This window comes from Camellia sinensis, chromosome 12 (genome assembly GCF_055761805.1).
Source record: "Camellia sinensis isolate YWXY chromosome 12, ASM5576180v1, whole genome shotgun sequence".
Classification (NCBI taxonomy): Eukaryota; Viridiplantae; Streptophyta; class Magnoliopsida; order Ericales; family Theaceae; genus Camellia; species Camellia sinensis.
In genome coordinates, this window is record NC_138972.1 from 40,932,253 (window position 1) to 41,004,341 (window position 72,089).

Here is a 72,089-nt window from a genome sequence, read left to right on the forward strand (position 1 = left end):
TTGGGTCTCAATCTCTTCTCAAACTCCAAGCATCGACGCTCCTTGGTAACCATAAGCTTAAGTGCAAAGCATGCCAACTGGTAAAAGTGGCCTCAAATTCTGCCATCGGTATATCAAGCTGTCTAAGTTCCTCGAACTGTTTCCCCAACCTCTCCCCAGCCGTGGAAGGCAAAAACTTCTCCTAGAAAGCATGGGTGAATGCCTCCCAAGTGTGCTTGACCCTAATCTTAACATATTTCCACCATTGTCCGGCTGCCCATTTTAGTTGATAAGCCAACAACGTTACTCGAAGCTTTTCATCATGGATGTCCAAGATTTGAAAGGATCTAATGATTCACTCTAACCATTCATCAGTTTTCATGGGATCTGGCCCACCATTAAACTTGGCAGGGTTGGAGCAAAAGAATTCTTTCTTCAAAAATGAGGCTCGAGTTTCTTCCTCTATTGTCCTTGTCCCTTGCTCAACTCGAAGTATGTCCATGGACTCTCGAAGAGCCTCAGCCATTTCTTGGGGTAGTGCCCCCATCGCATCTTGGGCCAGAGGAGCGGCCACATTGTTTTGTCATACCCCTTCTTCTTAGAGAGAAAGATCTTGTTGGGCTGGAATACCCTAACCACCCCGGCAAGGTCTGCCACGGCCTTACCACGTCCAGACATCCTATATAAGAGTAAGAGAAAATGGAATTAACTCATAATTCATATACCCATACGCCAACCAATGCGTCACACTCGAATAGTCACAATCCTATCCATATATTCATTAAGCATAAAAGCACATAAACACATAGAGCACATATGGATCATTCTCCTAAGATACCGACTCGTTCCAAGACATTCAAGGATTTCCAAGTGGAAAAAGCATTGATCAAGTGCCATTTCATAGGGACTTCGATTACTGTGATGGACACAAATCATATCTTAGAAACTTGACTCCATACCCACATCACATAAGCATACTAACATATAAAGTACTAACGTCCCATCCCAACGTGATAACTCATTGTGGCATAAGCCACATCCCACAAGCTCCAGGTATTCAACCCGGTTAGCTCTGATACCAAATTGTAACACTCTGGGATAAAAATACCATCAACATCATGTTCCCTTGGGTTTACGCAATATAGCATAGTGAGAGAGAGAAAATAAATCCATAATAATTATAAAACAAATTCCAAGACTACCTCTTCCCCATTAAACTGTTCCAGTACTTACATAATTATTTGTTTACATATATCGTCAAAATAAAATAGTTTAAAAGACAAGAGGTAATGTAAAGAAAGAGCTAAAAAGGCAAACATCTTCTCCAGGAGTGTCCTTGAATACACAACAAAATGAAATTCTAAATTTTCATACAAAAATAGCCCGAGACTTAAACATAAAACATCAAAAGAGAGCTTCCGCCCCCCCCCCTTCCAGTCTCAAAATCATTTTTCCAAGCCAGTCACTGAGGTGGTGCATCAACATCGTTTCCTGAAATGTGGGTTAGTTTTTGGGTGAGCTAGTGCCCAGTAGGAAATACATTTAACAAGTATTATAAATAATTGAGATGTATATGATCATGCCATGCACTTATTAGGATAAAATCTACATTTCTCTTTTAACGCAACAAAACTGTTCAATGCATGACTTCACTTCAAAATCTCGTCTACAAGCATGGGGTGGTAAATATGCTATGACATCCCAAGAAAGAGCAGCAAAACCATACATACATATATAGATTTATATACAAAAAATATTCCCACGTTTGATGACTTTAAAAACGGCAGAGCAATGGGCACCCAAACCCTTCCCTCTCCACTTTCGCCAACTTCTAAAATTGCGGGCTTGTGGACACCCAAAATCTATATTCGCCAACTCTATAAACGGCAAGCTCATGGCCAAAAACCTTTCCCACATTCGTCCGGCGATATACACAAGACAGGGCAATTGGGCACCTTGACTATCTACATGGGTACCAGATACAACACACAACTCAATTCCCAAAACTCGACTCAACTACTCGGACTCATAAGCTATTTACCCCATTTGACATTTTCCAAACTCCCACAAGATGATTAAATCACGAGAGATATTATGATGCATATAATGCATGAATTTTCAAATAAATTTTCCCTAAAGCTAGTTCAATCCACAACAACATTAATAATAATATTCATCACATAATAAATTCTTCAATTTCCCTATCCTAAGGATTTCTTTCCACAAGTCATTAAAAGTCCACATCTCCATGCCAACATACTCTCAATACATGCAATTTCATCTTTCAAGAGTCAATTGAACAAAATACCCTTTATCAATTCAATGGAAAAAAAAACGAAAAGAAAAGAAAAACCGAGGGTTCTAATAAAATTTGGGGTTTTCCTTCCATTTGTATATAGAAAGTTGTGGGCTCGCCTTTTTCCGCGCCCCGCCTTTCGAAAAGGTTTGAAATGAAAGGCCTCACAGTTCGAACTCTCGCGGTTCTGAATCTAGTCTCACAAGTGCAATGTAAAACTGATAAACACCAAAGAGTTCAAATCCGAAAAATCTTTTGAAAAATCGATTTTAAATCAAATAATGCCAAAATTGGACTGCTTTGCCAGATTACAGAGTCGTCACCTAAATATTTTTATTTTTTTAGGGAAATTTAGGAAACCCTAACTTGTGCAAAGGTCACGTGTCCATCATCACCAAAGTTTCCTCGGCTGGGGAACTTGGGTACGAAGGGGGAAGGTCATGAATTGAGCACCCCGCTCGCCCGATCAAAGATCGACCTCTATTAATCATGATATGATTTTTTATAAATACTATGCATTCTTATTCCGATTTTTACTATGTGACGCACACAAGCAAGTATAGACTAGTTTGAAAGACTTGGAACAATTCAACTCATGTTTGTTTGCGAAAATAGTTTGAATTTGCCACCTCAAATGGGCTTGAAAATACAGATTTGCCACCAAACATAATGGGCTTAAAACATGATTTGCCACTCAACAAAGTGGGCTTAAAACATACATTCCTTGAATCGTTCCAATTCAAACAACAAGCCTTCATCCATAGGTATTCATGCAATCTAGCATTTAAGCACATAGCCTTATGGCAAGCATGCTAATCATGGCAATCACACGCATGTAAGTATGCAAAAGCATAAAGACTCACCGAGTACTCCAAGCCAAAACAGAAACTAGTTAGAAAGATGCATGATCTTAACTATACAAGATGCCTAATGCAACACATACACTGATGCAACTAAATAGGCTTGGATACTTAATCATGGTATTTGCAACACTTTAATGGCATGCTTTGAAACACGTATTCAAAGAAGTATTGAATTGACAATGTAGTTTGAATGATGCGCTGAGCCTCGGTGCATGCAAAACAAATAAATGGATGCAAACATGCGAGCATAAGGTATGCTAATCGAAAATGTCCCTAATCTAACCATCAAAAGCGATTAAATAAAAGGGAGAAAGACGCGGGGTTGGAAGACATACACACACGCACGCATACTTATTACAACATTACGCCCTCGTAAAGGAGAGTCCAAATGAATAAAAGCTAAATAGCCACGCTAAGCTGATTAGACTAATTATTACAAATCAAATGAATAACTAGCAAACTAATTACTAATTATTACAACACTTTAATCAACTAGCAACTAATTAATTAAAACAAATGCACACTTTAATTAATCATGCAAGGCATTATACTATACTACCACTACTCTGTCTCGGGAAGTGGAAGATACATGCGCTCGGTTTTCTCCCCGAAAAGACCTTTGTTATGCTCTTGAGAGGCTCTGTTTGTAGGGTAGAGCACACTTCAGAATCTTTCTGCTCCAACTTACCAAATCTCTGCTAAGGATTGCATCAGTAGCCTGCCGGCCATGGAAGGTTGCTACCGGTCCTCTGCCGGCCAAAAAGGTGCCTTGTCGGCCAGAAATGAGGCACTGCTGGCCATGGATGGGGCACTGCTAGCCACTGATGCTCTGAGTCACCATACTACAACAGAGCAAAATGAAGGTTTTTCCAAGGGTTTGTTTGTAGTGTCCCCCTCCTCATCACTTCAAAACCTCAAATGAGTGACACACTTGGATCCAAAACCACCAATCAAGCAATTTCATTGCATGATGGCCAAAGATCCAAGTTGTACAATTTCGATAAATGCACAAATATGACAAACAAGACCATTACCCTATCATGCATGATTAAGGGCAATGGAGACCTAGGAAAATGACACATTTCATCATTATTGAGTATGAAATGTCTAATTTGCCTTGTGTTCAAATTAAAGTCCGATTTGAACACATGCAATGCAACACAAAGATGCTTATCTTGCCTCTTTTACTTGTCCAATTTTGTTTACTCATTTTAATTACCAAAACCATTCTTTAATTGATTTGTCCATTGGTGAGTGTCTTCTAAAGCGAAAGAAGTGTCAACCAAGGGGTAGTTCAAGGCATGAGGGAAGCTTCATGCCATTGGTAATGAACCCTCAAAAGAGGATTAAACCATTAAGCATAAGCCTCAACCTCAAGCTTTAAACAACCCTAGGTTAAAACAACCCACAAAACAAATGAAAAAGTGAAGAAATGAGGGAGGTTGCAGAGATTGTATATGCTGAAAATGAGTGATAAAAGCACTAAAAACATGCAACCAACTCACACCAATGCTAGTTAAACCTTAAAACACTAAGCTAGTGAAGGAATTAACACTACAACCATGTCGTGCAAGGCTCAAATGAAACAAATGACCAAAAACAGAGACAAAATAGCCCTAAATACAAGCATGTTGGAATTAACCTAACAAAAGCTAGAAAAATAAGCTAAAACATGGAACATGTTAAGCTAGTAAACAAAACACATGGAGGGGAGGCTACCCCCTCCATTTTTTAACTTCAAAACATGATTTTAGCCACTAAAATAGCTCTAAAAATCAGTGTTTAAAAGCTCTGAAAAAGATGATGCAAGGGTGGGAAATATAAAGGCAAAGGTCTCCATAACAAGGTACAAAAAAGGGCTATTAACCCCTCAACCTTTAATGGCCTTAAGACCCAAACTTTAACCCAAAAACACAGAGTTTTTACAGTCCAAAATCAGTTGGAAAACATGTTGGAATGAAGATAATAGTAGCTAAAACAATAAGCTAAAACAGGGGGTTACACTACAACTATGCAAAACAAGACTCAAACAAACTAACTAGCCCAAAACAGAGCTAAAACAGGTTATTTCAGAGTCTAAGACATTCTGGACTTGAGCTAAGTTAAGCTAGAAAAACATGCTAACATGTGAAGCTAACTAGGCATGCAAACAAGACATAAGGATGGGAGGTTAACCTTTCCAATTTTGGACTTCAAAATGAGGTTTTTGCCATTGAAAAACCTCTGAATTTCAGTGGTTAAAAGGCCCAAAAAAGTTGGTTTGAAAGTAATGAAAAAGAGCACAAAAGCTTTAACAACAAAGGAGCGAGAAGGGTGAGCCACCCCTTAACTTGAAATGGCCTTAAACCAACATTTTTAACCCACAAAAACAAAGATTTTTACAGTTCAAAACCACCCCAAAAACAGTACAAAAAGATGGCAAAAACAAGCTTAAAGGGTAAAGGTTATACCTCTTGAAGGCAAGGACACTTTTAGGCACAAATACAAGTCAAAACCACCTTAAGGAGTTCCAAGAGAGCTTCAAGCAATCTCAGCCCAAAGATGAACAACTTGGTTAAGGGTTGATAGGCAAACTTGAAGTGTATCTACCCTTGTATACACAAAAGTTCAAGAGATAGAGAGAAATCTAGAGAGAGAATTGTAGAGAGAGAGACTCCCAAAATTTTTCCAACCTTAAAAACAATAAAGAATGGCCTCTATATATAGAAATATATGACTTTAGGTTGAAAATATCTATATAGGACAGCTGGAGCAGTGTGAAAACAGTTAGAGGACAAATATTTGTAGAAAATCTGACTTTTGACATCAATGGCCGACAAGGCATCATTGATAGCCGGCAAGGTTCATTTGTGGTTGGAAAAATCCACCCCTAGACAGCACATGGCCAGCAAAGCCCATCCATGGCCAGCAACCTCCACCTCTGGCTGGCCAGAAAAATCTGCTTTTTGAGCCCAATTTCAAATGGGCATATCTCCTTTATCTGGATTCCTTTGCAGGTCATTCTTGAGCCTAAATTGAAGCCCCGAAAGTCTTCTTTCCAATGGTGGCAGCCTCACATCAAAATTCCAAGTGTGAAAGAAGATATGCTTATTTTAGTGAAAACTGCTCAATTTCGATTCTAACCGGATTCATGTCTAACTCCTCCTCAGCTAGTTTTATTCCCTCATCTCCTCTTTTCTTCAACCCCAAACCTATAAATAAGGTGTTTTGAAATATTTTTCAAAGAGTTCACATCTCTTTCATTTATTTCCACTTTGTCCTTGCTCGGTTTAATGAAAAGCGCAACATTTAACGAAATGCGAGTTTCAGAACATCGTCGAAACTTTTTTCAAAAATATTTTGAAAGAGAGGGTTTTAAGGTCTAAAATCATTTTTGTCAAAATAGTTTTGGTCCAAAAGAGGGGTGTGAGGTTGGGATTTGAAGCTCCTCTTGCCGAAGAAATCAAACCTTTGCATAGCATAGCGTTCGTCCTGCCTTCATCATCGAACAATCAACCTAAGGCCCCCAAGTCTTAAGGGCGGTAAAAAATGGGGTATCTACAAAAGTCAACATTCATCCTCCACATAAAGAATCAACAAGAAATTTTTACAATTTTTCTTAAAATCATTAGATACAAACTCCCATTAATTAAACAATTCACTTTATTTAACAAAAGCATCTCATACATTATTATAGCTAAGAAATTACCACTTATATATTTCAAATAAAGAATATAACAAATTAAAAGTACCCCTACCTCGAAATGGTAGCTAAGAGATGAAAACCGGACAAGAATTTGACCAAAACACAATCCAATCGGTGAGAATCTTGAATCAAACTTGCTCTTCATTTTTCTTGAAGGATTTGAGGTAAATCTTTAGCAAAACTTGAGGAAAATCAAGTGTTTTTAGGGTTAGGGTTTGGAAATGAGTGTTAGAGAGAGAGAGAGAAGAGTTGGAAAAAGTGACAAAAAAAGTATTTGATCAACTTTTAAATGAGCTGTCCTGACCTGACCGCTTGAGCAAACTTTTCAGCGCTTGAACAATAAACGTCAGGTTCTAGAAGTTTTACAGAGTTACAGTGAAAATACTGGGAGCCTGAATTTTACGCTCGAGTGACCACTTCATCGCTTGAGCGATCTTGCCTGCAAACAAACAAGATACCGGGAGCTATGCATCTACGCTCGAGCGACCGAATGACCGCTTGAGTGGTCACCCAAAACAACCTATCACAATTATAATCAATTATCAAGTTTTTGCATAATATATACTAATTTGCATACTATTTTTTATATATATAACACAAACTAATTTTACATAATATTTTTCATATAAATAATTATTAATTTATAATAAATTTCATATCTTAAATCTTTCTTATATTCATTTTTATTTTGATATTTCATTATAAATTAAAATATATATATTAATCATAGCGGAGCGGAGTAGTTTTCCAGATAAATTATAAATTTTAAAATTTAAATTATGATTGATAGATAAAGCGATATCAATCAATATAAGTCATTATAATTTTAATAAATTAAACGATATTTTGTACAGTCGTACACACCACCACCCCAAGTGGTACCTATATAGGTTAAAGGCCCCGTTTGGTAGAGTTGTGGGAAAGTGATTATAACTTATAACCTAACAATTTATAGCTTATAACTATAAACATAAGCTGATTTTTGACTTATAAATTAAGCTTCTCCTCCCCCACTCAAAAAATAAGTTGATTTTTAATTTACAAAAAATTATAAATCATATTATTAAACTAAACCAAACAAATCAAAATAACTTAAATTAAATTAAAAGTTAAAATAAACGAAAATAAACCATACCCTACCGGGCCAAAGGCCCCCTAATTAAAGGGATTAGCGTATTTTACAAGAGTAAAATAAACGAGCCATCGGGCTTGACCAACACATAATAGGCAAGAGACGGCCCGTCATACGACGAGAAGAAAAGAATGCCAAGGGTAACCACTCTACTGCGGAAGAGCTACAAAGCTATTCACGATTTCGATCTTCTTAAAGCCTTGCAATCCGAGATCAGACACGAACAATCCTCTAATCACTTCCAGGTACTCTTTTCTTCTCTCTCTCTCTCTCTCTCTCTCTCTCTCTCTCTCTCTACATTCAAACATTCTTAATCTTTGATTCAATCACTTGCTTTGCTGTACTTGATTGCTAACCATGCATCACAGCTTTCATTTGCACCTATTTCTAGTGCTGAACATGTTAAATTAGTAAATATGTTGCCCAGGAAAGAGGAATAGGTAGTGCACAAGTGTCAATTGGGCTTACATTTTTGGCAGAATGATTCAGAATGCTAAAATTTATCAAATTTACTGCTTTCAACCTGGTGATTGTGGTTTGTTTGATTGTAAAGAACACTATTTCTTATATGTTTTAGCTAAATATAAAAGGGGATTTTTAGCTATGTATATATGATACCTAAAGCTGAGGGAATTTTGTATTTAGAAGATTTATATATATATATATATATAATTGATTATATTTGCCATAATTACTCATTTGGGTTTCGGCAGACATAAAACCTAACATGGGTTCCATTCAATTTTTACTAAATAATTCTGATAATTTGAGGTGAATAAAATGAATATGATAGAAACATGCTTTGGGACGAATGAAGTGTTTGAAAAGAAAAAAATTTGGAAATATCTTATTTTTTAGGGGAAATCTCAAATAAGTGGGACATTGGAAAAATATTTTCATTTTCATGAGGAACAAGTCTTTCCTGTGTATGGTGCAAGTATTTTTCTGTGCATGCGCAAGTCTTTCTCGTATGGTAGACTTGCGCAAAGAAAGATTCTATTTGTAATACTGCATTTATTCTTTGACTGTCCCACTGAAAGCAATTAGCCCTATTTTGTACGCAGTTCTTAGCATTAAAATTAGAAATTTTTTATGTGCAATTGCACTTACCATAGAATGACGATTAAGGTTTGTTAAAGTTAAGAAACTGCTGGCATGAATTCAGGATAATCAAAGTGGTTCTTTGGGAGATTTTGTGTTGGATTGGGATTCACCGCAGTCCCAAGATGTGGTTTTGCGGAAGAAATGTGAGTCAGGTGAGGAGGTTGCTGTTTCAGCTTTGTTGGGTCCTGAAACCTATGAAGGAGAGAGTAGCTTTCCTAGGGAAGCTTTAATGAAGGTATGCGTAAAAAAGCCTGGATTGAGTTCCATCTTACAATTTGATTGTGGTGCATTTGGTAAAGGTGACGGTGGCTCTGAGTTTGCTATCCACAATGCCTATTATATCCCATCATCAACTTGTTTGGACTCTTCAATCTACAAGGGCCCCTCATTCAGGTATAAAATTTTAGTGTTCTTTAAGTGGTGGTGTTGATATCTTTTGTTGGCGTAATGAAATATGTAGACAACCACTCTAGAGACATTCACTTATTATACTAATTTGCTCCAGAATTGGAAATACTATAGGCTGAACAGTGAGCATTTAGGAAATGCGAATGAAGCCTAAAACACAAATAAAGTTGGTTATCCTTCCAAAGGAACATATGGTTTATTATTCTTCTTGTTTCTACCCTAATCAATCACATTTCTGGCAAGTTGCCTAGTATTAGCTTATTTTTATTAGAGGTTTAGTATTATGATCTCTTTGTTTTAGGCCTTATCTATGACCACCCTTGTATCCATGAAGGTTCATTTTTTTGTTCCAGATTGGGCCCTATTAGGCCCATTTGTGTCTTGTTTTGTGTTTATTGAGGGTTTTATCCTTGTCAGTTGGATATCACTTTATTATTTTATAGAATCATGCAGTGGGAATATAGCCGCTTGTTGCAGATGATAATTGACATTTAACGACCCAAGATGCAGGCTTCTGATGAGTTTAGGGAAGAAGCATTTTGTTGCTCCCTTTGACCACAAGGTGCATGCATTACCTTACCTTTTTGAAATAGATAGTCCTCCCTCTCATTTGCTTTACACAACTGAAAATGGAATTCGATAACCACTTACCTTCAAACCATCCTTGTTAAAAACAAAAAACAAAAAAATTTGGCTGTGTGAGTTCTGTTTTAATCATACATACTATTAGTTATAGACACATGAAAAATCTGGTTCATATAATGTACGGTCAATTAGTCTGAGAAAAACTGTATCGGCTTTTTTTAAGAGAACAAGCTGTAAATCTATATGGATTTGGGTTCTGGTTCTTGAGAGTTGCAAAACATCTTTGCTCATGGAGAAGCAGCCTGCTGTTGAAACATTGATGCATAGCAAAATATGGTACATCAACAATATGATACTTTATATGGTATAGCTCAGTGTTATTAAAGGTGCGCCTAGGCGTGCACCTAGGCCTAAGTCCCATCCAGGCCCAAGGTTTGCCCCTCATAGTATTCCAGGCCAATCGATTTTGGTAAGGCACACCTAGGCGTGCTCCTAGGCCCAAGTCCCATCTAAGCCCAAGGTTTGAGCCTTGCAATGTTCTAGGCGCCTGACTGGTTCAAGGCACAATAAGACCCAAGGCTTGCGTCTTGAAGGCTTTTTTTATTGTTGCTTTAATTAATTTTGTTTAAAATCTAACCATTGATTTAATATGGTTCGAAGATCCCTACGCTTATTACAAATGCCAATACATTGGGCATTCAACCCCAAATCAATGATAAAAGAAATATTAGCCCTAATTCCTAATTTTTGAAAAACACTAAGGGTATGTTTGGTTTGGCTTTGTAGAGTGATTTTGAAATTTTTTTTCTAAAAAACTTGTTTGGTTTGTAATTTTTCCAAAACAATTTCCAAAATCACTCTATCTCTTACACATCAATCAATCAATCACTTTTTATCTCTCCTCTCTCTTTCTCAATCACTTTTTCTCTCACACACATCTACTCAATTACAACAAAATATCAAATCATTCCAAATTCCCAAATTTCAAAACTACTTTCAAAATACACAACCAAATAAATCAAAAAAAATTCTAAACTCTCTCCTCAAAACAATTTTTAAAAACTATTCTCTCAAAACCAAACCAAACATACCCTAAATATTTAATATTTTATTTTGTTTATGTTGAACCCTAAATTATTTATTTATATTAAATTATTTTTTTTTTTTTCCCGTACAAGGTGCGCCTTACTTCGGTGAAGCCTGCGCCACGCCTTGCGCCTTGAACCTAGGCCCCAAGAGACCTTGGCGCCTTGGTATGCCTATTGCCTTTAATAACACTGGTATAGCTATTATACAAATTCTCCTTCAAAAAAAGAAAAGAAAAGAAAAAAGATGAAAAATGCCTTAAAATAATGTGAACATCAATGTTCGAATACACATATGTACTACAAGTACAATATTTTTTTTGTGTGAAAAAAAAGCGATGAAAATGTAGCCATATAAATATATAATATCTTACATTAACAAGTAACAATTGCAGTCATATCTATTTAGTCACATTGTAAATTCTTTGTATATTCTGGACAGCATACTAATAAAAAATGCAAAAATATTAGAAAATATAGGAAACATAAAAGATAAATTAATTGAATACAATCTAATCCAAAGATTACTTTGTTAAAGCACCTAAAAGCTATGAAGGAAGATTCCTCATGGACTCTTAAGGAAATTATTCAACTAAAGGATCTTGGGGTGGCCTTTGATTAAATGTATAGTTGGGAATGGTGCTGATGCCTTTCTTTGGCTGGACAATTGATATCCAAGGGGGGCCCTTATATCAGCGTTTTGGGGATCAGATAGTTAGGAATGTGGGTGGTGCTTTATTGGCAAAAGTGGACTCTATTATGTGTAACGGCACTTGGAATTGGCCTAAGATCAGAAACAGAGCAATTCAGTTTGTTATAGCTCATACTCCTCAGTGTTTGAAGCCTAATGTTCTTGCTGAAGATTCTGTGACCTGGGTTCCTGCTACTAATGGTGTTTCTTTAATCAGGTCTACATGGAATGCTATTAGACAGGTAAAGGATTCTGTTTCTTGGCATGATATTGTTTGGTTTAAAAAGCATGTTCCCAGAAGTGCTTTTATTCAATGGTTGGCTTGTTGGGGGAGGTTAGCAACTAAAGATCGATTGCTAGAATGGGGTTTGCATGTTGATCCTATATGTGTCTTGTGTCAGCAGTGTCTGGAAAGCCATCAACATCTGTTTCTTGAATGAGTATTCTAGACTGATATGGGCTAGAATGCTTGATAAATTCCGAATAAAAAGAAGCCCTGGGCCTTGGGATCTTGAATTTGGATGGGTTGTGCAACATTTGACTATGAAATCTTTTTGCACTGATGTGTATAAACTGGGTTGCTACTATTTATCATGTCTAGACTGACAGAAATGCCGGGATTTTTAGGGCAGGGATCCGAGATCCTGGGACAGTGTTTCTAGCTCCTGAAAAAGATATCAGAGATTGTCTAAGTTCATGGAAGCTGGTTAAGAATACATATGAGAATTGGTTGACTTGTTTAACCTGGAATGTATCCACTAGGATTTTGATAGGCCATAAAATAATAAATGGTCAGGTTTGTTGAGGTCAGTTGGTGTTGTGTAGTTTGGTTGGTTTGTTTAGGTTGCTTTTATCTACCTATTTTAGGATTTTAGTTGTTGTTTGGTAGGGGTATGCCTCTTGTGTAAGTTGTATTAGCTATGAACCACGGACACACTAAGACACGTTGGAATGAGTCGGATATGTTGGGGACACTTGAGACACGCAGGGACGAGTTTGGGATTCATTTTTTTCCACCATAATAGCATACCAAGACTGATGAATTTGATGAGAATAACTATTTGACAAAGAATAAATATATACTACTTGAAATATATGATATGTTAAAATCCACCTACTCTCCACCTACTTCACCCACTTAAACCTACTCCACTAAACCTAACCCACTACACCACTACCACCTCACCTACTCCACTAAACCTAACCCACTACACCACTACCACCTCCACTTCACCTACTCCTTACCTACTACACACTCACCCTCTTCTATATATAGGAATCATGAATCATTGTAATATACATCAATACATGAATCAATAATACAATTCTTTATTTCTCTTTATACATTAAATTTCTACATGGTATCAGAGCCATAAGATTTAGGCCCGTATTTTGTTTTCTCACCGGCGGGCAGCTGGCCGGCAACCTTGCCTTCGCTGCCCGCTGGAATTTTGTACACATACCTTCACTTTCCTGCCTCTTCCAACTTTCTTACAACTGTTGTCCCATAGATGGGCTTCATATCTACCGGTCCATCTATGCCTTGTGACACCTCTATACTGTGAAGTCCTCTGTCCAAATGCATCAATGGACTTCCTATGGACAACCTGCTTCTGATCAAGCTTCTCAGACCCTCTTTTCTTCCCCTCCTTGAATGGTGTTTGGTACACCTCATGGCCTCTAAATGCATAGTAATCTGAGTATTGTTGGGCTAATAACGAAGGCCTCTCGAGCAACTGAGATGGGGCTTCATATTCCCTTGCCCATCCAGCATCCATAACCATCACTTTGTCACAGTCCATAACTGTGGGTATTCTGTGAGCTATGCTGATTATTGTAAACGACACAAAGTCCTCGCGAATGGTTTTCTGAATGACAGCATCGGTCTGGGAGTCGACAGAAGCCGTTGCTTCGTCCATAAACAGAATCTTGCTGTGTTTTAGCATGACTCTCCCCAAGCACAGAAGCTGTCTCTGTCCCACACTCCAATTGTCTCCGCCATCAACCACTGATGCATTGAGTTTTTCAGGCTTTGCAGCCACAACATCTTTTAGTGGTACTGTTTTTGTGCGAAGGGACAGAAATCATCACATTTCTCACCTTTTTTTTCTTTTATTTTGTCCTCCACTTTACACCTCACATGCCTTCTCTCTGTCTAAACAATAATTTTCCACCATCTCCCTCTTTTTCTACACAATATTTTTGTACCACCGCCCACTCCATGATACCAATATCAAAAAAAAACAAAAAAAAAAAAATTTCATTCCAGTTAATTTTTCTGCATTACCACACCTACCATTCGAGTTTGCCAAACACACTTGCTTTATTCATATCGGGACTCACCCCGATCACCATTTTACATCCAAAAAAAAAAAAAAAAAAAACAAAAAAAACAAAAAAAAAAAAACAAACAAACAAACAAACAAAAAACAAAACAACCGCACCCACAGTGGGATTTTTCTTCTCTACTCTACTGCGGGTCTCTTCTTCTTGCTTTTCTCTTGATTGTCCCGTGACTGCCCAGCCTCCATGCTTCCTAGACCACCAAGCAAGTTGCCTCCTCCCTGCTCTTCCACTACAGCATATGGCGTCCCTCCAAATCGGAACATCACGGTGGCCTTCCGCTTCAGCTCCTTGTTTTCTGCCCTTAGCACGCTTATCTCTGCTCGCGCATCCTTATACATGCGTTGGAGCAGAGCCAGCTGGGAGTTTAAATGCTGCACCTCATTTGTCCTACTCTGCAGCCGGTTCGACAAATTTGTGACCGCCGTCATGCTTTCCACACATGCCTTCAGAGTATACTGATTTGCTTCCACATCCGACTGCACTGCCATTCTTTGCTCCACAGACCGCATCGGAAAGTTCAGCGGAGTAAACTCCGGGGCACTCGGTTGAGGTTCCAGTGCTACCGCTCCAGTTCTCTCTCTTGTTGACTCGTTGAGGTCGGGAAAGAGGGTGAGCAGACTCCGGGAAGACGAGGCCATTTTCTGGGCAACAAAGTGTTACAGACTATTTTCTGGGCAACAGAGTATTACAGACTATCTCTCTCCGCAAACGGAACTATCTTTCTCAGCAACACGAAGGATTTTTCAGAGGTTTCTCTCAGTTTTTTCTCTGCCTCAGCCTCTGCCTTCGTCTTGGTTAAATAGCCGAGGCTGCCACGCGCATCGCGCGCCTCTTGACGCCCGACAAACTGGCACGCCTTTTCATGGCACATCTTTTGATAAAGCGGACACGCCTTTTGATGGCACGTCTTTTGATGGCACGCCTTTTGATGGCACGCCTTTTTATGAATTGGGCGCACCTTTTGAGGATGCGATTTTTTAAGGGGTCCGACAAGACTCTGTAAACTGTCCCGACATTGATTCCGGTTAGCTCCTTTATGGGTCCGACAAGACTCTGTAAACTGTCCCGACATTGATTCCGGTTAGCTCCTTTGTGGGTCCGACAAGACTCTGTAAACTGTCCCGACATTGATTCCGGTTAGTTTCTACAAGGGTCCGACAAGACTCTGTAAACTGTCCCGACATAGATTCCGGTTAGTTTCTACAAGGGTCCGACAAGACTCGGTAAACTGTCCCGACATTGATTCCGGTTAGTTTCTACAAGGGTCCAGCAAGACTCCGTAAACTGTCACAACATTGTCTGCTACAACGGTCCGACAAGACCCCATAAACTGTCTTCTACATCGGTCTGACACCGCCATCTAGTGTCCTCTACACCGTTATGACACCACCATACAATGTCCTCTACATGGTTATGACACCCCCATACAGTGTCCTCTACAACGTTATGACACCACCATCCAGTGTCTTCACCAATGGTCTGACACGACCATAACAGTGTCTCTTATCCTCTTTTATTTTTATGTATTTTCTTGTTATTCTCTCCAAACTCAAGTTGGTTAGTTCCTATCCCCCTTGAGTTTGCGGGGGGCTGTTAAAATCCACCTACTCTCCACCTACTTCACCCACTTAAACCTACTCCACTAAACCTAACCCACTACACCACTACCACCTCCACTTCACCTACTCCTTACCTACTACACACTCACCCTCTTCTATATATAGGAATCATGAATCATTGTAATATACATCAATACATGAATCAATAATACAATTCTTTATTTCTCTTTATACATTAAATTTCTACATGATATATAATAATTATATAAAAGTATATGCTTTGCACGTGTTCCCGATATCGTGTTCGATATTTTTTAAAATTTATGTGCCCGTGTTGTGTCATATTCCATGTTTCTTAGCCTAGAAGTATTACATATTTTGGGCAAAGTAACTTTTATGTTCTTTGGATATCATTACTAAATGGTCATTGTGTATCCTTCTTTCTTTTTTATTTATTTATTTATTTGTTTTTGGTAATTCATCAAACTTTAAGCAAAGTGGGTTGTTATATCCATACAAGAAAGATAAGGGAGAGGGGGCAGGGGGACAAGTCTAGGTTGATGATGGATAGGGCTGCAAATGAACTGAGCTGTTCATGAACAAGCTCGACTCAGCTCGGCTCGGCTCGTTTACTAAACGAGCCAAGCTCGAGCTCGAATATTAGGCTCGTTTTGTAAACGAGCCGAGTTTGAGCTCGCATAAGCTTTGCTCGTTAAGTTCGGCTCATTTATCTTTATTTAAATTATATAATAAATATATTATTTATATATTAAATAATATATAAATACATTATTTATATATTAAAAATATATAGATATATATATAAATAATAATATAAATACATTTTTTATATATTAAATAATATAAATAATATTTTTTATTTAAATATTAATATTTAAATAATATAAATAATATTAAAAAAAATTATCGAGCCGAGTCGAGCCGAGCCGAGCTTGAGTTTCATTAAAATTAACGAGCCGAGCCGAGCCGAGCTGAGCTCGAGCCCAGTTCCTTATCGAGCCGAGCTCGAGCTCAATAAACGAGCTCGATAAGTAAACGAGCCGAGCTCGAGCTCAGCAAAGCTCGGCTTGACTTGGCTCGGTTCGTTTGCAGCCCTAATGATGGAGCAAGAAAGAGTTGCTAGTGGATAATTTGCTAGTAATAGTGAGAGTTATTAGTTGGTTTAGGCAATTTTGGCACTTAAAGCTGAGGGTTTCGATATCTTGACACTTTTCACTTTTATTATAAAGATTATTTTACTTATTTATTTATTTTTTTGTATTTATCAAAAATAAATAAATGAAGAATAAAATTTTGTAATTTGTTACCTTTCACGTATAATTCATGTTTGATACTTTTATAGTCAATTATATGATTATTTACTAACTAGGCTTTGACGAATTAGTTTTCATTTGAAATACTTTATACTCTACCACTTTTTTTTTTTTTTTTGATGACCGGTTGTCCAGGCCAATTTATGTGCCCCTTAACTAATTTCGGGACCCACGCAGAGCCCCCCTTCATGTGATTTGGGCAAATCTTGGGCAAAGTCCACGGGCATAGCCCCAAGGAGTAGATTGCTCCTAATGTGAGTTGTTGTCCAGGCCAATTTATGTGCACCTTAACTAATTTCGGGACCCACACAAAGCCCCCCTCCATGTGACTTGGGCAAATCTCGGGCAAGGTCCGCGGGTATAGCCCCAAGGAGTAGATTGCTCCTAATGGGAGTTGAAGCTGAGATCTAGAGGGAATACACCCTTAAGTCCCAAGTCGCACCCACTAGGCCAACCCCTTGGGGTTATATACTCTCCACTTACATCCTTCATCTCTCATATTCCTATGGGGTGTGACTAGGAAATTGATGAATAACAAGATTTTATTTTTTGTGTCCTTCCATTATCCTTATCTTTCTTTTCCTTTATTTATTTTTTTATTTAAATTATTTTGGGTAGGTTTTATTATAGAGGTTCGCCTATGAAAGGGTGAGGTATTGGAAAAGGGTAATGGAATGTAAGTATAGGCATGCTTGTGGGTCCTTTTTTTTTGGGGGGGGGGGGGTGGGGGGTTTATTAGACGTTAGTGAATGTTATTGTATCCAATGGTGTCAATTTGTGGAAAGGTATTAGCAGTGGGTGGGACTTCTTTTTTGGTCACCTTCAGTTTTTGATAGGGAATGAGGAATAAGTGAGGTTCTAGAGTCACTGATGATATTGGGACCTTAGTTGCACGAAACAGGAGCGGGGAAGCGTGAGCTGATAGCAGTTTCTTAGGTTGAGAGCACCTCGGGGAGTGATAATATATGTATATATATATTTTTAATACACATTAGAAGTTTTTTTATAAATATTTTTTATAATACACATTAATTATTTTATTTATTTATTATATTTTTTAAATAATGTGTTATTGTTAATTTATTTTTTATTTTTAATTGATATATATATATATATATATATTATAAATAAAAATATATAACAAATAAGGAATAATAAAATATGTTAAAATAAATAATAAAAAATTGGATGATTTATTTTATATATTTTATTAGATTTTTTTTATTATATATGATTTAATTAGATTTATTATATAACAAGTTATATTATTTATTATATAACAAATTGTATTATAATTATATTATTTATTATATTCATTAAATGTTAAAAATGGGAGGGGGACACAAATCGATGAAAGAGAGAGAGAGAGAGAGAGAGAGAAGAAGAAGAAGACGACGACGAAGAAGAAGAAGAAGACGATGACGAGGAGATGCTGAAGAAGAGAAGACAGAGAGACAAAAGAGGAGATCGAGAGAGATGAAGAAAGAGAATGAAGAGGAGATCGTGAGCAGATCGAAGGCGATGTAACAGAGATCAAAGGCTATGTAACAGATCGAAGCCGTGTCCGAGAAACCCATGCCCTAAACCAACGAATCCATGTAACAGATCGACGGTGAGACCAGGGAATGAGGAATAAGTGAGGTTCTAGAGTCACTGATGATATTGGGACCTTAGTTGCACGAAACAGGAGCGGGGAAGCGTGAGCTGATAGCAGTTTCTTAGGTTGAGAGCACCTCGGGGAGTGATAATATATGTATATATATATTTTTAATACACATTAGAAGTTTTTTTATAAATATTTTTTATAATACACATTAATTATTTTATTTATTTATTATATTTTTTAAATAATGTGTTATTGTTAATTTATTTTTTATTTTTAATTGATATATATATATATATATTATAAATAAAAATATATAACAAATAAGGAATAATAAAATATGTTAAAATAAATAATAAAAAATTGGATGATTTATTTTATATATTTTATTAGATTTTTTTTATTATGTATGATTTAATTAGATTTATTATATAACAAGTTATATTATTTATTATATAACAAATTGTATTATAATTATATTATTTATTATATTCATTAAATGTTAAAAATGGGAGGGGGACACAAATCGATGAAAGAGAGAGAGAGAGAGAGAGAGAGAGAGAGAGAGAGAGAGAGAAGAAGAAGACGACGACGAAGAAGAAGAAGAAGACGATGACGAGGAGATGCTGAAGAAGAGAAGACAGAGAGACAAAAGAGGAGATCGAGAGAGATGAAGAAAGAGAATGAAGAGGAGATCGTGAGCAGATCGAAGGCGATGTAACAGAGATCAAAGGCTATGTAACAGATCGAAGCCGTGTCCGAGAAACCCATGCCCTAAACCAACGAATCCATGTAACAGATCGACGGTGAGACCAGGTTTCTCTCTCTCTCTTTCCTTTACGATCCCATCTTTGACTGAATCGCATTTCTTTCTCCACAGAAACGCGATTCTTACACGTTTCTTTCTAGGAAACGCGGAATCGCGATTCTTACTCAGAATCGCCACCTGGTTGCACGATTCCTGCAACTAAGATTGGGACGATAGTTTGGAAGAGGCTTTTCCAAATTTTGCTCGGATTGCTCGTGATAGAGAGGCTTAGGTGGGTGAGTATGATTAGGTACGATGGTTGAGATCCGCCTCTAGTCAATTTAGTGTAAAGTCTTATTATGACAATTCTTATTGAATTCAGGGTGTCTCCCTTCCCTTGAAAAGGGGCTTGTGAGTACAAAGTCCCATCTAAGGTGGCCTTATTTATTTGGTATGCTATGCATGGAAAGATTGTTACTATTGATAACTTGATTAAAAAGAGGCAAAAGTGTTGCATATGTTAGCATAATGAGAAAATTGTGAGTCATATTCTTATTCATTGCGAGGTGGCACGGTAGTTGTGGTCTTTGATTCTTGTTATGTTTAGTGCAGTTTAGGTGTTCCCTAGGAAGGTGGGAGAGCTGCTTTATTCATGGAGGGGAGCTTGTGTGAGGAGGAAGACTTGGTATTTGGTCCCATTGGCGTTGATGTAGATAGTTTGGGACAAAAGGAATCAGAGGACAAAGAATAATCTATTTTGACAATAAAGGGTTCTCTTTTTTATATAGTTGTTTTTTGGAGATGGTTAATTTGCTTTTGAACCAAATTTTTTGGATTTTGCAGAGACATTTGAATATATACATATATGTATATATTTTTAAGATAGTGGAATACCCAAGCTGGACATGATACCCCACGTGGGCATCAGCTGAAACAAGAGCAAAAAGGGAGGCTGGGGCCTTCTTCATCCATGCCTCCAACGCTTGATCTACAGACACCAACTATGCTAAATGGTTAGCAATGTTATTCACATCCCAGCCAACATGCATCACATCTAATTGTCTAAAGAAGTGCCCAATCTCAACTATCCCTTGTGGAATATGCCCAGTTGCTGAGAGAGAAGCCACCTCTTTCTGTATTTCAGTAATAACGCCTAGTGAATCCCCTTCCAAACTGGATCTTATGTAATCCCAACTTCGTGGCAAAATGCACAGCTCTAACAGCCGCAGAGCCTCAACACAGTCTACCTCAATCGATCCATCAAGCCACTCCGACAAAGCACCAATGACATGACCTTGACAATCGCTTGCAATCTCCCCCAATCCCCCGTTTTTTGTGTTGCAAAATATTTGCCCCATCAAAGTTTAATTTATACACACCTAAAGGAGGATCATACCAAAGACAATTACAGGCTGTGGCCATCGGCGCCCGTACCCTCTGTTGCACAGTTATGCATTCCATATGTTCCTCAGTCAGATGCTCTTTCAACTATGGTTGAGGGAAAGGTAGAGGAGTTACCAAAGATAGTTCAGTTCCGAGCCAGCCAAATTTGCTAACAGATAATTAAAAAAAGGGCAAACTTCACTTTACCCCCTATGGTTTGGGCCATTTGCAGATTACCCTCTAACGTTCGAATATCACCACATAACCCCTCTATGGTTAATGGAGTGATGTGCATAGTTAACACCGTTAACATCAGAAGTAAAAAGACTATTTTGCCCTTGTATATATAACTTTTGTTTAACATTTCTCATTCAACATGTCTGCATTTGAGAAGAGCAAGAGAGAAGAATCAATGGTGGACATCAGAATCAATGATGAATCATTCAGTTCATACCAGAAAGGTTGAGAGCGAGTCTTTAAGAGGTTTTACATTTAACACTTGTGACCCAATTTAAGAATGAGTTCAAAAAAAAAAACCTACAGATTTAAGAATTTTTTTTTTTCCTTTCTCTCTAGTCTACCTTACCTGCTGATTCGAATTCGGTTGGCTAAGAAATTTATTTTCTAATTTGTGATTTTTAATGATGTTCATTCAGAAAATGGAGTCTTGGAATTTGTGGAAATGGGTTTTTGATTCTCTTTTGATTTGGGTTCTTTAAGAAAAAGCTCTTTTTTTTTTTCTTTCTTTTTTTAAGGTGGGTTTGTGGTCAAATTAGCTTCCAATCACTTTTCTATAGTGAACCTTAAGGGATGGGGGTGAGTAAAATGTTGAAGAAGGTTGTGCTCTGAATAACCTTCTAATATATATACATATATATATATATATATATATATATGAAGAAGATTAAAATTTTTGGAGAAAAATCAAAGAAGATTATATATATACATAGAAATCAAAGAAGAAATAGAAGTCACAGATTATACATATAGCTACAGATTATATATATATATATATATTAATTTTTGATAGAAATTATGTTGTTTAAATTAATTTAGGTTTTTGTTTTGGGTTTTTGGGGGTTTTTGATTTTCAGAAGTACTATAATTTTTATTCATTGTTCTTGGCCTTGAGTTGGAGGGAGAAGATGTGAAATTGATAGAGAGATGTGTTGTGTTTTGAAAAATGAGTATCTAGATATTGATGATGAAGATGAGGGTATGTTTTGGAAATTGATGATGAAGATGAGGGCATTTTAGTCATTCAATTCGAAGGAAAGATCATATTTTCATGTCCATTTGCATATTAGGCGCGTGTCATGCACGCCCTGTTAGAATAGATGGAAAACCTAACTGTGCACATCACTCCATTAATCACGGGGGGGTTCTGTAGTGATATTTGAACGTCATGGGATAATCCGCACATGACCCAAATCATAGGGGGGTAAAGTGAAGTTTGCCCCCTTAAAAACAAGGCCCAAATCTGCATCATCATCTAGCTGGGCCGGTGGGTCAGTTCTGAGCCAGCCAAATGTGCTAACAGATAATAAAAAAAAAAAGCCCCAAATCTGCATCATCATCTAGCTGGGCCACACTCCACACCCACAGTATAAAACATAATGGCCACAAACCCTATCCCCAACCATATGACTGTCCATCCTTCCAAACCTGTTGAGCCTTGGTGCAATCTTGCAGTATTAGACAAGGGTTGCAACCCCAGTGCCTCTTTTCTGATTAGAGCATGATGTATGGAGTGTATTTAGAATGCCATTCTTGACTTAGTTAATGAATGTCTTTTGTGGAAAAGCAAGTCATCGGTGATGCTAACTTGATCTACCACAATCTCCTTTTTTTGTCTTACCTAGTTCAAGGTTAAAAAAAATAAATAAATAACGCCCAATTAGTACACATTAATGTGTGTTGGGGAAGGGAAGATTTGGTACATACCTAACCTTTGCCATAGTGCACATAGTGATTGTTCTGAGACTTGAACCCATAACCTCAAGGTTATTAGGCCAAGATTTTACCATTGAACCCATAACCTCTAGGTATGGTTGGAAAGTTTGAAATATGACCCCAAAAAAAATTATTTGGAGTCTTTGTTTGCCTTGTTTTTGGGTGGGAGACAGAATGGGGAGGAGGTGGTTGGTTGAAGAAATACCTATCTTACTACATGGAAAAGGGTTTGTGGAAAATAAGCTTCCTAGTATGTAGTGTTGACATGCCAAAATTCTAGTTAAAAACGAAATAAGTATTGATCTTGTATTTTCGTTTCTCTCTTCACTGCAACTATTTACATGAGATTTTCCAGACTGAAAATGCATACTTTTACACCCATGCCTCTCTTGCTATGACTGTATGTATGCGCTGCTGAGCTTAGAATAAAGTTTGGAAATTTTAAGATCTAAAACATTTTTCTTTTTCTATATTTCCCCACCTTCTTCAAATGCATAATGACTTCTCTAATTGTCTTTCATATCCTATCTTCAGTTCATTGGACCCACATTTGCAAGATGAGCTCAAAAACTATCTAGTGGCCAAGGGAATCGAGGACATGTTTACCAACTTCGTCCTCCTCCACCTGCACCGGAAGGAGCAAGGTCAGTATGTGAAATGGCTACACAAATTGGAAGAGATAGTGGCAGTAGCACCTAGTGAATGATTAGACAAATGCCAAAACAAGTTTACTTATTATAAATCCTCAAAATTTTCTATTGCGCGCGCGCACACAATTGTCCATCATTGTTGTAGTAGGCAAAGAATGTTGCTAACTGAGTTAAATTTTTTTGTCATGTTGGTTGACTTCATTACTTTGATGACTGTGTCATGTTGGTGAACATGTTTTAAGCCTATATGTCCTTATTTTTACTCTGATTTAAGATGTAACTTGAGAGCATACTTTGATTGAATTGAAAAGTTTATCAATTCTGGGGTACCTCTAAAATCAGGTGTATTTGATTTGTTCATGTTATGACTTTGCATTATTTGTTTTATTTTTTATTTTAAGTGCCTGACAAGTTTTGAATGGATCAAATTCATGGATGAAACATCAAAGGTTTTCAATTAAAGAAGAAGATAAAAACCTGCTAATGCTATTTTCAGTTATGAGCATCTCACATTTTTAGTAGTTCAATGCTATCTAAAGTTTTAAGCCCACTATGATGTAAAAAGTATATCTCAACTTATAATTTAATAAGATTATATCATGAATTTGTAGATGAACTTAAAAAATAAATACATAAATAAAAAGAAAAGACAGTGAAAGAATCTAAATTTATTTATTTAATTAATTTTTCTTTTATCTTTCTTTTCTCTTGATAAATTCAAGAGCCGATAATCACTTAAAATCAATTTTAACATTTGTAACTATTTTGTTGGGAAGGGTATGAAATTAAATTATAAATGTTTAATCTAATAATTTTTTTTGTTAGAATAATTGTTTTATTTTTATAATAACACATACACGATACAAATAAATTGATTTAATATTAGCAAAATTGACACTCATAAATGGGTAAATTACCAAGGTATTTAATAACCACCACAACACATAAAACAACTCTTTTATTATTATTATTTAAAAACATAGTTGTTTTCAAAATTTTAATTATTTTAATTTTAAAAATAAAAACAGAACCAACCAAACAATAATTTTCTTTTTATATGAACAAACAACAAACTTTAAAGACCTATCTCCTCGTGTCGCAGAGTGGTATACTCTCAAACCTCATGGTGGACGTTGTAAATTCAAACACCATATGGGGCATTAGGGGTGCTCCCATTTTCCTTTGGGATAATTACAAAAAAATTATATAAATTTAAAATAATTGCAAAAGATAGAAGTATAAGATTTAATTGCACAATCTAATGCATAAATTGTTTGTATTTTCATCACATTACAATTATTTTGTATTTTTTTTAATCAGAAATGACAAAGATCCTTTTTTTCCTTGACTCCCACAACTTCCACAGACACATCGGTGAGTGATAGGAGGAAAAAAAATAATAAAAAATAAAAAGTAAAAAATTGGTCAATCCCAATACATTAGGGGTGGCGGGGGTTAAAAAAAATGGAGTCTCAACCTTTTTCCTTTTTTATTTTATTTTTTTTAACAATTATCCATTTTCCCTTTCTCCTCCTTTTGATATAAGTTTAGAATAGGCTCTAATGATTGTAAAATAAATATTAATAATAATAATAATAATAATAATAATAATAAAGAACACACACAACAACAACAACAACAAACAAGGAAACAAACAAGGATTGTAACCTTACAACAAAATAAATCTTGAATTTTTAACTTTGTAGTTTAAATTTTAATCTTTTGATTTATTTTTAATCTAAATTATTTGTCTATTTTAATTAAGTAAAACTAACAAAAAAAGAAAGTTATTTTAGTCATTAAACTGAACAAAAAATATATTTTAAACATTTTTTGTATACCTAAATTGAATATAATGATTAAAATGTCGTTTTTTCATCAATTTAGTTAACGGAAATAGGCAAATATTTGAAATTAAAAATAAATCAAAAAATATAATTTCAATTGATAAAATTAAAATTAAAATTTTATTTTGTGACAACTCAAACTCTAATTTTTTTTATATTTATAATTAATTAATAAAAATTAAAAATTAACCAAAAAAAATTAATAATAAGCGATCCAGCCCAGACCCAAGTTGGATCATTAATCCATGTGCTGCTGATCTAATATCAATATGTGATTCTCTTCTAGTCTAGTGTAGTGTAGTCTAGTTACTTAAGCGAAGAATCGAAGAAGACAACTGTTGTGGCTTACGCACCAGCGATCTTGGAGGACTACTCAGCTGACTCCACCATTGTTCTTCACGGACCCAAACTAGCTAACCGCAGGTATAATTTTCCAATCCCACAAACCCAATTCAAATTCAAACTGCTAAATATGAAGAATTGTAATGAAGAAGACCATCAAAATTCGATTTGGGTGTTTGTTAAAATGCCCAAATGAAACTTTATTCCTCCATATTCGTATGCTTCTTTGCTTTGTATGAACTATACGTATGAATCTGCATTTGAGATGTTGAAAGGTAGTTTACTATATACTGTGTTGTAGTACCAAGTCACAACCATGGAAAATCCCCATGTTCAACGCACTTGTTTAAGCTCTTTTGTTCGTATGATTTTGGCTGATAAATTAGGTGCACATCTGATCTGATTATCTGGTCTAACTTTGAAAATTGATCATCAAGGCATGATGGCATGTTCTTGATATAGAAATTGGACTTGGTTAGGAATCTGGAAAGGTCGCATTTCAAGTGGGTAAAAAATAAGTTCTATTAGAGCATCTCAAACGCTTACTCTTTTTTTTTCATCAAATTTGAATAAAGATTTGGGTTAAAAACTTCATTTGATACCAAGCGTTCCACCGCTAAATTTTCAATTTTCATCAAGCAACCGGTTGACTAAAAGGACGACTGGGAGGACGTCCGGACGGTTGACCAGCCTAGTGTAAATTTTCTTCAAATATTCCCCAATCTGGTTGTCCAACCGGTTGTCCGGCTGGTCATCCACCCGGTTGACTGACCGATCATCCATCCAGTCGTCCACCAACGGTCACCTATGAGATTTGATGAAGGGTTAAACGCTATCTTGATTTGATGAAAAAAAGTAGGGCTACCTTCATTTGATACTAATTTGGTGAAATAGTTGAAACACCGTTTTCACCAAATTTTCATCAAATTTAAATTTGATAAAAGACTTGAGTTTGGGTTGGAGATAGTCTTATAATGATACTGTGGGAGAATATATGTTAAAACTTGTTGGCTCATTTTAGGGAATGTTTAAAACTTTAGAAATATAAATCTTCAGAAAAATAGAATCAGCCTTCTAAATAAATTTTGGTCCAAATGGTTGAGAAACGGATTGTGCTTGGTAAAAGTTTGGTTTGTTTTCAATTTTATAACTAGAGTAAAAGGCATGCCTGGTAATTTTTTCAACTACAACTCTGTGATTTTAATTTTATAATGTCTATGAAGACACTATCTTCATTTGGTTTTTGTTTGCTAGATGTCACTTGAATATGAAAAAAATTAAGCTGAAGCCGACTTTCAGAACTGTTAGAAACACAAATAAATTTATATGAGATGAACTAGACAAGTGTAATCACCTTTTGAAATTATGGCCAACCACATTGAAAACTCTAAAGAAACATGTGGCATCATTGCGGTCTGGTATGTGTTTGAAGACCTTAGAATTTAGAACAGGACAAAACCAATGAATGATCTAGAAAAAAATAGTTTGACAATCTTCTAAAGAGAGCGAACCATATCAGAATAATACTAATTCTTCCTTTGCTGAAGAAAATATTGAAAAGTGAAACATACAAGTAAGCTTAGTAACAGAAATTAGTAAAAGGATATGAAACTGTTCGCTAGTTTTTCCACTAGGATGAGTAAATTTTTTGACATCAAAGCATATTGAAACCATAGCAAAAAAACAGTGACATTTTAACTAACAAGGTTTTACGTGCCAACTACTTTACATTGCTGGACAAATAAATATTTACCCTTTATCCTTAAAGGGCATATCCTCTGCCAAACACAATGATGTATTTCTCACTACCTCAACCTTTGTTTATTTGACCTTTTTCGTCTTGTTGTTGTGCTTATGAAGTCATGACCTACATTCAAGTCACTCACCACTGGTATTTCATTGCACTAGATCAAAATCAACCATCTTAAATGGCTTTTTGCCGTCTTGTCCCAGAATTATGGCCTATCTACCTTCACTAATGCATTATTTTTTCAATTACTTGTCTTCAATTCACTTTGATCTCTCAACACCCTCAGTTTCGTATTATCTTGATGGGTTTAAAGGGTAAACAACTCATGTTCACAACTTCATAAAATAATATCATAGAATGCTAAAAGAGTTGATTGGTTGCAAAAGGATTTTCACTATAATACTGGGTACAATATGCTAAATTATGTATTAAAAAAAAAACATACCTAAAAAATTGTGCCCTTGTAATTAAAGCTTGGAGGTTTTGTGATCAATTGCCTTCCAACACAACCACCTAAATTTTATAACACCCATCTACAGCCCCAAAAAAAAAAATCAATATATCTCTCATTTCATGCGGCATTCCTGCTTCCCTCATTGTCATTTACTCATTTGAACTTGGAAAGGACCTATGTTACATGGAATTGGGTGCGTGTATTGGGTGCAGGTCTAAGCATTAGATCCTCCGAAACATAAATTCAGTATGGGTACACAGATATGTCCTGAACACTTATATGTATTATATTTGGTATAATATTCTTAGATAAAATAATGTAAATTAATTAGAAATGTTCTTAAAATTAAATAGAATTTAGAAAAAATATGAAATTTTTGTCTCCCATCCATGTGAAAGGCAATAAGATTTTCTTTACTAGCAATGCGAGCTTCTTGATTTTTGAACATCATATAAAATTTGAAGATCCAAGTGTCTAAATTAAGTACGACCATAGTTTTAAAATAGGTTTCAACCGTTACGTAATGTCATTACATAACCGTATGGGTTTTAAATGTCGGCCGTGACGTAGCGGGATTTTGCATTCCGATACCATTATTCATAGATATATCGACTGATAATGTCCTATATTGATCAATATATGATCCATATCTTCAATATTGATACATATCCGATCCCGTTATTCAAAATCATACCACCATCCTTATAACAAATATAGTGGTGTGATTGAAAATCATAGTTGTAATGACGCTATTGTTTATAACATTCATAAAAGGTTGTTACAACACCGTTATGCCTCAAATTGACTATTTTTCTCTTCTTTTTTTTATTTATTTTATTTTATTTTTTCCGATTGCCAAAGTCATTCAAAAATTAATACAAATGTTGTTTTGTAAAAAAAAAAATTACGGGGGAAAAAAAAAAAAAAACACCAAGGTTTGGCCTTATAACAAAATAAACTCTGAATTTTTAATTTTATCAATTTAGACCTGAATATTTTGATTTGTTTTCATTCCAACTATTTGCCTATTTTCATTAAGCAAAATCAACAAAAAAGATAGTATTTTAGTCATTACACTTAACGAAAAGGGTATATTAGACATTTTATGTATATTTACATTAAGTTTAATGACTAAAATATCACTTTTGTAGCGGTTTTACTTAACGAAATAGGATGATGGTTTAGATTGAAAATAAATCAAAATATTAAGGTTTAAATTGACAAAATAAAAAAACAGGGTTTATTTTGTTACAAGAATCAAATTCTCTCTTCTTTTTCTTTTTTCTTTTTTTTTTTTTAATTTTCCCAAAAATTAAATACCAATGTTGTAAAAAATAAAATAAAATAAAAAAATAAAATTAAATCTGCATACATTGTGCGTCTAATATTTCAATTCTACAAGATTTATGTTACTATCATGGTTAGATAAGCTTAGGTTTTCACTTTTTTTTTTTTTTCTCTGTTTTTTTTTTTTCTCTCTCTCAAAAAAGTGCTTCTATTTTTTTCCCTCGTGATTACTTATTTGGTTTTAGGTTAAATTTGCTAACCAATGCTTGTATATCGTGTACGTACTTCTTTATTAGTATGTTGGGCTATAACACCATAGATATATGTTTATGATCCTATGGCTTTTAATATCATATATGCTTCATTTTTTATTTCCATAACAGTAGAAATATTATCCATACGTACAATCAATAAAATAAATGATGTTAAATACATCTAATAAAAAGAAAAGTCGCAGTGGCTACTTAAAACTCATGTAAAAATTAGTGCATATATTACATTGTTTAAAAACTAAACAAAATAATTTAAAAACCTACGAAATGTGATTGTGAAATAAAATCAAGTGTATCGGTAAGTTTTCCTGAGATTGTGTGAAGAAAAATTCCATAGCTCTGGTTGCTGCCATGCCACCATTACACTACAGCTGTTACACCCCACAAGTGCATCACCGGTACTGTCATGGCTGCGGCTACTATTATTTAGAACCTACGCTTGAAAGAGGACAAGATTTATGTATGTTATGCTTGCAATAAACTGATTTTAAGTAGGTTTTATTATTGCCTACTCTGTTGAGTTTATTGTACTGCATGTCAAAATCCTGCTTTGTCGCATCAATAACGTTTTCATCCCTTGTAGGTATTCCAAAAGTTCAATTTCCATAGGTGCTTCATCATGGCTCTGGCTTTCTAATTGGGTGGTTAAAGCTAAATTGAAGGCCAATCGTTGGAAGTTGTTTGAGAGGGCCTGTGTTTTCTAGATCAAACTATGCAATGGAAGTTTCAACTACCTTGCAGTCATATGGTTCCAGAGCCCAGGGATGGTGTTTTATTATGCTAGGCTCCATTTCCTTTTTGGGCTTTCTCAGTGCTGCAATTGTATCCAGATTTCTTCCAGTATCTGAAAATCACATTGCAATAGCCATTACAAATGATAGGTAATGTTCCATTGCTTCAACAAATATAATCTTATGTGCTATAACTGAAAGGAAGTGGGTTGTTCCTTTTCATATTACATAGCAACATTTTCCAGTTATTTCTGATGGTATACCACAGTATTGTTTCTAAGTGACTCACTTGTTAGTCCTTGCAAACTTAATGGCACTTTTGTGATTCATCTACTGTATGTTAAAGACTAGGAAAACACTGTAAGGTGCCATTGATAAGCAGTAATATGCACTGTACAAAAAAAATAAAAAAACAAACAACCTCACGATTTTGTCTATAAAAGCTTCTTCATGATGCTGCACAATTTTTTATCCGACTGCTTTATCTTCTTCATTATTGTGGAAGTTGACAAATATATATTGCAAATGTTGATGTACTGCTTGGTTGGTTTGATCTTAAATTTATATGGTAGTATCAAGAAAGTAGCATGGCAAGTTGTTTTTGGCTCATTGCTTATGACAAGCCATGTGGCAGCTTGGGTTGGGAAGACCACCGACTGCATTGTCCAAGTATGCATTTACTATGTTGTGCCACTAATCTATGTTTTGCCACTTTGTTGTCTATTATTTCTTAGAAACAAAGTGAATCTACCCAAGTTGGTTTTCTGTGAATATCATTCACTTGGACTTCACTGTATCTCTTGATTTTGCTTGAATTTGTTAAAATTGCTAATTATGAGCAGTTACTATAATCAACTAGCATTGACCTATATCTCATTCTGCTTTTGATTATTGTAGTTGTTGCATACAAATGTTAGCTATCCTATAGCCTATTATTCTTGTTTGAGGAACCCTAATTAGGATTTAGGATTTAGGATTTGAATTGGACACAATGTCAGTCTTCAATGAAGTCAACACCAATTCACAGACTAGAAATTTCATAAAAACAATTCCCAAAATGTTGGAAAATTTATATAGGAGAATCCAAACACTTGGACATTTTGTTGAAACCTTGACAAACCAAGTTAGCAGTTTTTGGGTTGTCTATCACAATGAATTCTCTTGTGAGGAACTTCACATGAAAACATACAATCTTTGAAAGCCTATAGCAACAATTTAAAAACTTGGGCAGGAACAAATACGGCGGGGCCTCATCTTTGGTTAATAATAAAAAAAAAGAAATAGTATCTTTCAGGGACCCTTCCTACACATTGGTTATGCAAATATTCCAATTTAGACTTTTTCCCCCCTCCCTCCTCCCTCTAACATTTTCATTAATAGTGGTGATCATCACTCCCTTAACTTGCATTTACCCATTTTCGTTGTATACTAAGCCATCTTAGTATGTTCTTTTCAACAAATGTTTCATTTCATTTTTGTTACTGCACATTTTAGCAACTCATTTTAATGTATTGTATCTTAATCGCTCAACATATGTCCCATAAAGTATTGTTCACCTTATGGTTGTTTTGTAAATAAAAAATTTAAAATTTAAAAAAAAAAAAATCTTCAATTTTGTTGTTATCTGTCAATCGGAAAATATGTTAGAAGCACCTCTCTTCTTGGCTCAACCTACTTTTGTTCTATGTGCTTTAACTAAATATGCATATATATGATAGCTGGAGATGTTGATCAACATTTCAATTCCTGATCTTTTTGGAGTGCAAGACTGTTGGCATATTATAATCACCGAAAGGCACTTAGAATATTATATGAGCCGAAAGTCACTAGGGTCTGTAATCATTTGTATACACTCAGGGATCATCTTGTAATTGTCTTCCTTGTAAACCCTAATCTTCATTTATAAATAAGGGATGATATCTCATCATACCCTAAGCTGGTTACTCAAGCTTCATGGTATCAGAGCAGAACCTATAGGTTTCGGCTCACCCTCGTTGGTAGACCTTTCCACTAACAACACTCTAGGGTTCGAAGCTTACCTGGGTGGACCGTCTTCCTCAGCCGTCTTCCTCAGTCGATCTCCTCAGCTCGTCTTCCTCAGTCGATTTCCTCACCTCGTCGATGTCCTCACCTCGTCGATCTCCTCGCCTTCCTCTGTCGATCGTCACTCAGCCGTCATCTCCTCAACTCGGCGATCTCCTCCAGCCATTTCGTCGCTCGTCTTCTTCGTCACTCGTCTTCCTCAGCCTCTGATCTCACTCTGGTATATATAAATATATATATATATACATATATATCCTGATATATATATATAAATATAGCCTGATATACATATATTTATATATAAAGACATGTATACATAAATAAATCAATTTAAAAAAAAATAAAAATAAAAAATAAAAAAAAATAATTAATGAATTAAAAAAAAACAAAAAAACAAAACAAAAAAAAAAATCGTTTCTTAATTTTGTTATGTCTTTATAGTGGTCGTTGTGCCTGTTATCTCACTACCACTTTCCGGGTTTGTGATTTCCACTAGTTTGTTGCGGGTTTGGTAGTATTATATCCATGACAGATTCCACTAGTGTGTCCCCTTCGTCTCAAACACCAAAAAGTGAGAGTCTCATTCTACCTACTACCATGACTGAGAACCCCAACCCTAGTCTGAAAATCACCACCTCTCTATTTAATGGTCAAAACTACCTAGCATGGTCTCAAAGTTTGACTTTGTTTTTGAAAAGCAGAGGGAAGATGGGGTATGTTGATGGCAGGATACAGGCACCTAGTACCACTGACTCAGGTTATGACCAATGGGAGATTACCAACTCTTTGATTATGAGTTGGCTTATCCATTCGATGGTTCCAGAACTTGGTGAGGGCTACTTGTCTATGGAGACTGCCCAGGACATTTGGGAGGCTGTGGCTGTTACCTATTCCCGCAAAGGAAATTTTTCACAGGCATTTGAGTTGCGTCGCTCTATTGAGAGCACACTTCAGGGGGAGCAGACTGTTCTTCAGTACTTCACTTTCCTCACCAACGGCTGGAAACGCCTTGACCACCTGGAAGACTATAAGCCCGTTTGCCCTACTGATTCTGCCGGGTACAAGAAGTTCATCACACGGGAACGGGTCTTTAAATTTTTGGCCGGCCTAAATATGGAGTATGATCCAGTTAGGGGTCGAGTTCTGAGTATGGACACTCTTCCTTCACTGCAGGAGGCATTTGCCTATGTACAAAATGAGGAGAGTCGTCGGTCTGCTATGATGTCCCCTGTCTCTACTGACTGCTCCGCATTACTGTCTACTCCTCGAGATGGCCTCAGCCTGCCTCCTCCGTCTGCTGCTAAGGAGTCTGTATTCTGTGATTATTGCAAGAAGCCGCGGCATACTCGTGAGACATGTTGGAAGCTTCATGGGACTCCATCTGGGGGTCGAGGTGATCGGTCTGGTTCTCGAGGAGGTCGGTCAGTCAACTCTCGAGGACGTGGTTCCTATTCCCGGGCTCATCAGTCTAGTACCGTTGATACCCTTGATTCTAATTTCACTTCTGTTACCCAAGCTTCTGATACTGAGCTGGAGGATGCTTTGCGCCAATTGTTGGACCGCCGATCTTCTACTGCTCTCAGTACCGCTTCCTCGTCCTTTGCCCGCTCAGGTAACTTAGCATCTTCTCCTTGTGCTTTCCTGTGTCATACATCTTTGCCTTGGATTATTGATTCTGGTGCCTCAGATCATATGTCTGGCTCCTCTGATCTTTTCTCTGCCTATAAGCCCTCTTCAGGTCAGGACAAAGTTAGGATTGCCGATGGAACTGTTTCTTCCATTTCTGGAAAAGGTTTAGTCCAAGTCACTCCTACCATGCATCTATCTTCTGTTCTCCATGTTTCCAAGTTTTCTGTTAATCTGTTATCCTTAAGTCGTCTTACTCAGGATTTGAATTGTTGTGTGACGTTTTTTCCTGATCATTGTCTTTTTCAGGACCTTGTCACGGGGAGGACGATTGGCAGTGGTAGTGCAGAAAATGGTCTCTACTGCCTAGATCAACCGGACAAACTTGCTTATTCTTCCACCACGTCTTCTACTACCCCCGCTGATGTATGGTTGTGGCATCGGCGTCTTGGGCATCCCTCATTTCATTTACTTAAGCATTTATTTCCTTCTAGTTTCGCAAATCATCATGTGTCTGACTTTCTTTGTGAGTCTTGTCAACTTGGAAAACAACACAGAGCTTCTTTTGCTCCCAGTTTGAATAAAAGCTTAGTTCCTTTTTCATTAATACATTCTGATGTTTGGGGTCCCTCTCGTGTTCTGTCTGTGAAAGGTTATCGCTGGTTTGTTACATTTATTGATGATTTTTCTCGTGCTACTTGGGTGTATCTAATGAAAGATAAGAGTGAAGTTTTCTCTGTGTTTCGTACTTTTCATAAGATGATTTGTACTCAGTTTGGGGCCACTATCAAAATATTTCGTTCTGATAATTGCGGGGAATACATAGATTCTGGGTTAGGACAATATTTCTCTACTCATGGCATTATCCATCAGACCTCTTGTACCAATACCCCTCAACAAAATGGGGTGGCCGAACGCAAGAATCGGCATCTTCTTGACATGGCTCGGTGCATGTGTTTTTTTATGAACGTGCCTCGTCTCTATTGGGGCGACGCCGTTCTCACCGCTGCCCATCTTATTAATCGTCTCCCTACCCAGGTCTTGGACAAACAGGCTCCGCTTCAAGTCCTCCTCGGTTCTCAGTCCTTGTTTTCTATTCCTCCCAAAATATTTGGTTGTGTCTGTTTTGTCCATAATCACTCCCCCTCTCGTGGTAAGTTGGACCCTCGCTCCCTCAAGTGTGTTTTCCTTGGTTATTCTCCTACTCAAAAGGGGTATAAATGTTACCACCCTTCTTCTCGTAAGTGGTTTGTGTCCATGGATGTCACTTTCTTTGAGTCCCAGTCTTATTTCTTGTCCTCTCCGGTGTCACCGTCCTCATTTCCGGGGGAGCCTTGGTGTGAAGTGAGTCCTGTGTCTCCTATGGTGGAAGTGAGTCCTGTGCCTCCTATGGTGGAAGTGAGTCCTGTGCCTCCTATGATAGAACCAGTTGTTCTTGCACCCCCCTCTTCTACTGGAACTATAGAACCCACTGTCACCAAGAATAAGGATGGACATGTTTATGTCCGGGACATCGACAGAAAACAAGTTAACTGGATACACGGGACCGTTTCTGCTACTCCACTGCCATCTCCTGCTTCTGATGAGAGTCTAGGTAACTTTGAAACTCGTGAGTCCATTGATCTTGATGTTCCTATTGCCAAAAGAAAGGGTGTGAGATCTTGTACTCAACATCCTATCCCACAGTTTGTATCATACTCTCATTTGTCATCCTCATATAGAGCGTTTGTGTCCAATATTTCCTCTGTTAGCATCCCTAACCATTTTCAGGATGCTCTTGCTATCTCTGAGTGGAAACTAGCCATGATTGAGGAAATGAAAGCACTTAGGAAGAATGGCACTTGGGAATTGACTGAGTTACCTACGGGCAAACGACCTGTGGGCTGTAAATGGGTATATACTGTGAAACACAAAGCAGATGGGTCTATTGAGCGTTACAAGGCAAGACTGGTGGCAAAAGGGTTTACTCAGACATATGGCATTGATTATCAGGAGACCTTCGCACCCGTGGCTAAAATGAATTCAGTCAGAGTACTTCTTTCTCTAGCAGCTAATCTAGATTGGCCGCTTTATCAGTTTGATGTCAAGAATGCTTTTCTCCATGGTGACCTCGAAGAAGAAGTATATATGGACATTCCTCCGGGTTTTGAGGATCATCAAACAGAAGGGAAAGTATGCAAACTTCGGAAGTCATTATATGGTCTCAAACAGTCTCCAAGGGCTTGGTTTGAGAGATTCACTCAGGCTATGTTTAAATATGGCTTCAAACAAAGTCAGGCAGATCACACATTATTTGTGAAACATTCCTCATGCGGTAAGACTACAGCACTTATTGTTTATGTAGATGACATAGTTCTTACAGGCAATGATAGTGGGGAAATACCTCTGTTGAAGAAATATTTAGCCAAAGAGTTTGAAATCAAAGACTTGGGAAGCTTGAAGTATTTTCTGGGAATTGAAGTTGCTCGCTCTAAGGATGGGATATTTATCTCACAGAGAAAATATGTGCTTGACTTGTTGAAGGAAACTGGGATGCTTGGCTGCAAGGCATGTGCCACCCCACTGGAACCCAATCAGAAATTGGGGGATGATGAAGGAGGAGAAGTTGTGGATAGGGGGAGCTATCAACGTTTAGTGGGTAAGCTCATTTACCTATCTCACTCTCGTCCTGATATTGCTGTTGCTGTCAGTATAGTTAGTCAGTTTATGCATGCTCCTCATCAGATTCACTTTGAGGCTGTCATGAGAATCTTGAGGTATTTGAAGTCTGCTCCTGGTAAGGGTCTGTATTTTTCAAAGTATGATCATCTTCGTGTAGAAGCCTATACAGATGCTGACTGGGCTGGGTCAATAACTGATAGGAGATCAACTTCAGGGTATTGCACATTTGTCGGCGGCAACCTAGTTACTTGGAGGAGTAAGAAACAGAATGTGGTTGCCAGGTCAAGTGCAGAAGCTGAGTTTAGAGCTATGGCACAAGGTGTGTGTGAACTTTTATGGATCAAATTATTGTTGAGTGATCTAGGTATTACTCAGACGGACTCCATGCGGTTATACTGTGATAATAAGGCCGCCATCAACATTGCTCACAATCCAGTTCAACATGACAGGACAAAACATGTTGAGATTGATCGCCACTTCATTAAGGAGAAACTCACTAGTGGTACCATTTGTACTCCTTTTGTTCAGTCTGGTGAACAACTTGCTGACATTCTCACCAAGGGAATTGGGAATAAACCGTTTCATGACATATTAGGCAAGCTGGGCATGAGAGATATCTTCGCACCAGCTTGAGGAGGAGTGTTGGCATATTATAATCACCGAAAGGCACTTAGAATATTATATGAGCCGAAAGTCACTAGGGTCTGTAATCATTTGTATACACTCAGGGATCATCTTGTAATTGTCTTCCTTGTAAACCCTAATCTTCATTTATAAATAAGGGATGATATCTCATCATACCCTAAGCTGGTTACTCAAGCTTCAAAGACTTCTGTTTCCAACCCTGCAACATGTAATTCAAATTGACCTAATTTTCTATTTCAAGCTTTTAATTCTCTCTTCAGATTTTTCTACCATAAAATTAACGCCTTGTATTTGACATTTTAGCTTTCAATAAATAGAGTTGAAGATCTAATCTTTTTCTTTTTTTTTTCCTTTCCCTTCTGACTTGGTTTCTTCTTTGGTTACAGATATTACTGTTTTCTGGTGCCCTTGACACTTCCTATCATCGTCGTTGCTGTATATTTTCATTGGCTAAGCATGAAATTCTTCAAGCATGCATGAGTGCTCCATCTCAACACACTCTTGTTTTTTCAAGCAAGCTTGTTGCTTGCTATTGTCTGTCTTTATTGCGTCTCATAACTCTTTTGAATGCCAAGTAAGAAATGTATTTCCATATAATCTTGTAGCAAATGAAAATGTTCATTTAGTGATCTGAACCACTCTTTCAGAAAGTATGACACCAAGTCATGCCATTATTGGTGTGTCATTATTCAAATATTAATATTTTCATCAGAAGATGCATTTATGGAATAGCCAAGAGTGGACAGCTCAATTAACGCCTTGTATTTGACATTTTAGCTTTCAATAAATAGAGTTGAAGATCTAATCTTTTTTCTTTTTTTTTTTCCCTTTCCCTTCTGACTTGGTTTCTTCTTTGGTTACAGATATTACTGTTTTCTGGTGCCCTTGACGCTTCCTATCATTGTCGTTGCTGTATATTTTCATTGGCTAAGCATGAAATTCTTCAAGCATGCATGAGTGCTCCATCTCAACACACTCTTGTTTTTCAAGCAAGCTTGTTGCTTGCTATTGTCTGTCTTCATTGCACCTCATAACTTTTTGGAATACCAAGTAAGAAATGTATTTCCATATAATCTTGTAGCAAATGAAAATGTTCATTTAGTGATCTGAACCACTCTTTCAGAAAGTATAACACCAAGTCAAGCCATTATTGGTATGTCATTATTCAAATATTAATATTTTCATCAGAAGATGCATTTATGGAATAGACAAGAGTGGACAGCTCAATTTGATATATGTGGGGGTGACTTTGAATGACCAAGGATGGAAATTGGACAAGAAAGTTCTATATGCTATGCAACTGATAGTGGCTACTTACTACTCTTTTCATTTTTGATAAAACACTTCAAATCTTTTATCTTACAAATTCTGCAGATTCTCTTATCTCTGCTAACTCTTCTGTTTAAATACCTTAGCTTTGATATTAACGCCCTCTCTTCCTCGTACATCAGAACAAACTTCGCCGGAGTTGACTGCCAGCACTCTTCCCACAGTCTTATCTGCCACGTCAAAAAATGATCTACACACATTTGAGTGAACTGCCCGCAATTGTTGGTATACTCTTCTAAGGAGTACAACATTATATACCAATACAATCAATTAAAAAAAAAAGACAGAAAATGAGGGACGAAACAATGTACCAAAAAATAACGTCACCACAATAGCTATCCCACTGTAAAAGCATATTCCTCTCTCCCATCAAATGTTTTCTGGTACCAAATAAATATCAAAAGTGGTTCGTAGGGAAGGATGAAGATTTCTCATTCAAAATAATTCAAAAGTATAATCATTTTTGCGCATTTGCTTTATGTCAATCATTCTAAAAATATCTTTACAACTACGCAAACGACCACAAACATGACGTGTGTAGCACTATCCGGCAAAGAAATCAAAAGTACCCACACTACTTACATCTGGATCAGGGTGTGACGTCGTTTTAACCTCATCCATACACATGTCTACAAGTACATAAATGGACGACCCAGATCAGTCGGGAGGGGGGGCGGCGCTGGTAATATTAATTAGCACCCTCACACCATTCACAGCAGGTTTTTTAACTAATAGGGAGTCCTTGTACGGCTGGTGTGAGTTTAATGTTTACAGCTACAAAATGCCTCGCCAAGTCTCTTTCCGTTTCTATGCCAAAAATATTTTCCTCACCTACCCACAACGCCCTTGCCCAAAAGAATAACTCTTAGAACTTCTCCAATCCCTTCTCTAACTAGCCTATCAGTCATATTACATACTTGTCACAAGGGAGCTCTACGAAGATGAAAACCCTCACCTTCATGCCATTGTTCAATACACAAAGAAGATCAAAACCTCCAACCAGAGATTTTTCGATCTCATTGGAACTAACGGGAGGATCTATCATCCAAATATAGAAAAACTCTATTGTCCAACAGTAAGTCCACAGAATATACAAAAATGCGGTGATTTTATAAAATTGGGAGAATTTTCATCCAAGGGGAAAAGTCCTTCGAAAAATAGAGACGAACTCTGGCAAGGAATACTTGCAGAAGCACAAACGAAGAAACAATTCTTTGCACTCTGCAAAAAAAGATGTCCCACCGATTACGTCACAAAATACCCCTAACTAAGAACATTTTCGAGGGATCATTACAAACGAGAGCGGCCCCCATATACGAGCCTCTTTAATTCATTTCCTTTTTTAAATGAAGAAGTAAAAAAATGGGTAGAAATAATTTTTTGTTTGTAAGTCGTTATTTTGTAAAATACGAACCATCTCAAAAATGTTATTTCTCTATTTATAGTGAAGACAACAACCTTAGATTAGGGATACACAGGAATAATATGCACGATTTATATACTGCAAAGGAAGATGTCACACTGACTACATCACAAAATACCCCCAATTAAAAACATTTTCAATGGATCATTACAAACGAGAGTAGCCCCTATATACTAGCCCCTTAAATTCATTTCTTTTTTTAAATGAAGAAGTAGAAAAATGGGCAGAAAATAATATTTTGTTTGTAAGTCATAATTTTGTAAAATACGAACTATGTCAAAATTGTTGTTTCTCTATTTACAGTGAAGACGACAACATTAGATTAGGGAACATAGAAATAATATACACGGTTTATATACTAAAGAAGAACTCGCCTCCTCATCCTCCTCTGATAACAGGATCCTGAACAGTGACCCATCCGCCCAATATCCTTCTATCTCGAAGGACATTTAAGAACAGGAAAAATCGCTTGGGCCAGAAGTCTCGGACGAAACAACTATTTCTCCGGCAGAATAAGTTTCAAGGACTACGATCAAGATACCGTCTACACCGTCATAAACGACATCAAATACTCGACAGTCCCTACCGAACTAATGAAGAATTTAGCAAGCTGCCAGAGAGACTTCCATGTATTTGTTAAATTCCTACCAGATCTCACCATTAGATGAGGAATTCCTTATATTCTATTAACTAATGGAGACAATAGTTGGTTAGATGCAATGTCCCCAAAAATAAGAGAATGATTTGATGTAAATATAACCATTGTTATGATTAATGAAAAATTTTATTAATTTTATTTATGGAACCATTTAAACTTTTTATTTACTTACTACATTTCTCTTATCGTCAACTATACATCTTTAAAGTCATCACAATTTTTTACACTCATTACATTTTGTAAAACATCAGAAAATTCTACAGGGTCCATAACAACTGATTCTCTTCAATCAATTTCCTCTTTCTAACACCAACCTTCGAAATCGACGGACTAGGATCAACATCACTAGTACCATCACCACATTTGTGTACATCAATCTCAGACAAACTCAGATGACCTCTGCGTTCATGAATAACTGAACCACTTGCCCCAAAACTCCTAACAACAAATCTCTTTGCCTTTTCGATAAACCCACAGGCATAGTCCGTGTAAGAATCGAAATAGCATTGGTTAGAGCACAATGCCAAATATCAACATTATCATTAGTATATTTCTTAGATAACACAACAATAAATAGGGCTCTCATCTGCGAATCTTCTGCCATTTCACTCGTAGAATACTTTAAATACCCCTTCATTTTACAATAAGTAATATCTCTTTTAATGTTCGAATTTTCAAGTCGATACTTCACCATCCAAGGCACCCGTTTGTTGTTAATGGAACAACAACCATTCCCATAATTAACTGATTCGTATTGACAGTCTACGGGAAAAATAAAGTAAGTCTGCAAACTGTCATTACCATCTAACCTCCTATCATACACATTTACTCTAACCAACCCACTGACATTGGGTGCACAAAGGGGGAATATTTTATCAACCTTAATACTCTTTTATTTGTATCTCAACCTCAATTGAAAAAATAAATTAGGCAACGCAAGTTCAATACAACTGAAATCATTTGCTGAAACGCTTTCAATAACACCAGTTTTTATATCGTCCACCTCCATTCACCTGAACATTACAAATAAAAATACATAAATTTATAATGCTAAACAGTTTTAAATTACATTTGACTCCTTAATGTAATTTTGCATTCTTTTTCACTAACAGTAGTAGCTACTAAATATACGGTGCGCTTCTGAGTACTTTCAACATTTTCCAATAGCGTATCTTTATAGTCCGTCCAAACATCAAGTAGGAAGAACTAGTCCACAACTTCTATTCCATGACGAACGTACTCTTTGTTCTTGCCACCAATGAGCTTGAATCTCATTTTCTTTAGCATCCGAAATCTGTCGAACTAGATAGGATCAACAATCCAGGTCTCAGGATTACCCTCACCAACTCTAATAAATATCTTGTTAGGTGTGGGAACGAAATCTGATGGACTATTATCACTTATAACGAAAAACAATACACGGTGGACCACATCTTCCTCTTTAGCCTCTTATCCCAATTGAACATTCTCAATTAATTTTATACTCTTAACCACGATCTTGTCTGATTGAAGGTCACATCTTTTATTACCCAACTCAATACCATTCAGCAATCTCGCCACACCTTTATTATCAAATTTAACGTCCCTTAATTGTTCGTTGTACAGTTGCAACTTCCTTACTCCTCTCTTAGTTTTCTTAATATATCGGGGAATATTCTGAACATACGCGAATGTACGCCACCTTAAAAGCTGTATGACCACGGTAACTCTGCTTATATCCATTGGCCGCCGATGTGCTTAATCTCCGATACGCAAGGAGAGTTCGATAGTGGCTGCTTACTACTCCTTCCATTTTTGATAAAACACTCCAAATCTTTTATCCTACAAATTCTGCAGATTCTTTTACCTCTGCTAACCCTTTTATTCAGACACCTTAACTTTGATATTAACGCCCTCTCTTCCTCGTACACCAAAACAAACTTCGTCGGAGCTGACCGTCGTCTCTCTTCCTACAATCCTATTTGCCACGTCAAAAAATGATCTACACACATTTCAGTGAATTGCCCGCAATTGTCGGTATACTCTTCTAAGGAGTACAACATTGTATGCCAATACAATCAATAACAAAAAAAAAAAGAGACAAAATAGAAGGGACGAAACAATGTACTAGAAAACAATGTCACCACAATAGCTATCCCACTGCAAAAGCATATTCCTCTCTACCATCAAATGTTTTCTGGTACCAAATAAATAGCAAAAGTGGCCCGTGGGTAAGGACGAAGATTCCCCATTCAAAATAATTCAAAAGTATAATCATTTTCCCGCCTTTGCTTTATGTCAATCATTATGAAAATATCTTAACTTTACAACCATGCAAACCACTACAAACGTGACACGTGTATAGCACTATCCGGAAAAGGAATCAAAAGCACTCACATAAGTCACACCTGGGCCCGGGTGTGACTTCTTTTTAACCCTATCCATAAACATGTCCACAAGTACATGAATGAACGGCCTAGATTAGTGCCGGGGGAAGGGGGGTGCTAGTAATATTAATATAGCACCCCCGCAGTCACACCAACTCACACCATTCATACCAGGTTTTTTTAACTAATAAGGTGCCTTTGTGCGGCTGGTGTGAATTTACTATTTACAACTACAATATGCCTCGCTAAGCCTCTTTCTGTTTCTGTACTAAGAATATTTTTCTCACCTACCCACAATGCCCTTGCCTAAAAGAACAACTCTTAGAACTCCTTCAATCCTTTCTCCAACTAACATGTCAGCCATACTACATACTTGTTGCAAGGGAGCTCCATGGAGATGGAAACCCTCACCTTCATGCCATGGTTCAATGCACAAAGAAGATCCAAACCTCCAACTAGAGATTTTTTGATCTCATTAGAACCAACGGGAGAATCTATCATCCAAATATAGAAAAACTCTATTCTCCAACAACAAGTCGACAGTTTATACAGAAGGTGGCGATTTCATAGAATGGGGAGAATTTTCATCCAAGGGGAAAAGTCCGTCGAACAACAGACACGAACTCTGGTGGGAAATGCTTGCAGAAGCAAAAATAGAGGAACAATTCTTTACACTCTACAAAGAAAGATGTCCCACCGATTACGTCACAAAATACTCCCAATCAAAAACATTTTCGAGGGATCATTACAAACAAAAACGGCCCCCATATGCTAGCCCCTTTAATTCATTTTCTTTTTTAAATGAAGAAGTAAAAAAATAGGCAGAAAATAATATTTTGTTTGTAAGTCATAATTTTGTAAAATACAAACTGTGTCAAAATTGTTGTCTCTCTATTTACAGTGAAGATGACAACATTAGATTAGGAATACACATGAATAATATACGCGATTTATATACTAACGAAAAACTCTCCTCCACCTCTGATTACAGGATCCTGAACAGCAATCCATCCGCCCAATATCTCTCTACCTCGAAGCACCTTCAAGAATAGGAAAACCGCCTAGGTCAGAAGTCTCGGACGACACAACTACTTCTCTGACAGAATAAGTTTCAAGGACTATGATCAAGACGTCGTCTACAACGTTATAGACGACATCAAATACTCGACAGCCCCTACCGAACTAATAAAGAATTTAGTAGGTTGCCAGAGAGACTTCCATGCATTTGTTAAATTCCAAATAGATCTCACCATTAGAGAATGAATTCCTTGTATTATATTAACTAATAGGGGCAGTAGTTGGTTAGATGCAATGTCCCTAAAAATGAAAGAATGGTTTGATGTAAATGTAACCATTGTTCTGATCAACGAAAAATTTTATTAATTTATTTATGAAACCACTCAAACTTTTTATAATTACTTACTACATTTCCCTTATCGTCAACTATTACATCTTTAGAGTCATCACAATTTTTTACACTTATTATTACACAGAAAAAGAACTCTCCTCCTCCTTTGATAACAGAATTCTGAACAGCGACCTATGCGCCTAATATCCCTCTACCTCGAAGTACCTTCAAGAATAGGAAAAACCACCTGGACCAGAAGTCTCGGATGACACAACTACTTCTCCAGCACAATAAGCTTCAAGGACTACGATCAAGACACCCGTCTACAACGTCATAGACGACATCAAATATTCGATAGTCCCTTCTGAACTAATGAAGAATTTAGTAGGTTGTTGAGAGACTTCCATATATTTGTTAAATTCCAACTAGATCTCACCATTAGAGGAAGAATTCCTTATATTTTATTAACTAATGGGAACAGTAGTTGGTTAGATGCAATGTCCCCAAAAATGAGAGAATAATTTGATGTAAATGTAACCACTGTTATGATTAATAAAAAAATTTAATTTTATTTATGTAACCACTCAAACTTTTTATTTATTTACTACATTTCCCTTATCATCAACTATTACATCTTTAGAGTCATCACAATTTTTTACACTTATTACATTTCGTAAAATATCAGAAAATTCTGTCAACTGATCATTTCTGATCAACTTCCTCTTTTCTAACACCAACTTCCGAAATCAATGGACCAGGATCAACATCACTAGTACCATCACCACCTCTGCATACATCAATCTCAAACAAACTCAGACGACCTCTACATTTATGAATAATTGAACCACTTTTCCCAAAACTCCTAACAACAAATCTCTTCGCCTCTCCAGTAAACCCAGTCATAGTCCGTGTAAGAATCGGAATACCCTTGGTTGGAGCACAATGCCAAACATCAACATTATCATTATTATATTTTTTAGATAACACAACAATAAATAAGGCTCTCATCTGCGAATCTTCTGGCATTTCACTCATAGAATACTTCAAATACCCCTTCATTTTACAATAAGAAATATCCCTTTTAATGTTTGAATTTTCAAATCAATACTTTACCATCCATGGCACCTGTTTGTCGTTAATGGAACAATAACCATTCTTATTATAAACTAATTCACACTGGCAATCCATGGGGAAAATAAAGTACGCCTGCAAACTGTTATTACCATCTAACCTCCTATCATACACATTTACTCTGACCAACCCACTAGCATTGGGTGCGCAAAGAGGGGAATATTTTATCAATATTTTATCAACCTTAATACTCTTTTATTTGTATCTCAACCTCAACTGAGAAAATAAATTAGGTGTAAAACCCAAGTTGTGTGTAGGATTATTTTATTGGATAGATTAGTAATTAAATTAATTTATATGGGTCATTTATTAATATCAAAGAATTAGTTATGAAATGGCATTATATTTTCTATTACTTAGATGGGTAATTTTGTAACTTTGAGAAATTAGGTTAATAAGCCCACCTATTGTGGCTTTAAGTCTTGGGAAGCAAACAAAATAGAGGCTGAGAATTGCTCCATAGGCGGCTAGGGTTTGAGAAGGTAAAAGAAAAATTAAAGAAAACAAAACAAAACCAAACCAAAGTGAAGAAGGAGGATTCATAGAGTGGTGATTTTTCTTTATTCATCACTTAAGGTAAGATTTATTTTATTGTATTCTTATCTATGATTTTGGTGTTAATATATCAATAGATGATTTTATGGGCATATATGATTAAATAGATATATTGATGTAGTCTATGTTGGAGGTCTCGATTTTGCTCAATTTTAGAGTGTATTTTGCATCCCGTTTGGGTGGTTCATATTTTGATATTGATATGTGATGGATTAAGTTTAATGGTGGTGTATTTGTGGCATACACGATTGACTACAAGCAATTACAAATTTTTACATGTATATAAACAACAATAGAATAATATGGGTTGAGAATTTCTGAAGCCGTGATGGCTTTGTTTTGATGCTAAATCGTGGGAGTTCCTAATAGACTATTGGGGTAATTTATTCTATTGTTGTTACAAGAAGAGATGGATGGGTGCACATAATAATTGTTTAAGCGGTGTAATATTTTATTAGGTTTGTGAGATTGAGGTGGATCTTGGTAATTTGAGATTAGCTTGGAAAATATTATTTTAGCTGTTTGAAGGTAAGTAACCCTCTATCACTGTTGGTTCATTTTTATTCCTACTGAATCGTTTAAAATTATAACTATTTATTTATAGCCTTCATGTTCTCTTAAAATAAAATATGGGTCAAGTATAAAACAATATCGAATATTATTATGAAAGTTATTTGAATATTTTGTGAAACTATTTTGAAAATTGTACCAAATGTTTATTCTGAAAATATCGAATATTTTATCTAAAAGTTGTGCATTGTTTGAATTTTGAATATCACTTTAGTCTGACTATGATTTAGACCCTAGCCAATGGGGGTTATTTATTGGCACAGAAACTAGTTTCTTTTGGGGCTTTACCACCGGCCTATGTGGGGTTCTGGGCCTTGTCACGGGCTAAGTGACCGTAGTCATTAAGACTTGGGTTTTGTGAATCAAATCATTGAACCATCTGAATATCGAACCATCGATTTGAACAACGAATTACTTTGAATTATCTTGTTGGCTTTTCATTTAAAATGTATTGTACATTGTTTATTTTTAGCTATGAAACCACCTTACAAATAATTGTTCATTTATTTAACTGTAGAAAAAATTATATTTATTCGTTATCGATTTATTTATTTATTTTTGTATACTTGATCCAGCTAGCAGTGATGGTTAGTTATTTACTGGGCTATCTAGCTTACCCTTATTTTTTTCAGATTCTGAAGAGTAGAGCTGCGCGGGATTTTTTTACATGTGGGAGTGCCGAGAGTAGGACCATGATTTAAGTACTTGGATTATTGTTTTGTTAGTGGATTGAATTAGTGGACTTGGTGGACATTTTCATATAAGAACTATTTATTTTTATGGATTTTGGCATTATGACAATTAAAGATTTAATTTGAGTATTTTACATTGCGGGTTATGTGATTGGATTCTTAGCCTTGCATGCTCACTTATATGAGTGTGCGGCATTGTCACGGAGCTGGGGGCGTGACATTAGGCAACTCAAGTTCAATACAACTAAAATCACTTGTTGAAACACCTTCAAGAACACTAGTTTTTATATCGTCTACCTGTATTCATCTGAACATTACAAATAAAAATACATTAATTTATAATGCTAAACAGTTTTAAAGTACATTTGACTCTTTAACGTAATTTTGCATTCTTTTCCACTAATAGTTATAGCCACTAAATATATGGCACCCTTCTGAATACTTCCAACATATATTTAGTGGCTGCTACTGTTAGTGGAAAAGAATGCAAAATTACGTTAAGGAGTCAAATGTACTTTAAAACTGTCTAGCATTATAAACTTATGTATTTTTATTTGTAATGTTCAAATGGATGGAGGTGGACGATATAAAAACTAGTGTTGTTGAAGGTGTTTCAACAAGTGATTTCAGTTATATTGAACTTGCATTGCCTAATTTATTTTCTTAATTGAGGTTGAGATACAAACAAAAGAGTATTAAAGTTGATAAAATATTAATAAAATATTCCCTCTTTGAGCACCCAATGCTAGTGGGTTGGTCAGGGTAAATGTGTATGATAGGAGTTTAGATGGTAATGACAGTTTGTAGGCATACTTTATTTTCCCCATGGACTGCCAGTGCGAATTAGTTTATTATGAAAATGGTTATTGTTCCATTAATGAAAAATAGGTGCCACAGATGGTAAAATATTGACTTGAAAATCCAAACATTAAAAGCGGTATTACTTATTATAAAATGAAGGGGTATTTGAAGTATTCTATGAGTAAAATGCCAGAAGATTTGCAAATGAGGGCCCCATCTATTGTTGTGTTATCTAATAAATATACTAATGATGATGTTGATGTTTGGCATTGTGCTCCAACCAAGGCTATTCCGATTCTTACATGGACTATGTCTATGGGTTTACCAGAGAAGCAAAGAGATTTGTTGTTAGGAGGTTTTGGGGGAAGTGGTTTAGTTATTCATGAACGCAGAGGTCGTCTGAGTTTGTCTAAGATTGATGTACACAAAGGTGATGGTACTAGTGATGTTGATCCTGGTCTGTCGATTTCGGAGGTTAGTGTAAGAAAAGAGGAAGTTGATCGAAGAGGATCAGTTGTTATGGACCCCGTAGAATTTTCTGATGTTTTACAAAATGTAATAATGAGTATAAAAAATTGTGATGACTCTAAAGATGTAATAGTTGACGATAAGGGAAATGTAGTAAGTAAATAAAAAGTTTGAGTGGTTACATAAATAAAATTAATAAAAATTTTCATTAATCATAACAGTGGTTATATTTACATCAAACCATTCTCTCATTTTTTGGGACATTGTATCTAACCAATTACTATCCCCATTAGTTAATATAATACAAGGAATTTCTCCTCTAATGGTGAGATCTGGTTGGAATTTAACAAATACATGGAAGTCTCTCTGGCAAGCTACTAAATTCTTTATTAGTTCGATAGGGACTGTCGAGTATTTAATGTCGTCTATGACGTTGTAGACGGCGTCTTGATCGTAGTCCTTGAAACTTATTCTGTCGGAGAAGTAGTTGTATTGTCGAGATTTTTGGCCCAGGCGGTTTTTCCTATTCTTGAAGGTCCTTCGAGGTAGAGGGATATTGGGCTGATGGGTTGCTATTCAGGATCCTGTTATCAGATGAGGAGGATAGTTCTTCGTCAGTATATACATCGTGTATATTATTCCTGTGTATCCCTAATCTAATGTTGTCGTCTTCACTGTAAATAGAGAAACAATAATTTTGACATAGTTCATATTTTACAAAATTATGACTTACAAACAAAATATTATTTTTTGCCCATTTTTTTACTTCTTCATTTAAAAGAAGAAATAAATTAAAGGGCTAGTAAATGGGGGCCGCTCTCATTTGTAATGATCCCTCGAAAATGTTTTTAATTAGGGGTATTTTGTGACATAATCGGTGATATATCTTTCTTTGCAGAGTGCAAAGAATTGTTCCTCCATTAAGCCGGTATTTGGATCTTGGATTTGTGGATAAAAAAAAAATAAAAAGAAAAAAAATTGGCCAGTTGTCCAATGCATGGACTGTATTGTGGTGGAGGTTCAAACTTTGGTATTTCTTAGATATAAGGACACACATGGCATTTTGTAATTGGTGAGGATAATTTTTGACATATTTATGCTTTTATGTGCATTTGTGTTGAAAAAAAAATAAAATAAAAATGCTATAACTTTTGACTACATAAATCCAATTTTAATAAATTCAATATTTTGGATTCATCTTTTGGTGATGTCTAAAACAATACCTATATTAAATATGAAATTATGGAGAGAGAAAAATAACCAATTGACCTATGGCAAGACAATGCTTTTTGGGAATAGGTTAAAAGTTGATTTTTTAACTTCTTTTAAAAAAATGTGCAAAAAAAAGTAGAGAGATGATGAGACTTAAAAAAAATCAAAAAATCAATAAATTGGCATTTAATCTAATTGCTAAAGGAAGCCCACTGTATATTTGGTATCTTGCAAATTTAGGGGCAGTTCAATAGAACTAGAATTTTCCTTACCATAGGTACCTAATGATATGGTTTTGGGTATGTGTTTCATTATTTATGCGAAAAAGTGCACATTTACGCTCCGTTTGTTTAGACGAAAAATATATTCTGCGGAAAAAAAATTTAGAAAATGTTTTTCAGAGAATATTTTTCTATATTTGGTGGTGATGTTGGTGGAACGAAGGTGAAGGCGGTGGCATTGTGGTGGAGCGACAGCGGTGGTGATGGTGACAGTGATAGTGGCGGTGGCCATGATGATGGTGGTGTGGTGGTGGATGTGAGAGCAGTGGTGTTGGTGTGGTGACATTTGTAAAAATTTAGTTTGAAAAATGTTTTTCGCCTTTTAAAAGTGGAAAACATTTTCTATCCAAATAGCCTTTTTTTCATTGACCATGAATTTTTTTTTTTTTTTTTTTTTTTGACTTCCGTTGTCCATTGTAACAAATACTAGAAATTTTGAAAAATATTTTTTACAAAATATTTTTTGCTCAAACACAAGGAGCATAAGAGTTAAAACAATATTTTTTACAAAAATAAGAATGAAAAAACGCCTTTGGCATATTGAATTGATAATTTTTGAAAATATATATGGAATAAAAAAATCATCTAAAATAGACTATCGAACACAGTTATGATTGTTTAAATTTCAATGTCATATAAATATAATTTTTCATTTTTAATTTGTAAAATAGACTAATATATGTGTGTTATTTATAAAGAATTTAAAAGTGTATAGATAGGCAACAAATAATGCACATATTGTTGACAATAACTTTTAAAAATTACTTGTCAACAGGAATGATATAGTGGCCCTAGTTAAGACCCGACCCTTCTGTACTCTTTGGTTTGGAATCTGGTGCCCATTGTTGTTGTATATACTCCTTTTAGTCTTGTTGTTAATAAAGAGTGGTTGTGTGGATTGTTGAGTAATGTTTTGAACAGATTGGGAATTAGTATTTCAAAGGAAATTTTGTTTGTTTGTTCTTGAGTTCGCTCAAGTAGTTTTTTCTTCGCTCGAGCAGTCTTTTGTTTCTCCCAATATATGTGTTTACAGTCTAAACTTCTGAGAGTGTGGTGTTCTTCGCTTGAGCGGTCTTTTACAATCTAGACTTCTGAAAGGGTCATTATTCACTCGAGAAGTGATTAGTTCGCTCGAGCGATATGTTCGATAGAGTGATGTTCTAGGAATTTGGTTTCTTCGCTCGAGCCATGGTTTGGTTGCTCGAGTGGTTGTTTGTGTTTGACGCTCGAGCAGTATTTTAGTTGCTCGAGTGATCTGTTAGTATATAGCTATGAAAAATGATCTTCTTTTCACTTTTCTACTTTTCTCTTCCCCTCTCCTTACTTTCTGAACAAAATTTCTTTCTCTCTCTCTTTTTGAAATCTCACATAAACTTTCTCATACGCCCTAATCTACTAATCTCGCCACCTTGGTGCTTTGGGATAAAAGGTAGAGCGCGTGGAGGTGGTCCTTTTAATCTGAAAGGATTTCTGTCACTGTCAATTTTGGGATTGATTTTTCTCTCTCCTTCTACTTTGAGGTAGGGGTTTCTTTAGTGTTTTGTATGGTATTGATTTCGGTTATGTGTTCTTTGAATAGAATGGTGTGCTTTTAAGAGTTATGGGTTGTAGGGTGCTGACGGATCGGATTTGTGCAGTTTGCGGCTCGATTTTGACCCACTTGCACCTATGCGGTTTGGGGAAAAGTCAAACCGCAACCGCCTACAGTGCGGTTTGCGGTTTGTACGGATAGGGTTTGTGGATGTGCAAGCGGTTGCGGGCAATTTGCGAATTGAATTTTTTTCTTTAAAAATTAATTTTTGAGTTTTTTTTTTCCCATTTTGTAAATATTTATTTTGGGTCATTTTCTTCCAATTTTCTAAAATGCTCCAACATTAATAATTAATGAATTAAAACTTATAAAATTAAAAACACAACAAAATCAATTCCTAACACAAACAAATCATTTAAAATCCTAAAATCATTCAAAATTCTAAAATCATTCAAAATCTTAAAATCATTCAAAATTAATCTACTACCCAACAATACAATTAAAGTAAAATCATTCACAATCCTAAACTAAATCATCAATCTCACTCTCCAACTACTTTCTCAACATTCTCCATCTACTATTAGGGATGGCAATTGATATCCTATCCAGTGGTTACCTATGGAGATCTAACCCGATTATACAAATTTTCCCCACTTTTTATATCCATTGGGTTGGGTTGGGTCAGTGGTATTCTTTAAATCCCCAGCGGAGATGGGTTGGGCTGGGTTGGGTCAGTGGTATTCTTTAAATCCCCAGCGGAGATGGGTTAGGGATGGATACCCTATCATTTCCTCATATGGGTTTTTGACTACCCTGCTTGTAGTTAGGTTGTCATTTCTCACTGTCGCTCACTCCAGCATTGGCAATTTGTGACGAAGACGATCTAGTGCGGAGATCTCTATCGGTGCTTATCACGGTTGTTGAGTTTCTCGCTTTCACTCTTTGTTTCTTTCTTGTCTCTCGTTTCTCTTTCTCTCTTTCTCTCTTTCTCTAATATTCTGAAGTCTCAGTGACATCTGAGAGGAAAGGAAAGTAGATAGTTGTTTACTAGCAATGTTCAAAGAAAACAAAAAGAAAAAGAAAAATATAAACAAGCACATTGAAAAGGGATTTCTGGATTTTTTTATAACGTGTTGGCAAATCTATTTTGGAAGTTTTTCAAAAAATGCAAGGTTTGGATATGATTCATGTATTGTTGTTTTTATAACTTCTCTCTCTTACACACACACACTCTCTCTCTCTCTCTCTTTCTCTCTCTCTCTCTCTCTCTCTCCCTCTCTTTATATATATATATATATATATATGAATCTATATCTCCAGCTCTGTGCAAGATAATGAGGGGAAGCAATGGCCCACCATTTTTGTACAAGAAGGGTGATTTGTCCTCCATGGAGGGGTGATTTGTCCAAGATAGTACCCTTGTTGTTTCTCAATTTTCATGGAAAAATGCAAATGTTTTTTCAAGCTATCTTGTTCATGCTATAGAAATTAGACATATAATGAGCTCTTCACAAGAGTTCTTAAATTGGTTTCCTTTGTTTCGTATGCTTACCCTTCCCTTTTTTTACTCTTTTGTTAATTACATTAGAAATTTCTTGAAACTTCTGTTCTTTGGGTTCATTGTGGTTGTACAAAACTTGTGTTATTTTTGGGTCAGTTTAATATAGTCATTTATGTTTGATTATGTCCAATAAGATTTTTTAATTAATTAACTAATGTGTATTTGATTTTGTTGTTGAATAAATAAAATAAAAAAAGAAAAGAAATGCATATTTGACTCTTTAACTGTGAAAAAAAAAACTGGGTCAAGTTGGGCTGGGGAAAACCCAAACCCATTAGGGGATGGAAAGGGTAATCCCCATGGGAGATGGGGAAAAATTATAGTAGGAGAATCGGGATGGGGAATTAATATCCGCCTCGTTGTCTCCTATTGCCATCCCTATCTACTACTACCCAATAATACAAAATTAAAGTAAAATCATTCAAAATCCTAAACTTACCTAAAAGTAATTCTTCATTAACTATTACATTCATTCAAAATGCAATAATAAAATGAAAAAAAATAAAATAAAATTATTGTCAAGCAAACTTCATTAACTATTACATTCATTCAAAATGCAATAAAAATAAAATTGTTGTCAAATAAAATAAAAACATTTACAACAATACAATATCTCAAACTCCATCATCATTAATCACATCCAAGTTCCAAAAATTTTAATTCCATGCATTTGGTTGATGAACCCTGCACAAAAACAAATTGAAAAATAAAAAATTTAATCTTCAATTTTCGTAATTCCTTTGACAAAAAAAAAAAAAAAAAAGTGTAAAAGAATAAAGTAATGAAACGATAAATAAATGTTTATATATTGCATCTCAATATAGTAAGAAAATGTGTGTTAAGTATATGAAATTAACATAACAGATCAATTAAATTCAGTAACATAACAAATTTAATAGCATAACAGATCAATTAAATTCAATATCATAATAGATTCGATAACATAACAGATCAATTAAATTCAATTTCAATAACATAACAGATTTAATAACATATTCAATAACACATATTCAATAACAGATTTAATTCCCATAACACAAATTTAATTCCAATAACACAGATTCAATTCCAACTCTCAGATTTAACACAGATTCGATCATAGATTGAATAACATATTTAATTCCAAACATAAATGAATAGATTTAATTCCAATCACCATTGAAACATAATCTTAGTCATACAAATAGAAATTAACAAATAAACTCAGAGATCTGCTGCTACAAAAAAAAAAAAAAAAAGATCTGATTACATAAATAGATCTAATTGCCTAACAAATAACAGATCTGATTGCACAAAATAAACAGATCTGATTGCATCTAATTACATAAACAAATAACAGATCTAACATATAAAAAAAATTCAGAGACCGGGAAGAGAGAGAGAGAGAGACAGACGGACATATCTGATTGCCTAAAACAAAAATCAAAGATCGAAGAGAGAAAGAGAGAGAGACAGAGACAGAGACAGAGGCTTACTTGTGAGGTCGATCGGTGCGATGAGAGAGTAAGGTTGATCGGTCGATCTTGCGAGGTCGATCGGTGTAGATGAAAAATGAGAAAGTGAGAGACTAATGAGATAAGATGAAAGAAAGAGAGACAGAGACAGAGGGTTACCTGTGAGGTCGATCGGTGCGATGAAAGAGTGAGGTCGATCGGTCAATCTTGCAATGAGAGAGAGTCGATCTCGCGAGGTCAATCGATCGATCTTGTGAAGTCGATCGGTGTAGATGAAAAACAATAAAGTGAGAGACTGATAAGATAAGATGAGAAGAAAGAAAAAACTGCGCAACAGCAGATATGTTTTTGTTTTTGAGTTTGAGAGATTAGATTAGGGTTTTTAGTTTTGTTTGTTATAGATGAAGTGAAGATGATGAATGGTCCAGATTTGAAAACAAAAAAAAAAATTAATGTATGCGGGTTTGGCAGGTGCGGTTCAAACCTGCAACCCGCCCACAACCCGAAAAGCAGCCAAAATCAAAACCGCATATGACCCTAATGTATTTGCGAAACCATCCATACGTGTGCTAGTCTGATTGGGTAGAGCAATTTGGGCAGGTCGAATAACCCTATGCCCAGCCCTAGTGGGTTGCATTTGGCTTGATTTAGGTTTAGATTGGGATTTAAAAGATGGGTTTTCTTTGAAATGGTATTTAAATGGTTTTGGTATGGGAAATTTTGGAAAAATTGCTTTTAAAGTGTGAAAGGTTGAAAACAATATCTGTTTAAGGATATTTAAAATCCTTGGGTATTCATGATTTGAATAAATGGTAAAGGAATTGTAGAGAATGGAATGATATATTTTGGTAGTATCTGTTGAATTGAAAGTGGAGTTGAACATGTATTGTTACTGCTATATTGAAATTATGAAATTATATATCTTGCTTGAAGTTATCTTTTGTATAGAAATATCTGTTTTGGGCTATCGGTGGAGGATAACTTTGATTGTTATAGAAATTGGATGAGGACTAGGTTAATAAAAACCATTCACTCATATATCTTGCATTTGAACATCGTTTCATATTTATCAATTGAAAATGTATTGTTTTGAGAAAAATGAGTAAATACCTTGGTGAATCTAGTTAGGGGGTGTGGTTGTGGTTTTATTTTTGTTGGCCTGTGTGTCCTTAGTGAAAGTCCAGAAATCATGCAGTTAAGTGTCAATCCTTCCGGTTAGTACCAGTAAAATGGATTTGGTAGTGCTTGTATATCCTACTAGCAAACACGTACTAGAGATTCCCAGTGTTATGTATTCACTACCTTGTTTTCTATTTTAAAAAGTATCGGTTTATGAATTTATTTATAAACATGGCATTGCATTGTATGGAAGAGAAAATTTATCATTTTGGTAAATGACATCCATTTGCATTTACCATATGACTTTGTTAAGCATCATACAGTATATTAAATTAATCTCTATTGGGTTTTAGCTCACCCAATATAGAAAATAACTTTCAGGTGTTGATAACATGCCTTTGCCAAAGGATTAGCTTTGGAGGATTTTGGATTTGAAGGCTTATTTGTTTTTTTGTTGTAAATATCTTTTATACAAACCTAGGGTTGGGCTTGATCCACTTTTGTTGTAACCAAGTATCGTCTTGGAAATATGTAGCCATTAAAGCATGAACTTCTTTTTCTTCTTTTCATTTATATGTATATTTATATATATCACATGCTACGGATTCATAACTTAGGATTATCAATGTATTAATGCATGTGACATCAGTCTTGTAATACTTCATATAAATCAATGGAATGGAAGATAGTTTTTAGGAATGCTTGCAAAGTTTTATGATTTAAAGATTTATGTTAATAAAATTCTGCATATTAGTTGGGGGTTATGAGTGTCTGTTGTTTATATTTTGGGGGCGTTACAAATGATGGCGTAACATGACAAATGTGCTAGTAGTGTAGCATGAAGTGGCATGGTGATGTGGCATTTAAAGAATCGAATCAAGGCCAAAAAAAAAAAAAAATCATCAAAAGAGTTGGTTGTTGCAAGTTAGTTGGAGTCAATGCCGAAATCAAGGGATTGAAGATCGAGTCAGAAGAGATTTTGTGGGCAGTTTCTAAAATAAAGGGATATGGATAAGAGGAAGCAAAAAATAAAGAAAGATCATGGTTGCATCAAAAGGTGGCTAGACTAGTATAAAAGAGAAGGTTTCAAAAAAAGGAAAGGACATCCAACACAATTCATACAACGTGAATCATAAGAGTAATTTCTATTTAGGGGTGTAAAATCGGCCCACTCGAAGCTTGCCCATGGCAAGGAGTGGCCCGACCAGGCCATGCTCGAGCCTGAGCCCAATCCGTGATCATGGGCCTAGGCCATCTGTTTTGAGGCCCCGACCTAACCTGAAGCCTGGTCTACTCCAATGCCTAGTCCGAGGCCTAGCCTACCTGAGGCCTAATGTTATTTTCAAGCTATTTTGGTGGAAAAAAATAATATTTTGGTGAAAAAAAAAAAAAAAAAAAATTGGCTAGGTCCAAGCCCAAGCCTGAGGCCCGAGTATCTCTTGGGCCTGGGCCAAGATTTTTGCGTGAGTGGGTCGACTCGACCCAATTTTTGGCGGGCCGACCTGAGCCCGATTGGGTCAGGTTGGACTGGGCCATTTCTACACCCCTACTTCTATTTAAGAGTAGTCAACTTAGCAATTTTAGGAGTTTATCAATGGTAGCTTCTCTCCATTTTTTTTCTCTATCGATCAATGTATTTTTTAGTTCTTTGTTCTTGTTTGAAGTTCGTGTAACTTGTAGCAAGTTACATTTTACTTGATTAATACAAATTCAGTTATGTTTCTATTATATTTCTTCTTTACTTTACCTCCAAAGAAATCCTTAATTTGTTTAAGGCATAAAACTCAACAAGTGTTTTTTGTCGATTGGTTTATGTCGATTGATCTTAAACTAAATTTTTGCTAACACATATAGGTAACAGATAATGCACAAATAGGCAACAGATAATGCACAAATAACAATATAATACATAGGTAGGCAACAAATAATGCATACAAAGCACATATAATGCTCAAATAGGTAACAAATAAGTAAGGGTAATGAATGAGCCGAACGAAAGTTAATACTATTCAAGCTTGATTTGATAATTTTAACGAGTTTCAAAATTTATTTAAGGTTGGTTTGTTAAACTTTTGAGTTGATCTAAAACAAGCTTTTGTCGAGCTGAGTTCAAGTAGTTTGATATTTTTATATAATTTTAGGCCTACCGAATCGAGCCAAATGAGCAATTAACTATTTAAATTTTATTTGAAAACTTTAACGAGTTCCAAAATGTATTCAAGCGTAACTTATTTACTTTACAAATTGAGCTCAAACGAGTTTTTAATGAACCGAACACAAGTCAAGCTTGAGTTGTTTGGTTCGTTTATCACCCCTAAAAATAAGGCACAAATAATATTCAAATAGCACAGATAATGCATAGATATTACACAAATATGGGACATATATTTCTATTTATCCCCATTTTAGATCTCTATTTATTATACTCTAATGCACCAATCAAGAAATCAATCCATAAGTAATTGCAACGCCATGAAACTTTCAAATTAATTGCAAAAATGAAATCTTTAGTTAGAAGATTTTTTAAATATCTCTCTCTATCTATACTTTATTTTTTTAATTTAAAGTTAATAGATTAACCTATATGTCTCCATTTTTATTCTAAAATTGCACAAATGAACTTATTTGTCCCCATTTTTTAATGCACAAATATGCTCATCTATCTATATTTTTTTGATTTAAAATGGACAGATAGACCTATCTATTTAATTCGTTGAAAAGTCATTAGGACCAAAACACTTGCTACATCAGAGGTCGACTGTCAATGGCAACAAGTAATAGTGTGAGGTGGTTGGGATTGGGGATACTTGTTATTAGGAATAATCTGGTCTTTTAAATTGTAATTGTCCTTATGGTTGGAAAAAAAAAAAAAAAATTGGGTCAATTGACCCAAAAGTTTCAAAATTGAATTAATCACCTGAGTGTCGCAAAAAATAAAATTAAACAAAAAATTAAAAAAATTTATTGACAAACCCAAAATGCAAATACAACAGGTGGTGGTTAGAAGTGGTTGATGATTGTTGGTGGTTAAAGGTGGTTATTGATGGTGAAAGGTGATGAGTGTTGGCCGAAGGGGGGGTAGAATGATGAGGAAATGAAAACTTTTTCTAACCATGTCAAATTAATATTTTATTTTTTGTGATTACAAAAATTTAGTACATTTTATAAAATATTTATAAATTTTTAAAAACGAAAAGGCATCTAATGAATTTGTTTACATTCTTCAAAAAAATTTATAAATATAAATAAAAGAATTATAAATATGTACATTATCAAACATAAACGTTATGTAACAAACAAGTAAAAAATAAATTTTCAAAATTTATCTTACAAACAGATGTGACACATACAGTAACAACACTTTGGTATTAAAATAACACTAGGTGAAATTAATGTTGAATTTGACAATTACTTTTTTAATAAGATTTTTGTTGATATTTTTCAATTTTTTCAAAAAAAAAATTACTTTTAAATTTTATTAGACTAGACCAATAACAAAAATAACACACCATACACACACACTGTGACAACCCCGATCCGTAATTAGCCATTAATCCGTAATTGACAATGCTAATTAAGTTTTAGGAATGAGATTATGTGTCAATTGTGCATTTTGTATGTGTTTTGCATTCTTATCTGTTAGCCGTAGGAATATCTATTCAGAATTCTACTTTGTTCTGTTAATTGAAGACCTTATTGGCATCTGAACATGAAATTGACTAGGTCAATGTGTTATTTAAAATTTTCAAAATTTTCTGGTAAGTTTAATTAGAATTCGATTCGGAATCAAATAATTAGAATAAATTAAATTAACTCAAAAAAGATTGATTATAGCTAATCCCACTTAATTAGCCTAAGCTAAATGAACCTTTGTAAGGCTCATATACCTTCTAGACTTCAGTCTTTCCTCATTCTTGAAGACCAAAACGTGAGAGAGAGAGAGAGAGAGAGAGAGATTGAAGGAGAGTTGAATTCAAAGAGAAGAAAATAAAGAATTGGTGGAATTTGAAGACAATTTAGAGGTTTGAGATAGACTCACACCTCAATTCAACCTTAGGTAAGAATTATACTCTTAGACTTTGTATTTAAGACATTAAGTATTTCAATTCAAAAGAGTTAGGTGGTTAAATACAAGAATTAAGCTAAGATTGAAAATTAAAGCAAAAATCATATATGCATGTATATGTCATGGCATTTAAGGTTGTTTTCCAAAGAATTCTTACATGCATGTAATAATCATAGCTTTGTTTTGAAAATTCATTATGTGACATACCATTTCATTCTAATTGTTCATGATTTAAAGAGTTTGAGCTCAAAACAATGCATGCATTTGCTATACATTAAGTTAAAGGTTTGGTTTTGAAGACTTGTTTTTGGGCTTTGATTTTGTGAATTGAACTTCATTTCATGTTTTTCTACAAATTTGCAAGTGTTTTCTAAGGTTTTGACCCAAAAGAATGGATTTTGATGTGTTAACCTTGTGTTTTGAACCTTGAATGCAAATCTAGAAATTCCAAAATTTGCAGGGTTCGCTCGAGCAATGGTTTCTTCGCTTGTGCGTACTTTGCAAGCTCTCAGTATTTTTGCAGAGTTTGATAGTTGGCTCGAGCAACCACCCTTTGTTTTGAACCTTGGCTCGAGCGTGAAATGAGAGCTTCTAGTACTTTTATAGACTTTGCAGACCACTCAAGCGACCAAAGCTTCCCTCAAGCGAACCGTCCTGTTTTCTGAAATTTTGCTAAGTGTTTCAAAGTGCATAATTGCATCTACATTCCATCTTAGGCATTCTTAAGCCATGGTTTAAGCCACAATAAAGAGGATATGAATTAAAAACACACTATGAGAAATTCAATTACGTTTAGCAAAATATGGAAAGTGTGTTTCAATATGTATTTGTCATGTGTTTGTGTAGGTTACGCGCTACCGTCTGTCTGATTCGTCTGTTCTTCTTCTGGAGCTATCTGTGAGTAACAACCTTGTAAAGATATGTTCAATTATAAATATTTTCTGCCTGATATAATAAGCTCTGTTTTCTGAAATGATATTTTCTGTATAGATGATTGATTGTCATATTTCTGAAATGTATTGTGGCATCCTTAGCATCATGTGTATCTATTATCTGTTACCTAGTACTAGGGTTTCACGTGGGTTCCATTCATGGAACTAATTATGCATAATCAACTATCTAATGTACAAGTGGGTCTTAATGACCATCTCATGTAAATATGGGTCTTTATGACCACCTACTCTGTATGTGGGTCTTCCTAGGACTCAACGGGGTATTGATGCAATTTGGGTGGTAGTTGATTAGTTGACCAAGTTAGCGCACTTTATACCTATGCGCGTGAGTGACTCGGTAGATTATCTTGCTGACCTTTATATTAGGGACATAGTGAGATTGCATGGGATCCCTGTAACGATTGTTTTGGATAGAGATCCGCGTTATACGGCTCGGTTGTGGTAGAGCCTACAGAATGCATTGGGCACGAGATTGACTTTTAGCACATCATATCATCCTCAGACTGACGGGCAGTCCGAGCGTACTATTCAAATCCTCGAGGATATGCTTTGGAGTTGCATTCTTGACTTTAAGGGGTTGTGGGAGAGGCACTTTCCCTTAGTGGAGTTTGCCTATAATAACAGTTTTCAATCGAGTATTGGTATGGCACAATTTGAGGCCTTGTATGGCCGACCGTGTAGATCTCTTATGTGTTGGGCTGAGGTGGGTGATGCACCTTTGTTGGGTCTAGAGTTAGTCTGGGAAATGATGGAAAAAGTTACACTTATCCGTGAGAGGTTGGTTTGTAATGACTCCAAAATGCGTATAAGAAATCATTGTATTTAACTATGAGATGAGGTGTTTTAATTTAACTATATCTTTTGGAATTGAAGCATTACCTGTTGAGTTACAGATCTAAAATTGAAATTACCAACCTATATGGGTTCAGAAATCAAAATTGAGTACTTGGATATGTTAATGGGAATTTTTGGAACTATTTGGGAAGATTAATTGGAATTCTAATTTGTCTGATTCGTTAATGCACGTTTGGGTGGTTAATTTTGTACCGCAAAATTGAAGGTCGTAGAGGCTTCAGAAACCGGAACAGATGACATATTTATGATTAGCATAATTTTTAGAGTCATCTAGGAAGTTTAATTGAAATTTGATTTTGTGCGATTCGTAAGGGCACGCTTGGTTTCCCTTGGAATGGTGAACTTATGTGTGTATTATATATGCATAGATATATGAGTTGTTGAACTCATTTTTTTGGGAAAATGTCTAAGGGAGAGAGGAAGTAAACCGTGAGAGTGAGAAGGAGAGGCAAAACTCAACATCAATGGGGGATTTGAGGATGATTGAAGAAAGTAGAAGAGAGAGGAAGGAGATCAACCAAGAAGCTTGGGAAAATTGAAGAGATTAAAGGGAAGAACAAGGATTTGGGTAAGGTATGTGGCTCTAACTACCATCCTTGTAGAGAATCCATCTATATGAGTGGATTGGGTTGAATTTAAGAAATTGAACCTTGAGTTTCTTTAATTTGTTTGATGTGGGTTCAATCTTAGGAATGATTTACAGAATAACAAGATTTAAAGTGAGAATCAACCATGGGTAAGATGTACTAGCATGATTTTGAGCATATGTTATGGAAGTGTGAATATATGGAAAAGATGGGACTTGAATTTTAATTTGAGGCAAAGATTGATTTGTTTGAGATGGGGTTACACTTGAATGTTGATAGTTTATCACCTTGTGGGTCAATTTTACATGTTTTTGAGTTATTTATGTTTAGAACCAAGCTTAAGAATGAAAAGAATCAAGTGTTTGAGCAAAAGAACCATTTTCGGACTGATATTTTTTGCCCAGACCGCACGAGCGGCCACGAACACCGCACGAGCGGAGCATGAGGGAAAAAAGAGGTTTCCATTCTTCTTTTGACTGCATGAGCGGCCGGGTTTCTCCGCTCGAGCGGAATTGGGCCGCACGAGCGGCCAAAGTGGGCGCACGAGCGGCCACCCCTGTTTCAGCATGCACTGGGTAACTTTGAACAAGCATATCTTTTGCATCCGGACTCCGTTTTGAGTGATTCTTGAGCCTAAAATCAAGCCCCGGAAATCTAGTTTCCAATGGTGGTAGTCTCACTGCAAAATTTCAAATACAGAAATAGTTATGCCCAAATTAGTGACGACTGTTCACTTTCTATTTACCGATTTGTTCCGTTTCTTCATCTGAACCTTTCTCCTATCGATTCCTCCTATCTTATGAGGCATGGATTATAACCTATGGAGGACTACTAAGTCCAGAACCACCATAGCTATTGAGTGAGGAATAAAAAGAGATTGGCTTTATTCTCATAATCTGTTATGTGCATTGTGTTTGTAGGTCAAGACGAGGACATCGTTCCACTGCTATGAGAGACCTACCACTGTGAGTAATAGTACGGCTGTTACTAACGTCTTATCCTTGTAAGTGATTACACTAACAATTATGTCAACTGGAAATTAATGCGAATGTTGAAAGATTTACATACGTCGGTATGACTTTGGAATCATTTTGTTCTGTCAATAACAAGCATTAACTCTATGTTATCTATAAATGAACTATGTTATCTTTCAAGAACAAAGGGAACTTATGTTCATCTTAGAATGATAAAATTTGGGTGAATTTAAGATTATTTTGGGTTGCCACTAATGAATCAAGATTATTCTGTTATATGACACATGAACTTGAGATCGTTCAGATCCTATGACATAAATGCAAAGGTCTAATGTTATCATATAACCCACGTTAGAATGTGAAGTGTTCTATCCTCATGAAATGCAATGGAATGACATGTATGCCCTCTGTTAATGGTATACTCGCTCTTGATCCTCATTAATGTTTATGTTCTGCTATTTACGAGACAACTATGCTGATAATTAATATGCACATTTTGTTATCTGCAAGTTAGTGGCATTAATTCATGATGAACAAGTGAAATATGGGTACATTATGAAACTACAGTATTTCTGTACCTTTGGAATCGCCCAATCTGTTAATGGTTGTTGTTAGCACTTTGTTAAATGTAACTTAATTATGCTAACTCATTTGAATGATAAAAAGAAAACCGTGTGCCTATGTATGACTATAAGACTAGTCTATTCTGATGATATCTGTGGTTATTCCGTTATGATGTTCGTTTCGTTTATATTATGACATGATGCGACTTATTGATTTCTGGTATGGAACAAAGTGCTGTACAAAACTAAGTGCTACACTTTGGTGGGAGTCACCTCTAGAATCCGTGCGAGCCACCTCTTGAGTCCATACATATATGAATTGGGCCAATGGTCGTTCTGTTATTTCTGGGCCGATGGCCATTCTGTTATCTCTGGGCCGATGGTCGTTCTGTTATTTCTGGGCCGATGGCCGTTCTGTTATTTCTGGGCCGATGGCCGTTTTATTATTTCTAGGCCGATGGCCATTCTGTTATTTCTGGGCCGATGGCCATTCTATATCCGTTAGGCCTATGGCCGTTCTGCATAATCTGCTAGGCTTATGGCCAATCTGTGAAATCTGTGGGCTTACTAAACAAGATTAATTGTATATCCTCTGCATTAATAAACGCTATAGTTACATTTAATTGCTGATTATTTATGTACTATTATTCACTGAGTATGACTCACTTTATGTTATGTCTATTTCTGTAGGCATTCGATATGGAGGTCAGTCTTAACCATGACATTCGTTTCTTTTTTGACAACCTCAATGTGTCCAAGCACTTAGATGAAGCCTGCTCATTTTTGTGGAGTTTTTGTTAAGTTTTTGGCTTGTAAATTTAACTATCTACGTAAGGTTGAAATGCATATAATTCCTCTACTTTATTATGCGCCCAATTATGGGGCTGGGTTTCTGTATGTATATATGTATATGTATAGCTGTCATTGTGTATTCATCTACCTTATGCGACGTTTGCAATCCTGGCATGGCAGGGGTAGCTCAATGGATGATGTTTTATGTTATTTTACATTATTAATGCTTCCGTTCAGGCCCCATGTCTTTTGTACATCGAGTTAAGTGTCCGTTTCTGAAGTGGTCATGCCCAAACTTTTAGGGGCGGGTTTGGGGCGTGACATGGTTACTGCCTAGAGTTGCCAGAAAAGTTATGCCGACCGTAAGAGGAGACCTTTGTCTTTCGAGGTAGGAAATCATGTCTTGTTAAAGGTATCACCTAGGCGGGTGGGGTTTGATGAGATTTGGGAAAAGTGGAAAGTTGTCTCCTAGATTTATTGGGCCTTTTAAGATCTTGAGCGGATTGGAGAGGTAGCTTATCGCTTGGCTTTACCGCCACAACTTTTCGGGATTCATGATGTGTTTCATATTAGTATGCTTCGGAAGTATGAGCCAGATCCATCGCACGTGTTGAATTGGACAGACTTAGAAGTAGATGAGGATGCCTCATATGAGAAGAGACCGGTGGAAGTCTTGGATACTGAGACCAAGTCTTGTGAGGCAAAACAATTCCCTTGGTTAAAGTATTGTGATGACATCACGGAGTTGAGGAAGCAACTTGGGAACGTGAGTTAGAAGTCCATAAGAAGTATTCGGACTTATTTGTTGATATTTGAACATGTATTGAAATTATGTTGTGTTAATGAAATATGAAAATATTGTATATATTTTGAAAATATGGAAACATTGTATATGTTTTACAAACACGGGTTTAATATAAGCATTGTATACGTTTTGGAAAATGTGAATTGTACTTTCAATATTGGAACTTATGTATCGAGTTGATGAGAATGGATGACCGCAGAATGGATCATGGTAATGGAATTGATCACTCATCATTATTGTAATTGGTTTAAACACAGTTTTAAAACTTGATTGAAATTTTCGGGATGAAATTTCTTAAGGGGGGAGATTATAACTATTATGGTTTGGACCCGACCCATCTTGTATTCTGGACTCAGGTTTCATGATTTTGTATTATTGTTATTGTCTTTTTCCCCTTATTTCTCATTGAGTTTGAGTATTGGAGTGTCTTGGCTGTGTTTGGAACAGGTTGGTTGCTAGTTGGTTCAAACTGTTGTTGCCCAGAATTTGACCTCTCTGCTCAAGCAAAGCTTCTTGCGCTCGAGTGAGCTTTGTGAGCTCCCAGTACTTTTACAGGCCTGCAGAGATACTAGGGAGGTAATGTTCTTCACTTGAGTGAGACTTCTTGAGCTTAAGCGACGGTCTTCTATTTGTAAAACTTCTGAGAGTGTGCATTCTACGCTCAAGCGGAGCAACTTATTGTGTCTGGTCGCTCGAACGACAACTCTTGCACTTGAGCGAGCTACGCGTATATCAGTTCACAGCAACACCTTTTTACATCACTTTGTCACATATTTTTCTCTCAAAACCTAGACCGACCCTCCCTCTCTAAAACTAACTTCTCTCTACAAATACATTAGATCCACGGATCTCTCTACCTTACTCACTTTGATAAAAAGATAAAGCACTCTGAGGGCTCTCATTTGATCCAAATAGAGTTGAGTCTTGGCATCTTTGAAGTCTCTCCATTTCTTTCTTTGGTCTTCTGAGTTTAAGGTAGGGATTTTTTACACTCTCCTATGGTTTTTAACTTAGCTATTTGTTGTGTATAAATAATATGGTGATTTTGGGAGATTTTGGACAAACCTAGGGTTTGGGTAAAAAATCAAAAGAGGGATTTTTAAATGAATATGTTGAAAATGGTTGTGGGAGTGAATATGAGGTTGTGTTGTAATAAAATTATTGATTCGGGATACTTGGGTTGGATTTTGGAAGAAAATGGAGTTTGCCCTAAAATGTCTCAAATATTTATTTTGTATGAATAAATGGAATTGGTATTTAAAATGTGAAATTGGGTGCATGTTTGTATAAATGGTGAAGTTGGATATGTATTATCACTCACCGATAGAATTTGGATAATTTATCTTTCTTGGAGATTGTATATCTATTTAGAAATATCTGCTTTGGGCTATCGGTGGAGGATAGCTATGATTGTTGTAGAAATTGCACGAGAATTAGGTGAATTGAAACTAACATCTCATCCATTTGCATTGAACGTTGTCACATCTTTAATACATTGTAAATGTATGATGTTTGGGAGGAGAAATGTGATGTACTCCTTGTTTGGGAGAAGAAATGATATGTACTCCATTAAATTAAGTTGGCCGAAGTGTCCAGGGTAAAAGTCCCGAAAACCATGAGTATACAGGGGTGCCGATTCCCGCGGATGAAATATTCGTAAAATGGCAAATAGAAGTGTTTGTATAACGACTGGATTGGTTAGAGACCCACTGAATTACATCCTCAGTTTGGTTGTCCGAATAAAATAGATTGACTCATGAATGGAGATAAAATGGATAGAGATATAAGTTCAATATAGTATGATTTTGCAAAGGAGTTATAAATGATTTTTTCACGGGCATTGTATGTGTATATTACACTTATATCTTTGTTAAGATTCATATATTATGTTAGATTATGTCTACTGGGCATTGGCTCACCCAATTTGGGAAAAATCATTTTCAAGTGCTGGTGATATGCCTCCGTCAAGGACTTGACTTGGGAGGACTATGGAGTTGAAGGCTCGATTTTGTTATTTCAGTATTTAACTTTTGTACAGCCAAGGGCTTTAAGTGTATTGGACCTAAAGTCCACTTTTGTTGTAACCAAGGACTATCTTGGAAATATGTAAGCCCTGTGGGCATTTTTATCCGTTTATCTTCCTTGTTCTCTTTTAACTTACTACATATGTTATAGATTCAGGGCTAGGCTTGATGAATGTATGATGCATATGAGTCTCTTTTGTATATCATATTGGATTTAATAGAAGATACCCCTACCATTATTGTTGTCTCATATTGGATATTATGGATGGGTTATTGTAATTATTTCGGGGCGTTAAAAGCTCATTATTTATATTATATATGTAGGTGACTACACGCGTGACCAAGCTTGAGACTTCCAATCTGGATTTGTTTCTGTCAAGCCAATCAATGTGCCTCACGTGGAGGTTCGCGGAAATCTTTTGTGTTCAAGTGTTATGTAAAGTGAGCAGTCTTGAGTTTTTATTTTCTTACGTCTTTTGGACAAGTTTTTGTTTATATGTAATAGGGCTAAGTCCCTTTTGTTTTATCTGTTATGGTGACGTAAGACTGATGCGATAATATATGTAAATATAAGTTTAAATTTTTTGTCAAATATAAGTCTACATAGCTCTATGGATCTTCTATTTTGATATTTGCTTCCGCTAACCCCTTATTCTGCTAATCTGTTTCAGAGGCCTTCGGTAATCTTAGGATTACTGGTTGGCTACGATGTTAAACCTATAGGGGCGTGTTTGGGTCGTGACACACACACATATATATTTACCAAAGACAAAAAAATAAATTAAAAAATATTCTAATTATTAATATGCTAACATTATGTGAGGCACAAAAGTATAGACTAATTCACTCACTTTGGAAATGACTTGATTTCATGTTTGTTTGACTTGATTTCATGTTTGTTTGAAAAGAATTTTGAATGCGTGCTACTAAAAAAAGTAAGCTCGTATATACATTAACTTTAGTCAAAAAAGTAAGCTCATATTCAACGGAGACCAACAGAGGCAATGGTGAAGAGATGCGATGCTATAACGGTTGATGGAAGTGTTAGGGGACGGGGTAGGCCAAGATTAACGTTAGTTAGCATTGTAAATAGAGATATGGATCTACTTAATTTGACTAATGAAATGGCCTTTGATAGGGCCGCGTGGAGAAGAAGGATTCATGTAGCCGATCTCATTTGATGGGACTTAAGGCTTGGTTTGGTTTGGTTTGGTATATACATTAATCAAAATCATCCCAGCTTAAGCAAAAAACCTTCATCCGCAGGTATTCAAGAGATATATCAAATAAACACTTAGCATCATAGTAACATGTTTGATATGACAACACTAACATACATGCAATATGCTAAAGCAAGAAATGCTCACGTAGTACTCAATCGAGGCAAGCCAAAATAGAAGAAAATAGTTAGAAACATGCATGCTCTAATATGCAAGTGACTAATGCAACACATGCAAAATGCAACTACTAGGTTCGGTTTATGAATCATGGCATTGGGGTCAACTCAAGACATGCTATAGCGCACATATTCAAGTAAAGTAGAAAATAACAACAAGGTTAGAATGATGAACCGAACCTAATGTATGCAAAAATGGATACAAGCCATGGTAATGGCATGAAACCAAAATATGATGCTACCATTATAAGCGTATAAATAAAAGGGAGAAAGAATGGGGGTTAGAAGGCACACACGAATATTACAAGTGTGCCCTCATACAAGAGGGTCTGAATGTCCGAATTTAATCTAATTATTACAACGCCAAATTAACTAATTAATTAACTAGCTATTACAAGTTTCAAATGGAGCCACAAACACGAGATATTACTATTAAAACAAACATTATTTAAAGGACGGGAATCAAAAAGTCGCACATGCATGAACAAGAATATTTGCCCGAAAACTCCTCTATTTCGCTGCCAGAACTATTCTATTTTGCAGTCAAAAAATTAATCGATTTTCACCCCAGCCTTTGCTCTGTTCTACCATGAAAATGGCACTTCCTACATAAAATAGAGTGGTCGGCCGGCCTTGAAAAGTGGTCGACTAGATGAAAAGGTGGCCGTTCGGCCACTGTTTTGAGGGTCTACCCTGCTGCTACAAAAATGAAATAGAGCAAAAATAGAGTGTTTCCAGAAGATGTTTGTCCTCTCTGCCTCTCCCTATATGAAACTGATCGAAGGAAAAGTAAATTCGATTCACAAACCATCGATTGTCGCAAAATTGTTGCATGATGATCTATGAATCGATAGGACAAAGGTTCAACAAATGAAAATAAAAGACCAACAAAACCTCCTCCCTATCATGGAGTTACCTCAAGAGAAATGATAAACATCACTTCTCGAATCATTAACATCACTAAAGAGTATGTAATTACTCGAGACGCAACAGGTTCAATTAACGTCCGATTGAACACAACTTGATTTTATTATCTTCTTTACCACTTTTACCATTTTTATTAGACTCTTTTAACATTACCTTTTCATTCTTTATTCATTTTGTCCAAAAGTGAGAGTTATGTCCACTAATGAAGAGAAGTGTCAAACAAGAAGTTGTCCTTAGCATGAGAGAGATGTAATACCTTGGTATGAACATCCGAAGAGATTAAACCATTAAGTATGGAAGGTCTCTTTCTCATGCCTTAAACAACAATCAATTGTTTGAAACAACTCTTTAAAAAAAGAAAGAAAACCAAGAAATGAGGGAGGTTGCAGAGATGATTATTACAAGTGTGAGCGTATGAATGAAAATTATGAAATAAGAGCTGTCAACTCGAATTGATTGGTGTCCAAGGCCTAAGCCACCAATCCTATGAGGACTTACAACAACACAAGCATAATATTCAAAGCATGAATGAAGTAAACACATCAAAACAGTCCCAAAACTCATAAAACAGTGCTAAAAAAAATAATTTGAAAAGCTAAAAAAGTGAGCAAAAATGAGAGAGAATTAAAGCTAGTAAGCAAGCTTAAGGAAGGGTGGCTAACCCCTCCACTTTTTGGATCCTAAAACCACATGTTTTAGCCTCTGAAAACTCTAAAAATCAGGGACCAAAAGTTGAGAAACAAATGGGAAACACAAGGATAAAAGTTTATGGAATAAGGTTCAAGAAAGAGTGGTTAACCCCTCCACCTTTGGTAGCTTTAAATCACAAGTTTCAGTCCACCAAAAATAGTCTAAAAATAGCGCAAAATAGCAAGAAAAGAGAGGGAAGTAATGTAAAGATGGCCAAAGTTATACCTCTCGAAGAGGATTACTCTTTTGTTTACAAACCACAAGGGCATTCACTCTCAAGGGCTGAGATTTTAGCTCAAGAACCTCAGTAAGGAGCCTCAAATTTTTGGTTTAGGAAATGTATGTATAGTGTATGTATGTGGCAAGATAGATAGGGAGAGTGTTTGGAAATTTTTTGAGCTTTGGCAAAATTTTCTAACCTAAAATCAAGAGGGATGGTCAAGTATATATAGAAAAACAAGTTCTTATCTCGAAAATATCTATATTGAGCCAGCTAATGCAGTGTATTCATATGGAAGGGACAGCTGGTAGCAAATATCTTCCTGCCAGGAAACCTGACCGGTCGACTAGGTAGGGAAACGGTCAGCCATCATCGAGTGTTCAACCTGAGGTGCCCAAGTCTTAAGGGTGGTCAAAAATAGGGTGTCTACACCTATTACGTCATTGTGAAATAAAATTAGGGAGAGTTTCAAAAATGCGGTGTAGACAAAATAATTTGAAAATGGGTAAATTACAAACACACCCCCTGAGGTTTACTTAAATTACAAATTACCCAATGTGGTTCTAGAAATTACATTACGCCCCCTAAGGTTTTTAATTTCATAACAAATAAGTCCTTTTATTAATAAATCATCAAGTTAATTAACAGTTTTTAATAATGTTAAAATTTTATTTGAATTAATAATTCAGATAATTTTATTATTGCATAGGTGAACAGTTAGAAATTTTACTTTTTTAATTAATTCTGTTAAATAAACAATTATGATAGGGAGGTATTTGTGATTTTCCAATCCACAGGGGACAATTTATATTTTAAGCAAATCTCAGGGAGTGTATTTGTAATTTATCCTCCACTTTTTTTGAAATTTACCCATAAATTAAAAGAGACTTTTAAAATATCTCAATCTTTTTGCATTTAATTATTAAAAAATAAATAATAATAAAGTAATAAGTTTGTATAGCATTGGTCATCATTTTAACACACTAATTTAACTAGAGGCTATTTGGAGTTTTGGAGCAATATTCCAGGTCATTTATATTGTGACACTTATTCTATTATCTCTAAAAAGTTAAAACAAAATTGTTAGATTTCACAATTTCAACCAATAAAATAGATGTTAAGGTATAACATGAATTTGTTTCACTATCATAATACAATGATAAATTTAGAAATGATAAATTTCTCTAAAATTTACATTTCAACTTGAGATAACTTAAGGGTTCATGGAGCTTACCATGAATTTCATTTTAATGATATGAACCATTGAGAATGAGGTTGGTGATGTTCCTTACAGGCATAGTATCATATTGTGAGCCCAATAAGGCATGTCTCGAATTTATTTTAAGGGCAAAATCCACTTTACCCTTCTGTGGTTTAGGCCATTTGCACTTTATTCCTTATCATTTGGAAATAGTCACTTACCACCCTTGTGGTTTTGGACTAAAGTGCAACACTAACACTGTTAACAGAAAATGTAAAATGACCTTAATACCCTTCTATTTGTTTTCCTTTTCCTTTCAATTTTGTCATTCTATCTCTTCTATTATACAATTAATTTAATATAATCACATAATTTTTCTAACTTCTTAACTCTATTTATAATTTAATCTCATATTACATTATAATATATATATATATATATACATAATGTATAATATAATATAATAAAATAAAAT

At 35.7% G+C, this 72,089-nt stretch overlaps 2 protein-coding genes across 11 annotated transcripts; both read left to right on the plus strand.

Annotated features, from left to right (window-relative positions):
* Positions 1-8,000: 8,000 nt before the first annotated feature.
* On the plus strand, positions 8,001-23,742 carry LOC114265341 (Mitochondrial glycoprotein family protein). 3 transcript variants are annotated; one of them, XR_014346225.1, is made up of 4 exons: positions 8,001-8,200; positions 9,121-9,452; positions 9,911-10,029; positions 23,289-23,742. XR_014346225.1 is itself a non-coding variant. In XM_028206119.2 (4 exons), exons 1-4 carry the CDS (start codon positions 8,087-8,089, stop codon positions 23,313-23,315), a joined length of 531 nt encoding a protein of 176 aa, XP_028061920.2. In that variant the 5' UTR covers positions 8,001-8,086; the 3' UTR covers positions 23,316-23,742. The 3 variants fall into 3 exon arrangements, 2 of the variants coding, with proteins under 2 accessions (XP_028061920.2, XP_028061921.2); XM_028206119.2 differs by having other exon boundaries at positions 9,972-10,029; XM_028206120.2 differs by lacking the exon at positions 9,911-10,029 and having other exon boundaries at positions 8,002-8,200.
* A 1,749-nt stretch (positions 23,743-25,491) lies between these two features.
* LOC114265342 (uncharacterized) lies at positions 25,492-38,232 on the plus strand. Of its 8 annotated transcripts, XR_003630270.2 has the most exons (7): positions 25,507-25,674; positions 29,940-30,237; positions 30,660-30,756; positions 31,806-31,851; positions 37,243-37,270; positions 37,449-37,636; positions 37,926-38,232. XR_003630270.2 is itself a non-coding variant. In XM_028206124.2 (6 exons), exons 2-6 carry the CDS (start codon positions 30,074-30,076, stop codon positions 37,540-37,542), a joined length of 429 nt encoding a protein of 142 aa, XP_028061925.1. In that variant the 5' UTR covers positions 25,507-25,674; positions 29,940-30,073; the 3' UTR covers positions 37,543-37,867. The 8 variants fall into 8 exon arrangements, 3 of the variants coding, with proteins under 3 accessions (XP_028061925.1, XP_082754535.1, XP_082754536.1); XM_028206124.2 differs by lacking the exon at positions 37,926-38,232 and having other exon boundaries at positions 37,449-37,867; XM_082898409.1 differs by lacking the exons at positions 31,806-31,851; positions 37,243-37,270.
* Positions 38,233-72,089: the final 33,857 nt, after the last annotated feature.

Coding starts and splice junctions, on each gene's coding strand:
- LOC114265341 (XM_028206120.2), top strand. CDS start 8,087: ATGCCAAGGGTAACCACTCTACTGCGGAAGAGCTACAAAGCTATTCAC. Junction 8,201..9,120: donor AATCCTCTAATCACTTCCAG/GTACTCTTTTCT, acceptor GCATGAATTCAG/GATAATCAAAGTGGTTCTTT. Junction 9,453..23,288: donor TACAAGGGCCCCTCATTCAG/GTATAAAATTTT, acceptor TCCTATCTTCAG/TTCATTGGACCCACATTTGC.
- LOC114265342 (XM_082898409.1), top strand. CDS start 30,074: ATGGAAGTTTCAACTACCTTGCAGTCATATGGTTCCAGAGCCCAGGGA. Junction 30,238..30,659: donor ATAGCCATTACAAATGATAG/GTAATGTTCCAT, acceptor TTTATATGGTAG/TATCAAGAAAGTAGCATGGC. Junction 37,637..37,925: donor ATAACTCTTTTGAATGCCAA/GTAAGAAATGTA, acceptor CTTTGGTTACAG/ATATTACTGTTTTCTGGTGC.